At 37.7% G+C, this 72,089-nt stretch overlaps 2 protein-coding genes and 2 non-coding genes across 4 annotated transcripts; 3 read left to right on the top strand and 1 right to left on the bottom strand.

Moving 5' to 3' along the window:
- The first annotated feature begins 52,094 nt into the window (after window positions 1-52,094).
- On the top strand, window positions 52,095-52,201 carry LOC113332146. Its single transcript, XR_003351354.1, has one exon. It is a non-coding gene; the product is annotated as a small nucleolar RNA Z107/R87 (small nucleolar RNA).
- Window positions 52,202-52,287: 86 nt separating this feature from the next.
- LOC113332147 lies at window positions 52,288-52,386 on the top strand. Its single transcript, XR_003351356.1, has one exon. It is a non-coding gene; the product is annotated as a small nucleolar RNA R30/Z108 (small nucleolar RNA).
- Window positions 52,387-56,527: 4,141 nt separating this feature from the next.
- On the top strand, window positions 56,528-57,704 carry LOC113331745 (cyanate hydratase). Its single transcript, XM_026578390.1, has 2 exons — window positions 56,528-57,047; window positions 57,416-57,704. Exons 1-2 carry the CDS (start codon window positions 56,598-56,600, stop codon window positions 57,443-57,445), a joined length of 480 nt encoding a protein of 159 aa, XP_026434175.1. The 5' UTR covers window positions 56,528-56,597; the 3' UTR covers window positions 57,446-57,704.
- A 3,266-nt stretch (window positions 57,705-60,970) lies between these two features.
- On the bottom strand, window positions 60,971-61,435 carry LOC113331845 (uncharacterized mitochondrial protein AtMg00810-like). The gene has a single exon (XM_026578498.1). It carries the CDS (start codon window positions 61,433-61,435, stop codon window positions 60,971-60,973), a length of 465 nt encoding a protein of 154 aa, XP_026434283.1.
- Window positions 61,436-72,089: the final 10,654 nt, after the last annotated feature.

The following is a 72,089-nucleotide window of genomic DNA, read 5'->3' as shown; positions in this document are numbered from 1 at the left end:
CAATACATTAAGTCAGGCATTACGCGACGGCAATACATGTTCTTTCCTCCAGTGGTATTGCTCCTCCTACACCTGATACACTTCATGAGCTGAGACTTAAACATCCTCATGCCTCACCACCGCGTACTCCTTCAGAACCTGTTGTTGCTGTTGCAGTTAACGTTGATACTAATTCTGTCCTGGGAGCCATTAGGAACTTCCCTAAATGAACTTCTTGTGGTAGGGATGGGTTGTGGGCTCAACATCTGTCGGATGCTCTTAGTGGTGCAGCCGCTGCCGCCGCGGAGGAGCTTTTGATTGCAGGCGTGGTTAAATCTTTGGCTGGCTGGTAAGTGTCCTTCGGCTCTTTGGGAATACGTGGCTAGCTCCCCTTTAACTCCGTTGCTTAAACCTCCAGTTTTGTAGCGACTTAGTCTTGGCTAGAGTCGACAAAACAATCCAGTTAATGGATGCGGTCAAGAAGCTGCAAGATCCTCAAAGTGAGCTCCTTTTGTTGCGCAATTGTACGAGGGTATCTAGACTGTATTTTTCTATGAGGACTACGAATCCTTTCGCTATGGACCAAGCTAAGACTCTTTTTGATCAACATTTGTTTCAAATTTCTGAGACATATTGTTACGGGCGATGGTGCTGGTTTTGGTCCTCTCCAACAACGTCTTGCTACCTTGCCTATGAAGGACGGTGGTCTCGGAGTTTATATCATGGCAGATACAAGTGCTTGCTTTTATATTGCGTCGTGCATTCAAACTAAAGAACTCCAGGATATCATGCTCAACTTGCCTCCTATTGACTCCCACAGTAAGGCTTTCCAACATGCATCTAGCAGCTTTAGGGAGGTATGTGGTTTGACTTCTTCTACATTCAACTTCAATGATATTGCTCCTCATCCGATGCGCTCTTGGCAGTGTTATATTTTGTTGTTTTTAAGAAGAATATCCCAACAAACTTCTCCATGTCCCATCGAGATTCAGTGTTATGGCAAAGCAACAGGCTGGATCATGCTCAAGACTTTCTTAAGTCCATTCCAAATTGAGGGGTTAAACCAAAATATTGGGCCGAGGCAATTTAGGTCCATTTTAAGTTATCGACTGGGCATACCTCTTTTCGATGAAGATAGTTGTTTTCCGTGTTGTAACAAACAGATGGATATATTTGGTGATCATGCTTTACATTGTGCCAGTGATGTTGGTCTCAAATTCCGACATGACCTTGTACGAGATGTTTTTGCAGATATTTGCTATAAGGCTGGTGTGCACTCGAGAAAGGAGGTCGTCCTTGGTTTTTTGTCCGATAATGACACCTCCTTGAGACCCGCAGATGTTCTTGTTTATGGCTGGGAGAATGAGAAAGACGTTTGTTTCGATGTCACTGGTGTTTCCCCTTTCACTGGTGGTGGTGTTCGTACTTTCATACATGGGCATGTTATAGCTAGTGCCTCATCCCGTAAGCGCAATAAATACTTGGCCAAGTGTTCTCTGCATGGATATAGTTTTGGTGTTTTAGCTTTCTCGACTTTGGGTGAGTTGGGTGAAGAAACTATTACTTTCTTGAAGAGGTTGAAAAATTGTTTCAAAAATCATAATGCTAATTTTAAAATAGGAGGTACGCTTTTTCATAGAATATGTCTTGCTATCCAAAAAAGGTGTTGGTGTCCAGCTTGTTGCCAGGCTACCCACCAACCTATTGTAATTTTTTTTTCCTCAATAATGGATTTTTGATATAATATATTAATACCTATATATGACTAATTGGAACATTTGTATATTCATCTTGTTTACTTTCTTGGGTTGGTTCTTTACCGGAACCTTCATGATCATAAATATCTTGATTTAATGTTGTTGCATCAACAAATTCAATGATAATGATTTATTCTAATGATTATCAAACTAATATATTAACTTACCTAATTATATTTAACCACTAAACATGATTAGTGAGGGGTACATTAGGAATTAGTTAAAATACATGGATAAGGGGTGAATGATTTACTATTTATATCCCGTTTTTGTCTTTTTCCTCTTTCCCCCAATTGCGCGTTCTTAATAAAACAGTTAGTTAAGCTTTATCCTCGATCCTAATTCCACGCTGCCTGTGGTTTCTTGAGGAAATCTGTTGGGTTTTTCGTTCTTCTTCAATTTGATAAAGTATGAAAACAGAAAATACCTTGTTTTATCATCCATGTTGTTAGAGCACTGCTCGGTCGAACTCAAAAGCGTTGCTATCTCAGGATTGTTTGTCAATGTTAGTGATCAAAACTATAAGTCTTGATTTCTAGTCTACTTATAGTGATGTCTCGGACTAGGATAGATTGTGTAGTTGAGCATTAGACTTCACGGCGTTCATCAATTGAAGACGAAGAACTACTAAGGAGAGCTTGTGGAACTTCATCAACAAAAGGTATGTGGAGACTAAAACTCATCTATCACTTGGAAAGTCTATTTCTACTCTATCTCCTATATTAAGACAAAAGTCGTATTACTATATAGTTGTCGATTATGTACATTTGAGATTTCGAGCTGAGTTTCGCTTCAACCAACTTCATTTTATATTCTTGACGAAGTCAAAAGATGATCATGTGAAAATCGCCGAGTAACATCTTACATGGTTTGTGTGATACAATCATTTGGTGTAGACTTGGAATGTTTCGTTATGATTATTTCAATAACTTGAAAATTGCTTTGATGCTAATAGTGTGTGAAAATGGCTATTGTCATCCTCTAAGAATCTTTCAATAACTGAAATAGAGTTTACAATACTTAACCATCATTGGATTATAAACATAGTGTGCATTATTGCATGTATGTGATCCCTGACCGGAACTAAAGTATGCATACAGGTATGCGTACTTGAAGTTGTGAAATTATGTGTACCAAGTACACATACCGGTACGCATACTTGCGTAAGGTATAGGTCCGGTAATTTCTGCCGGGTTTTGGAAGTGTACTTAAGTATGCGTACCCATGCGCATACTGGCGAACCCAAACTCAGACCGGCTACTTAAGTGTGTGTACCCGTATGCATACTTGAGTGGTTAAAGTTCTAAAATCGGTTGGCTCATGAACTAATACATTTATATATTAAGGAATGCATTCTTTGCAAAGCGTGGCTATAATGTTCATGAATTGATTCGAGTGAATCAAACTGATTATGCTTCAATTGTGTTCTTGTATACTTCTATGAGAATATAACAATTGAACAACTCTTTAACTAGTTTCATTCGAGTCATTTGAACTAGTTATGGTTAAGATGAATAAGGTTGATATGAGAGTGTTCATATGGCTAACCTTGGTTAACTACTGTTAAGCCAACATGGTGTACACGTTTAGGTAGGGTTACTTAAACCTAAATGAGGGTACGTTTCATTTGTGTATAACAAGCTAAGTTCGATCTAACGGTTGAAAGATATTAGCTTGAATCTGTTAGATTATATCTCGGTTGAACCCACCAAGCGTTGGCATGTCAAGTTTGGTTGTCATAGTTTAGTGAATCAAAACTCATTTTAAGAGTCGCTTGATTATGTACTAGAGTCAACTTCGTACAGGTTAGCTTGAAAGTATTAGGATATGAGACATTACAAGTATTGCGAAGACTTGAAGAAGTGAAGAAGTAAGAAGCTACATCATCCTTCCACTTGAGGTTAGTGATATTTGACTTGAACTGTTTCATTCCCTAACGTATCTTTCAAGTCGTGCATATTGAAAACAAAACTGCGAAGCACGAACACTCTAGATAGACATAGTACTAAGGAATATGTATGGGTAAGACATAAACATAATCGTTTATTTCTTAACCATTAAACTTTATAGATAAGACATCAACATAATCGTTTAAATGCTATTGTGATTATGTATGGGTATGAGGTGAGGATTTCATCCTAGGAAACAATGTTTTACATGTGTTTTAAGGAAGTAAGTTCATAAACTTGTTTATGAATCGAAAAGGAAATCGTCAGGCGTTCTTGGTATTGTTATTCATTGCATATTTTGTGAACAACCAATATGTGTGATTTAGTATAATCGCTCATGACTTGTTTGTGTTCTTGGTAAAACTATTCACAAAGGCCTGACTTATGTATTGGTATGACTTTTATTAGTGAAACCGATCTTAAGTAATCACCTGAGATGGTATGATCGAGTTTGTGTTTTGTGTTTGACCGAATCTAGGTAAAGGGGAACCGATCCTAGTAAGAGGTGCAACACATCACAAAGGGGAATCGATCCTTGTATGAGGTGTAGCAAGTTTGTAGCAGAAAGGGGAACCGATCCTATGGACATGTGCAACACATATAAGTTAGATACCATATATATGTGGGGAACCGATCCTAGTACCTAGTCAACCGAATTTTTGAAAGCTAGTGTGACTATGCACAATACTCACATGGAGGTAGAAGCGAAACTTGTTTTGGTAGAACCGTTAAACCCATGATTTGTGATTGAATGTTCTTGATCAATCACATAGTTCTTGAAAGTCAGATGAACCAATTAGAAACTTGTTTGGAAGTGTGGCAAATCGGTTTCAAGGTTGTAAGTATGAAAGAGGACTTACAAAGTAAGGATGTCGACATACTTTGAACACGTACAATAATGTTTATCTTTTATTGTTCAAAGTTATTCCTTAATAGCTAAAGGAAGAAAATCCCAGGATCGAAAGATAAATAAGTTAATAATCTTTTATTTAAGGTTGTTAATTTTATTTTACGAAAATAAGAATTATTAATGTGCATTTGCTAGTTAAAGATTTTCCAAAGAGATTTTCGGTCAATATTTTGGACAGAGCATTTCCAAGAATTATGGAAACCGAATTTTGAATATATTGCATATCTTGAGAATATTTTCGGTTTTGGAAATTCCTTGGTGTCCAAACTTCCTTGTCTATAAATACTTGAAGTTTGCATTTCTAGCAAACTAATCCTTCGTGACAGCAAACTTCCTCGGTTGTGTTGTTACTGGTGTAGCCGCCTATTTGGAGAGGAGAGTAACCTAATTAGGCGAAATCTCTTACGACCGCTCAGTTTAAAGTCTTCTTTGGGATTGAGAAGCTCTATTAGTACCGTTTATGGGAAACTAGATAATTATGGTTTATCTTGTGTTTTCGATTGATTTGATTGACTAATGGTGGTTGAACTTTGATTGCACCTAGTTTGTTTATGCTTGAGAATCTTCTCTTCTGATATAAGATTCACTCAAACTAGATCGAAGTTTCGACAGGGATCTTTAGACTATTTTTAGTTCTAAAGACGATCTTGTAATAATCCATTGTTAACAAACTCCGTTCTGTGCGTGATTGATCACAAGATATTCAAGTTGTTGTGTGCAGGTGTTTATTGAAGATCTAAGAAGATTTGAAGACAAAGAAGATATTGAAGATTTCTGATTTGGGGTTCATAATCTTTGGTGTGCACAATACTTGTTTCGGTATAAAGGATCCAACTATAATCGGTTTATCATTGTGGTAGACTGGATTGATTAGTTGTGTAGATCAGCATCAATACAATTCTTTGTGATTAAAAGTATTGATTGCAAAATCTTAACAATTACCTTTGGTAGTTGAACATAATTAAGATAGATCTAAGAATCTGACGAAGGAGTTTATTGAGATAAACAGAAGAGCCTTTGTCGAACTCACATCACTTGGTTGAAGAGAGTTGATACCAAACAGATTTGTTGTTCCTTTACTGTTTGTAATACGAACCAAAGGAATTGTTCCAAGTACGTGACTTATTCATAAGTTGGAGGCGTGGGAATACAGACGGAACTAGGTGAACTATAGGTTTAGTTGTTTGGTCTCAACTATACGAAGTTGGTTTAGTTTTGTGTAGCGGCTTAATCCTGAGAGTACTCAATTCTGGACAAGGTCCCGGGGTTTTTCTGCATTTGCGGTTTCCTCGTTTACAAAATCTTGTTGTGTCATTTACTTTATATTTCCGCATTATAATTGTTTTATTATAATTAAAGTAAATTACACAAACGTTAATTCCTATTTACTTGATAAGCAATCCTATTATGTTTGGTTAAGTCCGAAACTTTTATCAAGTAAACATACTTCGTTGTTGTATTGTCTCGATCTCGTATCCATAGAAGATCACACGAAGTGTGAACCGATTAGTTGCATTGTATCGACTCAGTCCATAGACAATCAATTTCGGAGAAAGGACTTGTAGGTAGGAAAAGTTTTAGCTTGAGGTATATTTGGGTACCCTCGCCTTTTCAGAATCTAATCAGGTTTTCATCTAACGGTGAATATTGAATGCTTTGTTACCAAGGTACCTTAGATTGCAAACCCTGATTTGAAAACTATATAAAGGAGAACTCTAGCAATTGGGAAACCTAATCCCCACACCTCATGTGTGATACTAGTTACATAATCTAGAGTCGATTCTCCTTTAACCTTAGGTTTTTCATGAAACCCTGTAGGTTAATGACTTAAAGACTTCATTGGGATTGTGAAGCCAGACCCAACTATTTTCTCTGTAGTTGCGCGTTCTGATCTTGCTGTTTTCTATCATGATCGAAAACTATTTTATTTAAGATTTGCTCGAGATTTTATCTCCGGTAGGCAAAATTGAAAAGTAGTCACAAACACCTTCGTCTCATCGTTTGTGGTTCCACAATATCTTGTTTCGTTAATCGATTAAGATTATTGTGAGGTGATTGATAATACTGGGCTGTTCTTCGGGAATATAAGTCCGGTTTATCAATTGGTTCATGTTCACCTTGATTTATCAAAAGACGCAACAAAACTCGTAGGTATTTTTGCGGGAGACAAATTTATCTATTCAATAGACTTTTCTGTGTGATACATATTTTTTTATTAAGTCTTCGACTTTGGGTCGTAGCAACTCTTAGTTGCGGGTGAGATCATCTAAGGGAATCAAGTGCGCAGAATCCGGTATGGTTCTTGAGGCGTAAGGAACGTAACTGTACCTTGATCAGTGTGAGATTGATTAGGTCTCAACTACATTCCAGACTGAAGTTCATTGGTAGTAGGCTAGTATGTGTAGCGGCTTAATACAGTGTGGTGTTCAAATCTGGACTAGGTCCCGGGGTTTTTCTGCATTTGTTGTTTCCTCGTTAACAAAACTTCAGGTGTATGTGTTATTTTTTTTCCGCATTATATTTTTTTATATAATTGAAATATCACATGTTGTGCGCTGAATTGATCAATTGGTAAATCCAACCTTTGGTTGTTGATTGAAATTGATTGATCCTTGAACATTGGTATTTGGTACTGTTCAAGTTATTTCTCTTATATTCAATCTGGCTCGCAAATTATTATTTGTTTGATTGCGGATTGAATTGAGATATTGAAATATAACTCTTTGATATACTTTTTCTTATTATTGAGTCTGACTGTCTAGTTGATTCTCTTGAAAGTATATTGGAGTTAGTCCATACAGATTGCTAAGCGAAATATTGGGTGAGGTTGTTAGACCCCCGCTTTTTCAATTGGTATCAGAGCTGGAAAACACGCTTAAGACCTTATAAGTATGTGTTTGTAGCGATCTGACTCTATGGAAAATAGTGTTATCTCAATAAATGCACCACCAGGTCCAGGGATTTCAACATTCTCTTCCATAACTGATTTAATAAAATCTGTAAAAGAAATTCTATCTAAACCTCCACCAGGTTTAAAATCCCTTAAATTATTTTCAGGGCTTTAAAAGAAACTTGAAAGCTTATCTCTTGATGAGTTATACCTCCAGAAAGAACAAGAATCTCTTGACAAGCGAAATCAAGTTATAATGAATAATACTCATGTCGAGGTTGATATTGATTTACTAATTGGTGAGAGCAATTCTCCTCCTATGTGTAATCCACTTGGTTGTAGCAAACTAAACGAATTACAAGACGAGTTTAAATCTCAGTCATCTGATGGTATCACCTCAAAGCATAAATCAGTTCATTGGTCAATTCCTGATACACTTCACCAAGATAATAGTATTGTCTCCTTTTGTGAGAAGGTTAGGATGTCTATTTTTGCCAAAAGAGTTTCCCTGCGCAGTACTAAACATTATCTGCAGACACTGTTTTTATTAAGTTTTAAAATGAGACATCAGGGACTCATATTTTTGTATATCTCTCTAAAGTCTTTTGCAAAACTTGTAAAAACAGTTTCTTGGATGTTTCTCAACTTTGTTGAATGCAAAAGTAGTTGGAAAGAAACTCTTTTTTGATGCCATGGTGAGCAAGACATTGTTCACCTCAACACAACTTGATTGTGTTGGAAGTGCATCCTCACCAAGAAATGCCCTGCTATGTATACGGTGAGGGAAGCACGAGAATTGGGGCGCACATGTTGCGTTAGGCATGACTTTGAATTTTTGGTAAGGTTGTAGAATTCAATTGGATTATTCTAAAAGGTATGTCTATATACTTGAGCAAGATCTGTGTTTTTATCATTTGCTTAGAGTACTTATAATGATCCATGTACCTTGCTTATCGTTCATTTCTACCTAACTTGATTTGTGTTTAAGGTTCTTAAACGTTCAGGTTTGAGAATAGTAGTTCGGGATGTTTGGACTTCATGGTATACATACCAGGTATACATACCATCATTTAAAATCAAAATTCAGGGATTTTAGTACGCATACTCGTTTGTATACTGCTATAGTTCACGAAAATTCGTTTGTAAACCGGTATGCATACTGGCCTGTAGACGTCGATATTCGGTAAACCTGTTTTGGTCGTAACTTCTTCGTCCGAACTCGGAATGACCTTATTCTTTTTGAATTCTCTTCCTCTTTGAATTCTCTTCAAAATGGAGATGAGAATTCTTTAATTTGGACGAGTTAAGGTTGGTTTTTGTCCCGTATCTTGTTTTTGAGTGTTTTACTCCGTTTCGTCGCACTTGTTCCACTTCTCGTGGACTTGGGCACTTGGATTCTTGGAGTAATACTCTTATAATCTCATTTATAGTTTTTATAAGAATGTTGCTGGTGAATCACAAAGAAGGAATTTCAATAATGGACAGTAGTACGCATTGCTATGAGATTCTTGAATGTTCACAGGCATCTTATGTGAACTATATATGGTGCATGGTCATTAATGATTTTGTATGTTCTTCTTTGTTAAGAAAATCTTTTTATACGCCTTTGGTATCCATTATTGGTGTAAATACGTGCGAAAAAGATTGATTCTACCCTCTAAGGACAAATCATCTTATATGTGCATTACGGGTTTTGTCTTGATGTCTAGGAAACTTCTTATGAGAATTTATTCTTGTGTTTTTAAGAAGGATAAATAGGGTTGGAATAGCCATTATTGAGAGTACGCATAGCTATTTCCAACGTTTTCATCTTGCAATGTTTTTATATTTATTTATTTAAATTCTAAAGTTTATTTGGAAGATGATTTTGCAGTATTAATCTTTATGGTTTTATATATTGCAAATTGTTATGGGATATGTTGTTTACGTCCGTGAACCTTGAATGTCCCATATTCGTTCAAAAGTTAACTCTATTATATGTCGGTATGAAAGTATTGATAAAAGATAGAATGAACTGTTGATTACAAAGATTAAGTCTATTATATGTCATTGTGCAAATAGTGATGAAAAATAGAATGAATCTTTGATTATTCCGCAGTATTGGTCTTTCCCTGATCCACATCTTTGTGTACGTACTGTGGTGCTCCGTAAGTTCTCTTATGTTGAGCATGACCAATTGAACTGATCATTTTCCTTATGGTTGATTCAATTGAGAATTTTCGATACAAATTCATGTTCCATGTGATTTATTAATGTCCAAAGAAATCCTTCTTTTCATGTAAAAGTAAGGTCGCTCTTGTTGTTCTTTCGGGAATGACATTTTATGGGGGAGAGTTCTTAATTGAACTTGTGCTTAATTGCCAAATCTTTGTGGGGAGTGCGGTTGTGGAATATTATAGGAGTTATCTTGTATCTTTATAATCTCCTTGATGAATGCATTTAGTTTCGGCTATAAAATTTAATGCGTGTCGTAAGTGCAATCAAATTAATAATCTTATTTCCACACAATTAAATGGTAATGTAATGGAAGTAAGGATCGTTCCCACGAAGAGCAGTGAGTTTTAGTTGTCAAAGTGTCACAAGAGGGTTTTGTTTTAGATTGTGAACAAAATAAATAATCAAAGCAAATAAAATTGTGTTGTAATCAATAAAGAGAGATATGATCGAGGAATCCTTCTTCGTATATAAACCGTTAATGAGTTATTATAATTGCCTACTCGTCGTTAATCATAGATTATCACCAACCGTAGAATAACATCTAGATCAGTGTTATCACCTAAATTCCTTATATCACTGGATACGGAAGTTCTCGCCTACCAGATTCTATCCAACGAATCACAAAGTAGTAGATCACTCAAGGTGTAATCCAATCGAACGCTTTAAGCTTTGTGAATTTATAGGTTGATCTTACTAGTTATACTCTTAGATCAAGGTCCACTTTTTAGTGTTGTTTATACACACAATCGCTCCACAGAATCCCTCTGCAAGGTTTTGCGTTCTCTACTTTTGTACAAGTTATTCGACGATTACTTATCTCCTAACTTAATACTAGCAATAGATGGAATCAACAAATCAATTTAGTTGGCCACCTAAACAATCTATCAATCAATCATAAATATTAATAATAGTATAAACAAACGATAATCATATGAAGAACTTCAAAGTAGATTAATATAATAACTCAAATCTTGTTTACAACTTAGAATTCATCCTCAATCAATATGTGTTTAGCTACTCATGGATGTAGAAACATCCATGATATATGATGAGTCCTAAAAAGTGCATATTTCTATATATTTTTCTTGGCATTTAACTAATCTTTTGTGCATTAATTCTACATTTTACCATATCTGTATTTTCATTGTTTTCAAGAATAAAATATTTTCTTACTTAATTTGCATTTTAGGTAATAAATAAAGTCTGGATAACTTGCGGAGCGGAAGGAAAAAGAGCTGAAGAGTGGTGAAAAGCCGGGAGGAATTACACAAGGAAGCCGCGAAGAATGTTGTGCACAAGACCAAAAGGCTAGAAGTGGGCTTGAAGAGGAAGAAATTGTTCTTAAAGAAGAAATGGGCTCAGAATTATCCCAAGCCCAACTTATCTCCCAAACCAAAACCCAAATCCATAACCCACTTCTCATGTAGCCGTCAGATTGGATCCATATCATCATCCAACGGTCGCCTCCTCTTCGTGCATCAAAGTCTGAATTTCCTGACCAACACTACAACACCTAACTCCATCTCACGCCGTTAGTTTCGTTGTATCTCTTCATCCGACGGTCGCTGAAGGCTATGTTCCATCTTATCGTTGGATGCATTTCAGATGTATCGATCAAACGCCTATCACTCGCCTAACATCGAAATCTGATGAGCCCGCCTCACACCCGAGCAACCTAACCCTATACCCATCGCCAAACACTCCCCTCCTTCTTTCCATCGACTTCTTTCTCCCTCACCCTCTGCAACCACCATACTCTGCAACCACCATCACCACCACCTTCTCCCCTGTCATCTCCACCAAACGCCGCCAACAACTCTCTCCACCAAACCGTATCTACCCACATCACCCCCATACCCTACATACATCTCTAGCCACCTATTTTACCCATTTCCCCTCTAATTTTCCCCTGAAACCCTAGGTGGGAAATTAGTAAAATAGGTGAGGCTATAAGACTGAATTGGAGCAGGAGAAGGACTGAGAGAAGGCAAAGAAGGATGGGTCGACGTCAATTTGAAGATTAGGTGAGTTAATTTCACTGTTTGAATTTGGGTATTTTTCTATAAACCCTAATTGTATAATTTAGGGATTTGGGTATAAATAGACTGTGGTGTTGTTGTAAAAGTTATGCCTGGATTAGCCAGTGTGTCCAGAACCAAGTTCTGTTAATGATCATTTTTGTGCTGTTAATGTTGTGTTCATGTTTAGTGTAATATCCTGTTGTGTTCTGTGTGTGATTTGTTCCTGTGATGTTTTGTATCCATCTGTCATGTTATGTTTGTGTTAATTAGCATGTTTGTAATGTCTCTTCACATGATCATGTATTTTCCCTGTTTAAACCTCAGAGAAGACCTTTGAACCATGATGGTTAGCTATTAGGATGGTTTTTGTTGAACTCAAAATAGCTTAGGCTAGTTAGATTCCTAAAAGCCCAACTGATTTGTGATTAGTGGTGCTGTAAGAAGACCACTAATGCTAGGGGTCAGTGGTGGCTCTAAGGAGTTAATCAGCTACATTAGTTAGTAAGCCACTGCCTAGTTAGTCTGTGATTGGTTGTGCCTTAAACAGACAGCCAATACTAGGGGTTAGCTAAGGCTGTAAGGTTAGTTAACTAGACATATGACAAAAACTTAACCTAGATGAACTAGCTAGGTGAAGGGAATTCTCATCCATCTCCTTACACTTCCCATCCACAATTTCTTTTCCATGTTCTGTTTTGGTTAAGTTGTTCTTAGTTTCTTTCATTCTTTACTTCACTGCCTTTGGCTCATTGCCATTGTAACTGTCACTATCTCACTGCCACTTAGTTACTTGTTTAGATAACTTTAGTCTAGGAAACTTCAATACACCCCAAGTCTCTGTGGAATGATCCCTTGCTTACTTTCTATACTAAAACTTGGCCTTGTATACTTGCAAGAGTTTTTGTGTGTTTTCTAACCACACCAAGTTTTTGGCGCCGCTGCCGGGGACTTGGCTGCCGTGTTTTTGAAGTTTTTCTTGCTGTTCTTTGCATGCTCATACCTGCTGTGTAGTTCTGATAAGCATCTTAGTGTACTCATCTTGCATATTGCATCTGTAGCTGTAACTTAGTACCACCTCTAGTGCATCTGCATCATTTGCATAATCTCTTCTCCTTTGCTTCAACTGCATCATTCTGGGAACTGAACCTCTTCTCTGAGTTGCCAGGTGCTTGTGGTGCTGCTGTTGCAGCCTGTTGCTGCTGAATTGCTCCTGTTGCTGAAGCTGTTGCCCCTGCTGTTGTTGCTGTGACCTTGCTGTGAGGCTGAGAACAAACCTCTGGTGCTGATGTGCTGCTGTGAAGCCCAAATAGAGCTGAGCTCTTCCTGCTGCTGCTCCTGATCCTGCTGCTGTGCCTCAGCTGTTGCTGCTGTGCAAAGGCAAGCTGCTGCTACCCCCTGCTGGTCCTGCTGTTGCTATGATCCAAAGCCCAACTGGGCTGATTCCAAGCAGCTGAAAAAGAACAAAGCCCAACTGGGCTTTGCAACTGAAATACCCAACTGGGCCTCAGAAAAGCCAAAGCTTAGGATGATCTAAAGCCCAACTGGGCTTTTGCAACCAAACTGAGCAGCTGGGCTGTGCTTCAAAGGTAAGCCTAAACCCATTAAGAGAACCCAACCTGTGGGCTTCCATTTTTAATTTGTGGGCTTGTAATAATTTTTTCCATTTTTTTGTTGGGCTTGTAATTTAAGTTAACTTTTGGGTTTGTATTTGAGCTTAACTGTGGGATTGTCCCTATCAAAATTTTGGGTTTCAAAAACCCAACAAACAACCTAAACAAGGTTAACTGAACCTACCAACTCAGCTGGGCTTCATTAGTTTCTGGGCTTACTAAAGTCGTTAGTGGGCCGTGTACCCAAACTCTAGGCCGAAAGTTGGGCTCTGTTTCACAACAGTTCTCCAAACCCATTGCCTCACCAAAGCACAACCAAAACAGTGGGCTTATCCCCATAAAAACCAAATGTTTCCCATCAAAAACCAAATGTTTTTCATTCCCATAAAAACCAAATTTTTCCCAAAAATCCAAACCCATTAAAAACCAAATTTTGGGCTTTGTAATATAGTTACTTAGCTTTTGAGCCCAATCATGTCTAGATCTTGGTCTACAGTTGGGGAATACAACAAATCCCTTAGAGAACTTGCGTGTGGACATACTTCACGTTATGAACCTCCCATAGACCATGATGTCAATAGTCATAGGAATTATTATGGACATTTTCAAAGTCCCGAGCCTCAATACTTGAACCCTAATGACTATTCACACATGCATCATTCGCCACAACGTGAAAATGAACATTTTGCTAGTGCCTCACCCACACAATCATCTCTGATCGATCAATTAGAAGCTCGAATCGCAGCTTTAGAAATGCAATCACATGAGGAATCTGTCACATCTAATTTTCTTAGGCAACCTGAAATCTATGCATGTCCCGCATGTGATGGCTTAGACCACACTATTGCGAATTGCTATATTTTCCATGAATTTAGGCGGACTGGAGAAATTCCAAGGTTTGTAGAACCTACAGATTATTATGATGGTGGTTATTGGGACCATAATCAACCTTTTCAAGGTTGCGATCAACCATTTATAGACCCTAACGACCATGCACCCATGTATCAATCACCACAAGGGGAGGACGAACAATTTCACATGAGCCCTTGTATGCAATCTATAATGGAAAACATCAATCTCCTCAAACAAAACACTGCTAGTTTAGAAATGCATACATTGAATGATCATAGCAGCATTTTTATCCCTAATGAAATTAATTATCAAAATAGTGTTTTTAACCCTACTCATGATAGTCATATTGAACATGAACCTAATCTAGAGGTAAATGAGTGGAATAGAAACACTATAGTTTTTAGGGAAGGACACTCTTGTTTTGTTGAGGATGATAATAATTATGATATTATATTAGAAGAACATGTCTATACTGATGATGTTATGGAACCTTTGGGTTCAAATACATTAGGCTTCTCTGCCCAGACCTTAATGAATGATATCTCTTCTAGTATTCCATATGATGTTTCCATTGAATTGCCGATGCATGAGGACAAATCTGTTGATGATGTTGATGATTCTGATTGTGGACTTGCTAATTTGATTGATGATTGTGAGCATGATGTGACATGTGTAGATGATTTAGGAGATTTTGATTTGATTGATAATGACGTGCCTATTCTCCTACATGAGTCACAATCTGATGGCCTTCCACCCAACCTAGATTTGGTTTGTACCAATATTGTAAAACCAATTTTTCTGAGAATGCCTAATCTAGGTTTGGAACTGTGTGCTTCCCAAGTCCTCTTGGACTATTTTGCTTCTAAGTATAATACATTTGAGGAACCACAGTTGGAAATTGCATGTTTGCCCGTCCCTAGCACAGTTCACTTTGAGCTAGACCTTTTGCATGATGAACCCCCGAAACTGCGCGATTTTGTTTTCAAAATTATATCTTCTGTAAAATCCAGGTTTGGGGGTAGCTCATTTTGTTTCACAGCTTCACTTGCATGCCTACCATATTATTATTGTGTGAAGCTGTTGAAACCTCTACACTTTGTCTTTTGGGTTGATCCTCAACTCTTTAGATTGTTAGTGTATGGTGAATTTTTGTATATAATCCAGTAGATAAAATTTCTTAAAAACCTTTTTGTTCCTTTTGTATATATTTTGCTAATCCAATATGATCTCGGCTGAAATATGTTGGATTTTTTTTCCTTGAATAACGGAGTTCTAATATTGCTTTCGCCGAAATCGGGTATTTTCTTTCCTTTTTCTCTACTCAACATGATCCTCTTCATATATTGTTTTATAATTCTTTCCATATTTTGAAACATTGAGGACAATGTTTAGTTTAGGTTTGGGGGTGAAAAGTAGATACTTCGATAATATGCCATAATTGAAAACAAAACTCCTTCTTCTTTTTGAAAAAATTGAAAAATTCAAAACAAAAAAATTGACAAATCAAAATTCAAAAAATTAAAAAATTGAAAAAAAAATCATAAAAAATGGAGCTCATTTACCTTGAAATGTTGACTCTTGTGCAAAAATGTATTTTTATTAGGAGTCTTAGTCTAGATATTTAGGCACCCTGATTCTAGCACAATTCACATAGTGATAAGAAATTTGCACGCACGATCTACCAATACATGTATGGCCTCGATCTTCAAGGTGTTGGATAGGAAGTTACGATTGCCAATCACTTTAGAATACTGAACGAAACTTGACTAGCTTGTTCTTTGGTTGGTTGGGATAGAAGGTGGAGGTTACATTAAGAAAGACAACCATCGAATTTAACTGGGTGCATCAAAAAGGGCTACCTCTTGCAAAGTGTCATGTAATTTTTGTTTCCTTTTGTATATGTATCAAAAGTGTTTCCTTGTTCTCAAAAAAAAAAAAAAAAAAAAAAAAAAAAAAAAAAAAAAAAAAAAACGATGTTTATATTCAGAAAAAAAAAAAAAAAGAGAAAAAAATATCAGAAAAATACAAAAAATCAAGTATTTATCAATTCCATCATCTCTTGTTCCAAAAATAAAAAGAGAATAGTCAATGTAAATAAGAGTCATGTAAATAGTCATTTTGTTGTTTCATTGTAATAAGCAAGGAGGGTGTATGCCATTGATGTACAACGCGAGTAATTGTGAAATACCTCCAACTCATTCACAATTCTCGTAAAGTCCGGACAGCTAGCTAGATTTCGACCTTGGTTCTTAGCCTGAGAAACTATCTCTTGGTGATTAGTAGTCATAACTTCAGATCTTTCTTTACACATGTGTAGATACACTTTACACTCTTATCACATGTCTTTTTTTTGTTATCAGTGCTAGGATTGTGCCTTCGATAGCTAGATTGACATCTCCATTTTGCTGTGAGCTTAAACTGTTTTGCACATGTCACATTTGATGGAATCTGAGCTTATATTTTGACCTAGAACTTTGTAGGTACGTTCTAAGCAAACCTTCACGAGACTTCAACTCGTCCACTAGGGACACTTAGTGGTTTAAAAGGCTTAGTGCATATGCTAAATGCATTCGAGAGACCAGCGACAGTGGTATAGGTAGGATTTCCTTAGTTTTGTTTTACTTGAGGACAAGTAAAATTCAGGTTTGGGGGTATTTGATGAGTCCTAAAAAGTGCATATTTCTATATATTTTTCTTGGCATTTAACTCATCTTTTGTGCATTAATTCTACATTTTATCCCATATTCTGTATTTTCATTGTTTTCAAGAATAAATATTTTTCTTACTTAATTTTGCATTTTTAGGTAATAAATAAAGTCTGGATAACTTGCGGAGCGGAAAAGAGCTGAAGAGTGGTGAAAAGCCGGGAGGAATTACACAAGGAAGCCGCGAAGAATGTTGTGCACAAGACCAAAAGGCTAGAAGTGGGCTTGAAGAGGAAGAAATTGTTCTTAAAGAAGAAATGGGCTCAGAATTATCCCAAGCCCAACTTATCTCCCAAACCAAAACCCAAATCCATAACCCACTTCTCATGTAGCCGTCAGATTGGATCCATATCATCATCCAACGGTCGCCTCCTCTTCGTGCATCAAAGTCTGAATTTCCTGACCAACACTACAACACCTAACTCCATCTCACGCCGTTAGTTTCGTTGTATCTCTTCATCCGACGGTCGCTGAAGGCTATGTTCCATCTTATCGTTGGATGCATTTCAGATGTATCGATCAAACGCCTATCACTCGCCTAACATCGAAATCTGATGAGCCCGCCTCACACCCGAGCAACCTAACCCTATACCCATCGCCAAACACTCCCCTCCTTCTTTCCATCGACTTCTTTCTCCCTCACCCTCTGCAACCACCATACTCTGCAACCACCATCACCACCACCTTCTCCCCTGTCATCTCCACCAAACGCCGCCAACAACTCTCCACCAAACCGTATCTACCCACATCACCCCCATACCCTACATACATCTCTAGCCACCTATTTTACCCATTTCCCCTCTAATTTTCCCCTGAAACCCTAGGTGGGAAATTAGTAAAATAGGTGAGGCTATAAGACTGAATTGGAGCAGGAGAAGGACTGAGAGAAGGCAAAGAAGGATGGGTCGACGTCAATTTGAAGATTAGGTGAGTTAATTTCACTGTTTGAATTTGGGTATTTTTCTATAAACCCTAATTGTATAATTTAGGGATTTGGGTATAAATAGACTGTGGTGTTGTTGTAAAAGTTATGCCTGGATTAGCCAGTGTGTCCAGAACCAAGTTCTGTTAATGATCATTTTTGTGCTGTTAATGTTGTGTTCATGTTTAGTGTAATATCCTGTTGTGTTCTGTGTGTGATGTTTGTTCCTGTGATGTTTTGTATCCATCTGTCATGTTATGTTTGTGTTAATTAGCATGTTTGTAATGTCTCTTCACATGATCATGTATTTTCCTGTTTAAACCTCAGAGAAGACCTTTGAACCATGATGGTTAGCTATTAGGATGGTTTTTGTTGAACTCAAAATAGCTTAGGCTAGTTAGATTCCTAAAAGCCCAACTGATTTGTGATTAGTGGTGCTGTAAGAATACCACTAATGCTAGGGGTCAGTGGTGGCTCTAAGGAGTTAATCAGCTACATTAGTTAGTAAGCCACTGCCTAGTTAGTCTGTGATTGGTTGTGCCTTAAACAGACAGCCAATACTAGGGGTTAGCTAAGGCTGTAAGGTTAGTTAACTAGACATATGACAAAAACTTAACCTAGATGAACTATCTAGGTGAAGGGAATTCTCATCCATCTCCTTACACTTCCCATCCACAATTTCTTTTCCATGTTCTGTTTTGGTTAAGTTGTTCTTAGTTTCTTTCATTCTTTACTTCACTGCCTTTGGCTCATTGCCATTGTAACTGTCACTATCTCACTGCCACTTAGTTACTTGTTTAGATAACTTTAGTCTAGGAAACTTCAATACACCCCAAGTCTCTGTGGAATGATCCCTTGCTTACTTTCTATACTAAAACTTGGCCTTGTATACTTGCAAGAGTTTTTGTGTGTTTTCTAACCACACCAATATACATATGAGTAAAGTAAAGAGATGATGTTACGATTGATAATCGCTCCGTGTGATGTTTCTTCTCTCCAAACCCTAACAATTTCGTGACTTATGATGTGATATGATTTCACATAACCTAATACCTTTTTATAGGTTTTACATTGCTTGGCGTTCACGTATTGGGTTCGGTTCAAGAACCCGACCCAAAATAATGAATTAACGTTCCCAAACGTGCCCTTAGGCCTTCCAAGGTGTGAATACACGTTTCCCATTTGATAAGTTCGCGTACCCAGTCCGCAAACTTCAAATTCCAACAGAAATTTTCGGAAATAAGTCTGCGAACTCGGTTCGCAAACCCAGTTCGCGGACTTCACTATCTTCGGTATTCAATAAAAACTGTTTTGGCCACAACTTCTTCATCCAAACTCGGAATTACCTCATTCTTTTTGCATTCTTTTTTATCTTTCAATTATATTCAAGATGGTGATGATAAATCCTTAATTTGAATGAGTTAAGCTTGGTCTCTATCCTGAGTCTTGATTTTGAGCGTTTTGCTCCTTTTCGTCGCACTTCTTCCACTTCTCTTGGACTTGGGCACTTGGATACTTGGAATACTTCTCTTCCTATATCTTTTCAGCACTTTATAGATCCTTTGTGTATGATTCACAATAATACGAAAATATGCAAGAATGATAGATAAAACAAGTATGGAATGGACACTAAAATCATATGAATTATGCACTTATCAAATTCCCCCACACTTAGATTTTTCTAGTCCTCAAGCAAACTAAATAAAACTAATCTTAAATACAACAAATCCATGTCGTGAGGATACGGTTACTCTTATCATGAATAACAGACCTTTAAACCCCTAGGTGTCCCTAGTGGACGAGTTGTAGTCTTGTGAGGGTTTACAAGAGGTATACCCACAAAACCTACTCCAATTTCTCGCCTTGGAAGAATCACTAAGGATAGACACAAAGTAGAAAGTCAAATAATTAGCTTGCATATGTTCTTTAGCTGCAAACATCCCACATACATTCCAATCATCACACACAAGCAATTACTTACGTATGACATTCAACCTGATTGCAAAACTTTACTAAGATAGTCATCGTACTTGTTGCAACGTTTGTCACAACACTCGCATACTGAAATCACATGAATAGATAAGAAAATGGAATAGAAAAGTGAAGTGTGCAAATGTTGACTAAAGTGAAAGATGTTACCCACAATACTTGTATGAATATCGTCAAAGGAGATTTATTTATAGCGCAATAGTTGAGAGAAGCACCCATTTAACTCGACCACATGATTAGATAATCTAAGCGCATGTTCCTTTTCAACAAGTATGTGATAGTTGCCTTGGATCCTGCACTCCACGCTTGGTTAGGCGACGGAGACAGGGACAACGTTTCACACATACTGCTATCCAAGTGTCAAGAACCTCATCAATAGTCTTTTGACTTTCTATATAATGATGATATGGTTTTTGTTTTCATCGACTATGATTATCCGCGATTCCGGACCTATCATTTATTAGTGTCAATAAAAGAAGAGGAGCCTTTTTTTTTGGGCTCACTCTTTACTCTTTAAGAGTGTAATACAATTGTCTTATGTGACTTTTATATACTCAATCAATGATTACCTTTCTACAACATCCACGACAGTATTAGGATCCCACGAAATAACTTTAGAGAAACATACCTGCAAAAATAAAAAGAAAGTGATTCAGTAATGATTGCGAGGATAACTCTTTCAAACGACTACCATAGTTTAGTTTCACATTCAATTATGAGCGTATATATTTAAGGATTGAAATAAATGGAACTTAATCTATAGCCATAAGAACTATAAGAGGTGTAGAGTGTCATCCTAAATAGCTCATAATTAACTCCAAAAGATGAAGTCTCAAGGATTCAAGAAATCAAAGAGTATTATTTTTTATGTGCATATGCAAATAGTATGATACTAAATGCTCCCCCACACTTAAACTCAACATTGTCCTCAATGTTCAAAATCGAAAATTCTGAAATCTGACGTAACAGCAAATTAAACTCGAAAACTGTACCAATGGGTAGGGAACTAGGAAAAACATCCTAAACGGAAGTTGTTCGCCTACGTCTTTTCTATGAAGTGTCAAAAGAGCACAGCGTTTCGATAATAGGTCTGACTTTGATAGCCTCCGGACTGACTGTCATGCAATCTGAAAAAGTTCTGGAAAAAATACCGAAACTCAAATGTCCAGGCCTATCGCTCCGAATTCAGATTTTCTTTTTGGAAAAGAAAGGTGAAGTTGGGGTCAACCACTCAAATCGGACTCCGTATGAAGTCTCGAGAGCTATTTTCGTGACAATTGCGCAGTCAGAATTTTCTGACGAGAATTCGTCAAAACTTTCATTATAGATATAAGACTTGTAAAATCTAAGATGGGAATGCAAGATATGATATGCAAAACTAAGAAAATTAAAAACAAAAGGGATAGAGATACAAAACCGATGGGTTTCCTCCCATTTAGCGCTTAGTTTAATGTCCTCAGCCCGACTTGGCATTCCGTCAATTACTCCTCCAGAGGGAGATAATCATGAAATTCTTGCACATCCATATCCACATAAGCAATGCTTTCATAATATGACTTCAATCTATGGACGTTCACCTTTAAATTTGTTCCATCTTTAAGACTAGAAATTTCAACTGCACCATGAGAATAAACATTAGTAACAACATATGGTCCAATCTATCTGGACCTTAGCTTACCAGGAAATAATTTAAGACGAGAATAAAATAAAAGAACTTTTTTCCCTACAACAAAATTCTTTCGAGAAATCATCTTGTCATGGAAAAGTTTCGTCTTTTCCTTGTATATACGAGAACTCTCGTACGCAGCATTACGTATCTCCTCTAGCTCGTTGAGTTGTAACTTCCTTTGTTTCCCCGCATTGTCATAATCCATGTTGCACATATTTATCGCCCAATATGCCTTGTGTTCAAGTTCAACCGGAAGATGACAAGCTTTGCCATAAACCAATCGATATGGAGACATACCAATCGGTGTTTTCTACGCCGTTCTATATGTCCATAATGCATCATTAAGCCTATAACTCCAATCTTTCCGTGTAGTGTTTATGGTTTTCTCAAGAATGGATTTAATCTCACGGTTTGAGATTTCGGCTTGCCCAGTAGTCTGTGGGTGGTGTGGCGTACCAACCTTGTGTGTTATGTTGTACTTCTTGAGTAGAACATGGAAGGATTTCTGAAAATGCGAACCTCCGTCACTGATAACCACTCTTGGTGTACCATGTCTAGAGAAAATATATTCCTTCACAAACTCACAAACAACTTGAGAATCATTAGTAGGGGTGGCTTTAGCTTCCACCCATCTCGAAACATAATCCACAGCAAGAATTATATAAAATTTTCCATTAGAATTGACAAAAGGACCCATAAAATCAATTCCCCACACATCAAATACTTCAACAGCAAGAATTGGTGTGAGTGGCATTTGATTTCGAGCACCTAGATTACCCGTTCTTTGACATCTATCACAAGATTTGCAAAAAATATATGCATCTTCAAATAGGATAGGCCAATAAAATCCACTTTCGAGTACTTTGAAAGCGGTACGTTTAGAACCAAAGTGGTCACCACATGCATAAGTATGACAAAAATTAAGAATAAATTGAAATTAAGAATTAGGTGTGCACATGTGGATGATTTGATCAGAACCGTATTTCCACAAGTAGGGCTCATCCCACACATACTGCTTGGCTATTTTCTTAAGCTTAAGATTTTGAAAATTAGACATTGTACTAGGTACTTGTCTAGTAACCAAGTAGTTCACTATATCCGCGTACCAAGGTGTTGAATCTTCGATTGAGAAAAGTTGTTCGTCTGGAAACCGATCTTGTAGAGGAAGTTCTTCTTCGGAAACAACAAGTCTACTAAGGTGATCAGCAACAGTATTTTCAACACCTCTTTTATCCTTTATTTCATAATCAAATTCTTGCAATATTAGAATCCACCATATAAGTCTTGGCTTAGATTATTTCTTATTTAGTAGGTACCTAAGTGCTGCATGATCAGAATATACAACCACTTTTGAACCCACTAAATATGATCTAAATTTTCTAGTGCAAATATTGTAGCCAAAAATTCTTTCTCAGTGGTAGAATAGTTGATTTGTGCATCGTTTAGGGTCCTAGATTCATAATAAATCACATGAGATAGCTTGTCTACTCTTTGACCCAAAATGGCTCCAATTGCATAGTCACTTGCATCACACATTAATTCAAATGGTAAACTCCAATCCGGTGACTTGATAATTGGTGCAGTTGTCAAAGATTCTTTCAATTTATCAAAGGCATCCTTGCACTCCTTGTTGAAGTAAAAAATAACCTCTTTTTGAAATAATCTGCACATAGACATTGAGATTTTGGAGAAATCCTTGATAAAACCGCCTGTAAAAACCTGCATGACCAAGAAAAGAACGAATTTCCCTCACCGAAGTGGGATATTGTAAGTTTCTTATTAAGTCTATCTTTGCTTTGTCAACTTCAAGCCCTCGAGAGGACACAATATGACCAAGCACTATGCCATGGTTTACCATAAAGTGACATTTGTCCCAATTAAGAACAAGATTAGTGTCTATGCATCTTTTAAGTACAAGTTCAAGATTTTGTAAAAAAAAAATCAAAGGAATCACCATAAACACTAAAATCATCCATAAATACCTCAATAATGCGCTCCACATAGTCAGAAAATATATTGACCATAAACCTCTGAAAAGTTGCAGGTGCATTGCAAAGACCAAACGACATTCGTGTATAGGCAAACGTACCAAAAGGACAAGTAAAAGTAGTCTTCTCCTGATCCTCCGACGCAATAAAAATACGATTGTAGCCCGAATAACCGTCTAAAAAAGCAATAATGTGAGTGTCCAGCTAACCTCTCTAATATCTGATCAATGAAAGGCAAAGGAAAGTGATCCTTTTGGGTTGCTGTATTAAGCTTTCTGTAGTATATGCATACTCTCCATCCTGTTTGAAATCTTGTAGGAACAAGTTCATCATCTTGATTTCTAACAACAATGACACATGATTTCTTAGGCACCACTTGAACCGGGCTAACCCATTTGCTGTCAGAAATTGGGTAAATCACCCCCACACTTAGTAATTTGAGGATCTCTTTCTTCACGACCTCCATCATTGGGGGGTTAAGCCTACGCTGAGCATCACGTAAAGGCTTAAAATCATCTTCCATTAGGATTCTACGCATGCACATGGATGGACTAATGCCTTTGATGTCAGCAATTGTCCAACCAATAGCCGTCTTGTGCTCTTTTAGAACCCTAAGTATATGTTCTTCTTGTATTGGTATGCGGTTCTTTGCAATAATCACCGGAAGTTCTTCTTTATCACCCAAGTATGCGTACTTTAGGTGGTCTGGAAGCGGCTTCAATTCAAGTTTCGGTGCCTGCACAATAAAAGGTAAAGGAACCTTATTAGTTATGGGTAACGAAATATAATAAATATTACCCGTTTTTGCTTCTTGTAGTGATGTTAAAGCACTACACATCTCCACCAATTCTTTGGATATCTCAATGTCCATGTTCGGATGTCCATGAATGTCCAAATCAATGTTATTCCGTATCACAACTCCAAGTTCATCTTCAGCATTCAAATCAAACATTTGTTGTGCTAACGAATCAATAACATCAATGGAGAAGGCTGAGTGAACATCACTAGGATAGCGCATGGTTTCAAAAATATTGAACCGTATGATCTCCTTATCAAATTCCATAGTGAGTGCACCACTATCAACATCAATCTTCGTCTTTGCAGTCTTCATGAACGGTCTCCCAAGAAGTAACGAAGTAGATGAACAATTATCTCCATTGTGCATATCCACAATGTAGAAATCAACCGGAAAGATTAACTGATTCACTTGAACTAACACGTCCTCCACGACTCCTTAGGATATATATTGGACTTTTTATCCAATTGAATAGTGATCTTTGCCTCTTTTAAAGGTCCGATATTCAAAGAATCATAAACATCGGCTGACATAACACTTATGGATGCTCCCAAATCAAGCAAAGCACTCTCAAATCGTCGGTTACCAATGGTAACTGGTACCATAAAACCGCCAGGATCTTCACACTTTGTAGGCATATTCTTTAGCAACATAGCTGTGGCACTTTCGCCCACTTGAGTAATCTGATTAGCAATCAACCTATCCTTCCTTGTACACAAATCCTTCAAAACCTTAGCATATCTGGGTACGGTTCTGATGGCCTTAATAAATGGAATGTTTATGTGTATCTTGCTAAACATATCCATGATGTCCTTGTCTTGAGATTCTTTCTTGGATTTGGCAAAACGACTAGGAAAATGAGGTGGTATGGTAAAGTTGGAACGGTGTCCTTAGGTTGGCCGTTTGAGGTTGGCTTTTCCTTTGGGACGGTTTCCTCTTCTACTTCCTTTTCGATGTTGTTACTAACCTCTTTTTGTTGATGTGGCTCTTCAGTTTGTCTTCCACTCCTTAACGTAACCGCATTAACGTGCTCTCTTGGATTCACGAACTGTTGAGATGGTAACTTTGTTTATGCTTGTGCTTCCAACTTACCTACTGTTGTAGTCAAATGCCCCATTTGAGTTTCCAAATCTTTAATAGCATTATCAGTTTTTAGTTGATTCTGTTTAGCATCATGTATGAACTGATCAGTTTTCTGCTGACCCTGTTTGATTATGGATATGAGTGCTTCAAACTTGGATTCCTCATTCTGAGGTTGTTGTTGTTGAAAACCACCTTGCCTCACATATGGATTGGGAGTTGCAGCTTGCTTGTTACCATAACTGAAATTAGGATGATCTTTCCAACCAGGGTTATAAGTATTCGAATAGGGATCAAACCTTTGCCTCTGATTAGTAAATATAACATTTACCTCGGCCTCGTCTTCGTATGGTGGAGCAACTACAGAGGCTATACGATGAATTTCCTTTTCAATAGTACTCAACTGTATTGGAATCTCCATTCTCACTCACTCTCCTGACATTTGAGTCATGTCTGGTGTAAAATTGTTGAGCATTCGAAGCCATACTCTCGATTAAACTAGTCGCCTGCGAGATTGTCTTCTCAGTAAGTGAACCACCAGCGGCTGCATCAATCAAATTTCGTTGCTCTGGAAGTAATCCTTCATAGAATTATTGAATGATGAATGTTGGAGATATGTTGTGATGGGGACATCTTGCCACTAACTTTTTGTACCTATCCCAGTATTCATAGAGAGACTCCCCAGTAATCTGGAGAACACCACTAATCTCTTTACGAACGGATGCTGTCTTAGAAGCAGGAAAATACTTCTCTAAAAATAGATTTTTCATCTCGGCCCATGTTGTAATACTCCCTAGAGGAAGGTAATACAACCATTCTTCTGCTGAATCTATTAAAGAGAATTGGAAGGCTTGTAGCAATGTCGTATAACTGTCTTCGGTACTTTGCCTAAGACTTGTCATCTTCTGTTGAAATTTTTGAAGATGACGATTCGGATCTTCACCTGGAAGTCCCTTGAACTCTGGCAGATGATGAAGTAAGCTCAACTTCAGCTCCACTGGGTTAGTGATTGTAATGCACAGTGGTTGCGAATCTAAGCATGGAGATGTCAACTCTCCTAACTTCCTCTCCGCAGGTGGAGGTGGTGGATTATTTGTACCGCCTACCATTGGTGATGTAGAAGGTTCATCTTGCAACTGTGGATGTGCTTGTAACACCGTTCCCCTACGAGTTTGGATTCCGCACCTCTGGTATATTCCCAGTCTTTCGGTGCCAGAGATTAAGTACCTGAAAACAAGAATCTAGAAAACGAAATTAAAAACTAAAAAGAAATTCTAAAAACAAGATTAAAACTAATAAAAATAACAACTAAAGCTACCGACTGCTCCCCGGCAGCGGCGCCAAAATTTGATGCTTGTCGTAAGTGCAATCAAATTAATAATATTATTTTCACACAATTAACTGGTAATATAATGGAAGTAAGGATCGTTCCCACGAAGAGCAGTGAGTTTTAGTTGTCAAAATGTCACAAGGGGGTTTTGTTTTAGACTGTGAACAAAATAAATAATCAAAGCAAATAAAATTGTATTGTAATCAATAAAGAGAGATATGATCGAGGAATCCTTCTTCGTATATAAACCGTCAATGAGTTATTATAATTGCCTACTCGTCGTTAATCATAGATTATCACCAACCATAAAATAACATCTAGATCAGTGTTATACCCTAAATTCCTTATATCACTAGATACGGAAGTTCTCGCCTACCAGATTCTATCAAACGAACCACCAAGTAGTATATCACTCAAGGTGTAATCCAATTGAACGCTTTAAGCTTTGTGAATTTATAAGTTGATCCTACTAGTTAGACTCTTAGATCAAGGTCCACTTTTTAGTATTGTTTATACACACAATCGCTCCCGAGAATCCCTCTGCAAGGTTTTGTGTTCTCTACTTGTTTACAAGTTATTTGATGATTACTTATCTCCTAACTTAATACTAGCAATATATTGAATCAACAAATCAATTTAGTTGGCCACCTAAACAATCTATCAATCAATCATACATATTAATAATAGTATAAACAAACGATAATCATATGAAGAACTTCAAAGTAGATTAATATAATAACTCAAATCTTGTTTACAACTTAGAATTCATCCTCAATCAATATGTGTTTAGCTACTCATGGATGTAGAAACATCCATGATATACATATGAGAAAAGTAAAGAGATGATGTTACGATTGATAATCGCTCCGTGTGATGCTTCTTCTCTCCAAACCCTAAAAATTTCGTGACTTATGATGTGATATGATTTCACATAACCTAATACCTTTTTATAGGTTTTACATTGCTTGGCGTTCACGTATTGGGTTCGATTCAAGAACCCGACCCAAAATAACGAACTAACGTTCCCAAACGTGCCCTTAGGCCTTCCAAGGTGTGAATACACGTTTCCCATTTGATAAGTTCGCGTACCCAGTCGGCAAACTTCAAATTCCAGCAGAAAGTTTCAGAAATAAGTCTGCGAACTCGGTTCGCAAACCCAGTTCGCGGACTTCACTGTCTTCGGTATTCAATAAAAACTGTTTTGACCACAACTTCTTCATCCGAACTCGGAATGACCTCATTCTTTTTGCATTATTTTTATCTTTAAATTCTATTAAATATTATGATGGTAAATCCTTAATTTGAATGAGTTAAGCTTGGTCTTTGTCCTGAGTCTTGATTTTGAGCGTTTTGCTCCTTTTCGTCGAACTTCTTCCACTTATCTTGGACTTGGGCACTTGGATACTTGGAATACTTATCTTCCTAGATCTTTTCAGAACTTTATAGCTCCTTTGTGGATGATTCACCTATTAGAGTCAAACAAGATAAAACAAGAGTAATAATACGAAAATATGCAAGAATAATAGCTAAAACAAGTATGGAATGGACACTAAAATCATATGAATTATGAACTTATCAAGATTGCATCTAAACAAGTTTATATGTGCTTCTATTTTTGTCGTGAAGTGTATCTATGGAAATTTCATTAGGATCCCACTAATTTTCGTACCTTTGCCAATTTTTATTGACAAAAAGGGGGAGAATTAATGTGTAGTTCACACTACAAATACATATGGTTTACAGATCATTATGTAAGGGGGAGTGGTTTTCATTGTGAGATGAAGTATTGATTAAGGGGGAGTGGTACATATCACCATAGTATTGTTTTCAAAGTTGTGATACAATGATTTGTCATGATACTATGACATTGTATAACAATGATTAAGAGCAACTTTTTTCTCATTGTTATTGCTACGGATCCTCAACAACGGTTGAACACATTAGGAATCACTGGAGTACTTGGAAGTAACAAAGATTTCGAGTAATGTTGAAGAACCAAGGAGATCAAGCATTTCGATGAAAGCTACAAAGTTTATTTATTTTGTAATCCATATGTATTGATAGTTTTGTCACTGAAATTGACAAAGGGGGAGATCTTTAGAGCACTGCTCATTCGAACTCGCAAGCGTTGCTATCTCAAGCTTGTTTATCAATGTTAGTGATCAGAACTATAAGTCTTGATTTCTAGTCTACTTATAGTGATGTCTCGGACTAGGATAGATTGTGTAGTTGAGCATTAGACTTCACGGCGTTCATCAATTGAAGACGAAGAACTGCTAAGGAGAGCTTGTGGAACTTCATCAACAAAAGGTATGTGGAGACTAAAACTCATCTATCACTTGGAAAGTCTATTTCTACTCTATTTCCTATATTGAGACAAAAGTCGTATTACTATATAGTTGTCGATTATGTACATTTGAGATTTCGAGCTGAGGTTCCTGTTCACCTTGATTTATCAAAAAACAGAACAAAACTCATAGGTATTTCTTTGGAAGATAGATTTATCCATTCAATAGACTTTTCTGTGTGATAAGATTTGTTTATCAATTCTTCGACTTTGGGTCGTAGCAACTCTTAGTTGTAGGTGAGATCAGCTGAGGGAATCAAGTGCGCAAAATCCCGCGTGGTTATTGAGGCGTAAGGAACGCAAATGTACCTTGATCAGTGTGAGATTGATTAGGGCTCAACTACATTCCAGTCTGAAGTTCATTGGTAGTAGGCTAGTGTCTGTAGCGGCTTAATACAATGTGGTGTTCGAATCTGGACTACGTCCCGTTTTTTTTTTGTATTTGCGGTTTCCTCGTTAACAAAACTTCTCGTGTCTGTGTTATTTCTTTTTCGCATCATATTTTTCTATATAATTGAAATATAACAGGTTGTGCGTTGGATCGATCAATTGGTAAATCCAACCTTTGGTTGTTGATTGAAATTGATTGATCCTTGAACATTGGTCTTTGGTACTGTTCAAGTTATTTCTCTTATATTCAATTTGGCTCGCAAATTGCTATTTGTTTGATTGCGGATTAAATTGAGAAATTGAGATATAACTCTTTGATATACTTTTTCTTAAGATTGAGTCTGTCTGTATAGTTGATTCTCTTGAAAGTATATTGGAGTTAGTCCATACAGATTGCTAAGCGAAATATTGGGTGAGGTAAGGTTGTTAGACCCCCCGCTTTTTCACATGTCATTTATGAATATACACCTTGATATTTGTTTATACCTTGATATCCTTTGAAATAAAAAACCTAAATGACACCAGTAATTAAGGTTTAGCAGGATTAAACTAGCACATGTATCAAATTATCCACAACTGACATGCAATACCCTGTGGATCAATGGTATCATGACTGTAAAACTGAATTTGTCTAGCTATCACACTCATTATAGCTTCATAGATTTTTGTTTCCCGTAAGAAAATATCAGCGTTTTGTGTTTTAACTAGTTCATGAATATGTTGACCAATAAAGTTATTATGTAATCCTTGTAAGTTCCAACAAATGAATTTCATGCGTAGAGCTTCTCCAACGGTCATATGGAGAGCTTCATATGTGGCATTGTGGAAAGACATCCTTCATCATACATGGCAATTAATTTTCCTAAAATTAGGTAATAAAAAAAAATCTTCTCCAACCCATCTATTTTTTACCCCCCTTTGTCTTATTGTCTCTGTCATTTTCAATTTCAAATAACTGAAAATATTATTTCCATCATTTTTTCTGTATTTTCCATTGCTTCCTCTTGTTATTTGTTTCGCTGTAATTTTCTTATCTTTTGTTGATGCAGTCACTTCATTGTTGTAATATAATGACTGTAGAGTAATATGATTCAAACACGGCAACACCATTGCAAATCATGACACGAGTACATCTAAGGGAATGAGTAAAACAAATTAATAGAATGCCACATCAAATGTAAAATGCATATCAATCTATTTTTGTGATGTTATCATCTACTTTTGTACTAATCAAATTCCTCATATATCGTTTGGGGGTATCTTTCCTATGTTAAAACCCTAGCTAATACAACTGGATCTAATCATTTATGATGATAAAAGACAAACAGAAATGATAACATGTTGTACATTATATCGTACAAGATTGGTGTATAAATTATTGATCTTGAAGTGTGATTATTCATGGCTTTGTGTGAAAAAATAGGGAAAAAATATTTCGCTGAAGTTATTCGTAAATTAAAAAGTAGTGTTTAAAGATATTAAATTTATTTTTATCAAAGAAAATGTTGACTAGGATGTGTAGACGTCCTCTATGCCAACCTCTGAAACAAGAGGTTCACCAAGAGGATGTCTATCCAAATCTGTGCCAGGTCAGCTACATGTTAATTTTAGAGAGGTTAGGGTTGAAGTAGGTTTTTTCAAAAAGTGGATGTGCATCCTACCTGGATAAAGACTTTTTCACTCACACACAAGCCATTGGAGAAGCTCTTATAGAAATAGAAAGAAGAAAAAAAGTAGAGATGTCATATGTGCCACGTCCTAAATTGTCTCTGCAAATTTTTCTTAAGCCAATGACCCGGCAACAGTGATTCACTTCTTAAAATTTCCTTCACTGCTCAGCCTTACACGATTTGGATATAAGTGCAACACCAACTCTTCTTGTTAATTAGCAACGGAAGACTTTCTTTCACTTGCTTTCTCTCTAACGCTTCATGCCCCAATAAGCATAAGAGATTCGGCCATGCTAACACTTTCAAAATCAGTAAACATCATAACACAAGGTAAGAGACAATAATCCTTTTATTACTTCAATGGAAGATAACCAAAAACATGTCCATCCTGTATTTACAAAAACAGACTACAATGCCTTGTACTCAATGTGTTTTTCTGTCTAACTTTGTTCTTATTCCTCTCTTTACTGATGCACAGGCCTTGGACAACCATATATCCAAAAAAACAGTTTCCATAACCGTCTAAAATTGATTCGTAACTGGCCACCTTCTTTTTCCTTTGTCTTGTCCGACCCACACATTCACTTAGGTAATTGTTGTTAGAGCATGGCTCGGTTGATCCCACCAAGCGTTGGTATGTCAAGTTTGGTTGTCATATTTTAGTGAATCAAAACTCATTTTAAGAGTCGCTTGATTATGTACTAGAGTCAACTTCGTATAGGTTAGCTTGAAAGTATTAGGATATGAGACACTACAAGTATTGCGAAGACTTGAAGAAGTGAAGAAGTAAGAAGCTACAACGACAACATCATCCTTCCACTTGAGGTTAGTGATATTTGACTTGAACTGTTTCATTCCCTAACGTATCTTTCAAGTCGTGCATATTGAAAACGAAACTGCGAAGCATGAACACTCTAGATAGACATAATATTAAGGAATACAATATGAAGTTTATTGCTTAACCATTAAACTTTGTAGATAAGACATCGACATAATCGTTTAAATGCTATTGTGATTATCTATGGGTATGAGGTGTGGATTTCATCCTAGGAAATAATGTTTTACATGTGTTTTAAGGAATTAAGTTCATAAACTTGTTTATGAATCGAAAAGGAAATCGCCAGGCGTTATTGGGATTGTTATTCATTGCATATCTTGTGAACATCCAATATGTGTGATTTAATATAACCGCTCACGACTTGTTTGTGTTCTTGGTAAAACTATTCACAAAGTCCTGACTTATGTATTTGTATGACTTTTATTAGTGAAACCGATCTTAAGTAATCACCTGAGATGGTATGATCGAGTTTGTGATTTGTTGAACCGAATCTGGGAAAAGGGGAATCGATCCTATGAAGTGGTGCAACACATAACAAAGGGGAATTGATCCTTGTATGAGGTGCAGCAAGTTTGTAGCAGAAAGGGGAACCGATCCTATGGACATGTGCAACATGTTTTTAGGAAAAGGGGAACCGATCCTATGGACATGTGCAACACATATAAGTTAGATACCATATATATATGGGGAACCGATCCTAGTACCTAGTCAACCGAATTTTAGAAAGCTAGTGTGACTATGCACAGTACTCACATGGAGGTAGAACCGATAGTTGTTTTGATAATACCGTTAAACCCATGATTTGTGATTGAGTGTTTCTTAATCAATCGCATAGTTCTTGAAAGTCAGATGAACCAATTCTAAACTTGTTTGGAAGTGTGGAAAATCGGTTTCAAGGTTGTAAGTATGAAAGAGGACTTAAAAAGTAAGTATGTTGGCATACTTTGAACACGTACAGTAATGTTTATCTTTTATTGTTCAAAGTTATTCCTTAATAGCTACATGAAGAAAATCCCAGGATCGAAATATAAATAAGTTAAGAATCTTTCAATTAAGGTTGTTAATTTTATTTTAGGAAAATGAGAATTAGTAATGTGCATTTACTAGTTGAGATTTTCCAAAGAGATTTTTTCAGTCATTATTTTGGACAGAGCATTTCCAGGAATTATGAAAACCGAATTTGGAATATATTGAATATCCTTGAGAATATTTTCGGTTTTGGAAATTCCTTGGTGTCCATACTTCCTTGTCTATAAATACTTGAAGTTTGCATTTCTAGCAAACTAATCCTTCGTGACAGCAAACTTCCTCGGTTCTGTTGTTCCCGGTGTAACCGCCTGTTCGGAGAGGATAATAACCTAATTAGGCGATATCTCTTACGGCCGCTCAGTTTAAAGTCTTCTTTGGGATTGAGAAGCTCTACGAGTACTATTGGTGGAAAACTAGATAATTGCGGTTTATCTTGTGTTTTCGATTGATTTAATTGACTAACGGTGGTTGAACTTTGATTGCACCTAGTTTGTTTATGCTTGGGAATCTTCTCTTCTGATATAAGATTCAGTCAAACTAGATCGAAGTTTCGACAGGGATCTTTAGACTGTTGTTGGTGCTAAAGATGATCTTGTGATAATCCATTGTTAACAGACTCCGTTTTGTGCGTGATTAATCACAAGAGATTCAAGTTGTTGTGTGCAAGTGTTTATTGAAGATCTAAGAAGATTTGAAGACAAAAAAGATATTGAAGATTTCTTATTTGGGGTTCATAATCTTTGGTGTGCACAATAATTATTTCGGTATAAGAGGATCCAACTATAATCGGTTTATCCTTGTGGTAGATTGGATTGATTAGTTGTGTAGATCGACATCAATACAATTATTTGTGATTAAAAGTATTGATTGCAAAATCTTAACAATTACCTTTGGTGATTGAACGTAAGATAGATCTAAGAACCTGACGAAGGAGTTTATGTTAAGATAAACATAAGAGACTTTGTCCGACTCACATCACTTGGTTGAATAGAGTTGATACCAAACAGATTTGTTGTTCCTTTACTGTTTGAATACGAACCAAAGGAATTGTTCCAAGTACGTAACTTATTCATAAGTTGGAGGCGTGGGAATACAGGCGGAACTAGGTGAACTATAGGTTTAGCTACTTGGTCCTAACTATACGAAGTTAGGTTTAATTTTGTTTAGCGGCTTAATCCTGAGAGTATTCAATTCTGGACAAGGTCCCGGGGTTTTTCTGCATTTTCGGTTTCCTCGTTAACAAAATCTTGTTGTGTCATTTACTTTATATTTCCACATCATAATTATTTTATTATAATTAAAGTAAGTTACACAAACGTTAATTCATAGTTACTTGATAAGCAATCCTATTGTGTTTGGTTAAGTCTGAACCTTTTTATCAATTAAACATACTTCGTTGTTGTATTGTGTCGATATGTATCCATAGACGATCACACGAAGTGTGAACCGATTAGTTGCATTGTCTCGACTCAGTCCATAGACAATCACTTTCGGAGAAAGGATTTATAGGTAGGAAAAGTTTTAGCTTGAGGTATATTTGGGTACCCTCGCCTTTTCAATTGGTATCAGAGCAGGCAAACACGAAAAGATCTAACAATCTGTGTTTGGTGCGATCCAACCTATAAGAAATTGAATCAGATGAACGATTCATTTAACGTTTTAAAGATTTTAGATGGTCTGAAAAGGGAATCTGAAGAATATCCCTCTGCTCTTGTTAAAATGTTAGATAAAAGGATTGAACATAAACAATCATACTGATGAGATCGGTAATATCATGATTGATAGAAAACTGGTAAAAAACTCTGAAGAGTCAAAATCAAGAGATTCTCAAGAATACTCAATTCTTTCATCCAGACATCTTAAACAGTCTAAAAAGAGTCAGATCAGGAACCGTTATCAAAAAGGATGGAATTGTTTAATTCAGAAGATTTGTTTTACAAAATGTCTGATTAATCGTGTTAAGAAACTTTTTAGAAACTTAACAAACCATCATAAATCTGATGAACAATGTCTTGGAGATTTTGCACTTAAAACAACCTCACCATTTCAATGGTTTCTAGACAGTGGATGTAGTAGACATATGACAAGTGATCTTTCTTGGTTCACAAAAACTGAAGACTAGCTACACAGGAGGATCTGTGACCTTTGGAGATGGAAGCAACTGTCTTATTAGCAAAAAGGGTACTACCAAACTTCCAGGTATTCCCGAAATCCATGATGTTGTTTGTGTTAAAGGAATGAAAGTTAATCTTTTGTCTGTCAGTCAAATTTGTGATAAAGGTCACAAAGTTATCTTTAATATGAGAGGATGTGATATTGAAGACAAGTCCGAAAAAGTAATTTTTCGAGGACGAAGAAGTATGAATAATTGTTATCTCCTTGATATACAATCTAATCTATGTTGTAACTTGACTAAGGTTGAGTCAACTCATTTGTGGCATGAACGCTTTGGTCATATCAACTACCGAATGCTAAGAAATCTCATTAACCGTGAACTTGTCAAAGGCGTTCCAAAAATTAACACTAAAGTAGAAGGTGTTAGTGGTGCATTCCAAAAGGGTAAGCAAGGAAAAATTCCACACAAACTTTCTCGAGATATAGCTACTCGTGCTCCTCTCGATCTTATACATATGGATCTATTCGGTCCAATCTAACAAGCATCTGTTGGAGGGAATAAGTATGCTTTAGTGATGGTAGATGATTATTCTCGGTTCACATGGGTTGCTTTTCTGAAGCACAAAAATAACACTCTTGAGGATTTCAAAATCATTGTGAATAGAATTCAAAATGAACAAGTTCGCAAGATTAAGAAGATAAGAAGCGATCGTGGTACATAATTCAAGGATACGAAAGTATATGAATACTGTAATAGTCTTGGAATAAGTCATCAATTCTCTGCTCCTATTACACCTCAGGAAAATGGAGTAGCTGGGAGAAAGAATAGAAATATTCAAGAAATGGCAAGACTAATGCTTCATAATAAAAACCTACCATTAACCTTCTTGGGGGAAGATGTATTTACAACATGTTATCTTATAAACATAGTCTATTTAAGATCAAAAACTCTAAATACCCCATATGAATTATGGTATGGAAGAAAACCCAATCTAAACTATTTAAGGGTTTTCGGAAGCAAATGCTATATTCTCAAAGACAGAGAACATAGAGGAAAATTTGATTCCAAAAGTGATGAAGGAATTTTTCTTGGGTATGCGTCTGACAGTCGTGCCTTCAGGGTATACAATCTTAGAACCAAAGTCATGATGGAATCAATTAATGTGGTCATTGATGACATTAGCGATTTTTGCCAAGACAATCATACTGCAACAAAGCTTCCTTCCTCTGAAACTGTTGTTAAAGAAAAACAGACTGAAGTCGAATCATCTGTTGTTCCTTTAATTAGTGACACCGATGATAAAGATGATAATAAAAGTATTGTTGAACAACCCAATGATGCCGAAAATATTTTCCAAAAACCCGCTAAATGGGTACATCAAAGACACTCGTCTGAAGACATTATTGGAGATGCTAATGCTAGATTTATGACTCGAAGAGAACTTCAAAATGTCTGTCACTATTCATATTTTCTTTCTTCAATAGAGTCGAAAAATGTTGAGGAAGCACTTAGTGAACCTTCTTGGGTAAACTCAATGCACGAGGAACTCAATCAGTTTAAAAGATAAGAAGTGTGGGAACTTGTTCCTAAGCCACCAGGAGTAAACATCGTTGGAACAAAGTGGATCTACAAGAACAATTCAGACGAATTTTGGACGATTGTCAGAAATAAAGCTAGGCTCGTTGCTCAAGGATATCCTCAAATAGAAGGTATTGATTTTGATGAAACTTTTCCTCATGTTGCTCGTTTAGAATCAGTAAGACTATTACTTGCCTATGCTTGTTATCTTAAGATAAAACTCTGTCAAATGGATATTAAATCTGCATTTCTGAATGAGGATTTAAAAGAAGAAGTTTTTGTTGCTCAACCTAAAGGATTTGAAGATCCATTATTCTCGGATTATATCTTTAAACTTAAAAAGGCCTTGTATGGTCTAAAACAATCTCCAAGAGCTTGGTATGATAAACTGACATCATTCTTACTCCAAAAGGGGTTCTCTAGAGGTGGTGCTGATACGATACTTTTCACCAAGTGGAGTGGAAAATATGTACTTGTAGCACAAATATATGTAAATGACATCAAATACGGATCCACCTCAAAGACTTTAACAGATGAATTTCTGAACCTTATGAGTGGAGAATTCGAAATGAGTAATGTTGGAGAATTATCATATTTTCTTGGTTTGCAAATACAACAACAAAAGGACAGTATTCTTCTTTCTCAAGAAAAATATGCAAGGAATTTAGTTGAAAAAATCGAACTAAGAGATGCACAACCTATGGCAACTCCAATGTCAATTACTGGAAAACTTCGATCAAATCCAGGAGAAAAATCAGTTGATCAGCAACTATACAAATCTATGATAGGGAGATTGCTATATCTAACTGCAACAAGACCAGAAATTGTTTTTAGTGTGGGTTGTTGTGCGAGATTTCAAGCAGATCCAAGAGAATCACATCTCAAAGTTGTAAAACGAATCATTAGATACGTTAATGGTACAATAGATTATGGTATTTCATACTCTATGGATACGAACAACAGTCTTGTTGCCTATTCAGATGCTGATTAGGCAGGATGCATAGATGATCGTAAAAGCACCTATGGTGGTTGCTTCTATGTTGGTCAAAATCTTGTAGCTTGGCATAGCAAGAAACATAATTCACGGTCCTTATCAACCTATGAAGCAGAATATATTGCTGCTGGTACATGTTGTACCCAACTTTTGTGGATGAAACAAATGCTCATTGACTATGGAATAAATATTTCAACTATGAGCATACTGTGTGATAACTCAAGCTCCATTCGATTGATTGAGAACCCAGTTTAACATTCTCTTACTAAACACATAGATATCAGATATCACTTTACTAGAGAGTTATATGAGAATGGTTTTATCAAATTGGAGTATGTTCCATCCGAATGTCAGCTAGCTGATATTCTTACAAAACCCTTAGATAGAGCAACTTTCGAAAATCTAAGGAAATCCATAGGGATTGTCAAGGTACATTAGTACCTTGTGTGTCTGGTTTTCAACTTTTGCTTGCAATTGTTAAAACCAATTTTCAACCTTTCTCTGGTAAAGGTTGGTTGTTGTTATTCTTTTGTTTTGCATAAGGATGACAACATAATGATATTTCGATATCAATTCTCCCTGGAAGAAGATGCAAACATATTGGAGAAGTGGATGCGAAATTTGAGGTAAGAATGTTGTTAGTTAATTGTTTTCCTGTTTAAGAAAATCCTGATTTTTATTTCATATATATTTTGCTTTTGCTTAACAAAATTTCAGTATAATTGATGTTTTATTCCATTATGTGTGTATGGATGTGTGTATGATTCAATTGGTTCCGGCTAAGAAAAACTATTGTTATTTTTCTTTATTGTGTGGTATCAATTGTTTAGGCTTACAAAATTTCGGTGCAATTGCGGTGTTTTAATGCTTATGTTGATTCAATTGCTTCCGGTTGAGGTGAATAATTTTGCAAGTTGATTTATTTGGTTTGTATGAATTATTTATGGCTTAACGAAATAAAAGGTTTACGGTATGGACTGTTTAGTCCAATTCGATTCCGGATAAGAGAAGTTAAGTTTATCTTAGTTAAACTTATCAAAGTGGAGGTTTCGGTTATTCAAGTCTAATCGAATGCCTTAACAAGAAATGCTAGTTAACTAACCTAGTACTTGTCTTGTTTAAAATTGAAAGGTCTAGTTTATATGGATAATTTGAACCTGATGAGAAAAATAGAGTTATCTTTATTTTGGTCTTATCGAATGAAGCGGTTGTATTTGTACAATCATTTTAGCAAAGGGACTAAGTTGCTTAGTTGATTTACTAAACTAAATTGGGAAAATTGCTTCGGGCAATTGTTTCCTTGATAACATATCAAAACAAATTACTTTGTAGTTTCGGTTTTGATATTGTTTATCAAAACTGGTGTGTGGAACCCTCGTGCTTAACTCTATAGGTTTGCAAGTCTATTTTTGAGATTTGTAAGATTCTTTTTGTGTTGTCCTTTATTTTTTTCGTTTCTTTGTCATTTTGTGACAAAAAGGGGGAGAAATATATGGAATGAACAAGTGATACTGGTATTGATTTTATATTGATTGGTATCACTAAGGAAAATAACATTTGTGCTTAAACGTTTATCTAACGAAAGGGTGAAAGCATAGACTAAGGGGGAGTAGCATATCATATTAATTGGTATAACAAAGACGCGCGGATTGATGAAATCTACCTATCTCACCTTTAGGGGGAGTATTAGCTTTGTTATTATAATGTCAATAACGACATTTAAGGATTGAATGAATGCAGGTTATTGTGTTGTTGAATTCGGGAATCAAGCGTATGTGTAAGGAATTCTTGTAATTTGTTTATCCATATGATTGTAAGAGTTTTGTCACTAAAATTGACAAAGGGGGAGATTGTTAGAGCATAGCTCGGTTGAACACACCAAGCGTTGGTATGTCAAGTTTGGTTGTCATATTTTAGTAAATCAAAACTCATTTTAAGAGCCGCTTGATTATGTACTAGAGTCAACTTCGTATGGGTTAGCTTGAAAGTATTAGGATATGAGACATTACAAGTATTGCGAAGACTTGAAGAAGTGAAGAAGTAAGAAGCTACAACGACAACATCATCCTTCCACTTGAGGTTAGTGATATTTGACTGGAACTGTTTCATTCCCTAACATATCTTTCAAGTCGTGCATATTGAAAACGAAACTGCGAAGCATGAACACTCTAGATAGACATAGTATTAAGGAATACAATATGAAGTTTATTGTTTAACCATTAAACTTTGTAGATAAGACATCGACATAATCGTTTAAATGCTATTGTGATTATGTATGGGTATGAGGTGAGGATTTCATCCTAGGAAACAATGTTTTACATGTGTTTTAAGGAAGTAAGTTCATAAACTTGTTTATGAATCGAAAAGGAAATCGCCAGGCGTTATTGGGATTGTTGATCATTGCATATCTTGTGAACATCCAATATGTGTGATTTAGTATAACTGCTCATGACTTGTTTGTGTTCTTGGTAAAACTATTCACAAAGGCCTGACTTATGTATTGGTATGACTTTTATTAGTGAAACCGATCTAAAGTAATCACCTAAGATGGTATGATCGAGTTTGTGATTTTTTGAACCGAATCTGGGTAAAGGGGAACCGATCCTGTGAAGAGCTGCAACACATCACAAAGGGGAATCGATCCTTGTATGAGGTGCAACAAGTTTGTAGCAGAAAGGGGAACCGATCCTATGGACATGTGCAACACGTTTTTAGGCAAAGGGGAACCGATCATATGGACATGTGCAACACATATGAGTTAGATACCATATATATGTGGGGAACCGATCCTAGTACCTAGTCAATCGAATTTTGGAAAGCTAGTGTGACTATGCACAGTACTCACATGGAGGTAGAACCGAAACTTGTTTTGGTAAAACCGTTAAACCCATGATTTGTGATTGAGTGTTTCTTAATCAATCACACAGTTCTTGAAAGTCAGATGACCCAATTCTAAACTTGTTTGGAAGTGTGGCAAATCGGTTTCAAAGTTGTAAGTATGAAAGAGGACTTACAAACTAAGGATGTCGGTATACTTTGAACACGTACAGTAATGTTTATCTTTTATTGTTCAAAGTTATTCCTTAATAGCTACATGAAGAAAATCCCAGGATCGAAATATAAATAAGTCAAGAATCTTTTAATTAAGGTTGTTAATTTTATTTTAGGAAAATGAGAATTAGTAATGTGCATTTACTAGTTGATATTTTCCAAAGAGATTTTCGGTCATTATTTTGGACAGAGCATTTCCAGGAATTATGAAAACCGAATTTGGAATATATTGAATATCTTTGAGAATATTTTCGGTTTTGGAAATTCCTTGGTGTCCAAACTTCCTTGTCTATAAATACTTGAAGTTTGCATTTCTAGCAAACTAATCCTTCGTGACAGCAAACTTCCTCGTTTGTGTTGTTACTGGTGTAGCCGCCTATTCGGAGAGGAGAGTAACCTAATTAGGCGAAATCTCTTATGACCTCTTAGTTTAAAGTCTTCTTTGGGATTGAGAAGCTCTACGAGTACCGTTGGTGGGAAACTAGATAATTACAGTTTATCTTGTGTTTTCGATTGATTTGATTGACTAATGGTGGTTGAAATTTGATTGCACCTAGTTTGTTTATGCTTGAGAATCTTCTCTTCTGATATAAGATTCACTCAAACTAGATCGAAGTTTCGACAGAGATCTTTAGACTTTTGTTAGTGCTAAAGACGATTTTGCGATAATCCATTGTTAACAAACTCCGTTCTGTGCGTGATTGATCACAAGAGATTCAAGTTGTTGTGTGCAGGTGTTTATTGAAGATCTAAGAAGATTTGAAGACAACGAAGATATTGAATATTTCTTATTTGGGGTTCATAATCTTTGGTGTGCACAATACTTGTTTCGGTATAAGAGGATCCAACTATAATCGGTTTATCCTTGTAGTAGATTGGATTGATTAGTTGTGTAGATCGACATCAGTACAATTCTTTGTGATTAAAAGTATTGATTGCAAAATCTTAACAATTACCTTTGGTGATTGAACATAAGATAGATCTAAGAACCTGACGAAGGAGTTTATGTTAAGATAAACAGAAGAGCCTTTGTCCGACTCACATCACTTGGTTGAATAGAGTTGATACCAATCGGATTTGTTGTTCCTTTACTGTTTGGAATACGAACCAAAGGAATTGTTCCAAGTACGTGACTTATTCATAAGTTGGAGGCGTGGGAATACAAACGGAACTAGGTGAACTATAGGTTTGGTTACTTGGTCTCAACTGTACGAAGTTAGGTTTAATTTTGTGTAGCGGCTTAATCCTGAGAGTATTCATCTTTGGACAAGGTCCCAGGGTTTTTCTGCATTTGCGGTTTCCTCGTTAACAAAATCTTGTTGTGTCATTTACTTTATATTTCCGCATTATAATTGTTTTATTATAATTAAAGTAAATTACACAAATGTTAATTCCTATTTACTTGATAAGCAATCCTATTGTGTTTGGTTAAGTCCGAACCTTTTTATCAAGTAAACATACTTTGTTGTTGTATTGTCTCGATCTCGTATCCATAGACGATCACACGAAGTGTGAACCGATTAGTTGCATTGTCTCGACTCAGTCCATAGACAATCACTTTCGGAGAAAGGACTTATAGGTATGAAAAGTTTTAGCTTGAGGTATATTTGGGTACCCTTGCCTTTTCAGTTGCGAACACTTTATTTGGGTTATAACTTGCTTTATAATCGCTTACTCTTTGTCCTTTTACTCTGGCCTTCATTTAGCACTGGTAAATAGCTTATAACTGTCACTTTTACCAATACAGCGGCCATTGCGCTTCACTGCAACAATGCAGCGCCATCATTGCACTTCACTGTACTATGTCCTTGAGTCGAGCCTGCTTGGATGTCTAAGCTACACCAATTCCAAAATGCTTTCCAACTAATGCCAATGATGCGTCATGCATTATATGCTCGATATGGAATCTTCTTCACATATCCAATTAATGGGCCATAATGGCGCATTATCATGCATCACTGTTCCACGTGCACTGCCCAAGCTTTGGCCGATCCTTGGACTAATTATTAGGTCAACTCTTGGCCAATTCCATGGTATCGCATCATCATTGAGCTAGGCTAACTCAATTTCTCGAACATGTATCACTGCGACATCGCATGTCGTATTCGTCATTTGGCATTGTCTCGCCTTTGGCTATGAAGCTATATTTTGTTAGCCAATGTGCTTCATGCTCGTGCTACTAACTGTCAGTGTAGCGTCATCATTGCGCTTCACTGACTAGGCCTATAACAGACCTCCCTCGCCCATCCTGTTCAACGTCCTCGTTGAACGTCATCAAGCAAGCTTCCTTTACCTGACTAAATTTTTCTTTATGCTATTCAGATAACCCTTCTTTCCGAAATTTTAGCAACTTTGTTGCATTCCTTGTATCCTCGCCAACCTCTTCAACTTAGCATTGGCACCACGTTGCTTAAAATGCAATGTCATTGATCATACTAACTTGAACTTTGTTGTTACGTTGCGACTACTTACAACTCCATTGCAAATCCTATATCAATAACCAATACGCAAAACTGAAATTCTTCTTAGCTAACTTCTATGAAATCAGCTTGAATTCCATTTGAATCATTTATGCGCAAGTGTAACCAAAATATGATTCCTCCCAACTGATCATTCTAATTAGATGTCATCGTCTTTCGTCTTCACATTCCTACTTATCTGTTTCATTTCAAAAACCACCAGGGTTAATCTTTGACTTGGCATCGCTATTCAATCGTTTTTGGTGACCCTTGTCTCGGAATTTATCCTTCTTGGCCTCTGTCGTCCTCTCCACAACTTTAACATGTTATGCCTTTTTGCAGCACCATCATACCTTAGCCCTTTCTAGTTGAATTTTCCAATGCAAACTGGCTGAAAGCATAGCTTATTAACTGAAGTGATAACTAGCTAACTTTCTTGCGTACAAAACTTTACTAGTTCTCCCGGTTGTCCTTGCATTTCATTCGACACCAATTAGGAGAGTCTAGTTATTTTAGAAATAAGTATATGTTCTTTATTTATTATTTGCTTAGGAGGCAAGTCATTTTCTCTATATATTCATAACTTGTTGTAGGGTTTATCAATCAATCAATATTATTAAGCTTTGCTTAGTTTGATGGCTAATACCCAATTCAAAGGATTATGGTGGATGATCGCCAATCAAACGATCAATTTATTTATCTTTAGTATTAGAATCCTCTAGTTTGGTATCAGATCTTAACATCCGGATCAGAGCACTCGATCTGAGACCACACTTCCTCCCCCAATTTTTTTTCACTATCCCGTCTTAAAAAGAAAAATCGTTCTCGAAGTGATAGATATGTCAGTGATTTTGTCTCCATCAAATTACAACACCAACGTTATTATAAGACTTCAACTATACTGGGTAAAGGTGATTTTATTCTTGGTTAAGATCTCATAGTTGTTTTTTCCTTTGTATACTTGTGATCGTATAATACAATAGCATATTAGACTTTTTTACCACAACCGTGTTTGGTCATGTTAGCTTACCATCCATTATTAATAATCTATTTAAGAAGTAGATAGTTTGGTATTCTGGTATCTTTCGCAACATAAGATTATATCTTGTATTTTGACGATGACATTGAATGCACAATTCGATACGTTGTTAGCACAGATGCGCGCTAATCGCGTGGCTTTTAGAAAACAATTTGAATCCATATTCAAAGAGGAAAATTTGAGGTTCCCTATTTTTTGACGAAGATGATGCAGAAGGCTGGATTTCTAAGATGGAATATTACTCTAGTCTACATGGGGTGACAGATGGAGAAAAAGTATCATTGGGTGTTGTCTATATCAACGGTGATGTAACTCGTCAGTATCGAAGTATGATACACCATCTAGGAGACCTAACATTGCCACAATTTTGTTTTACTCTTGGTTCTTGATTTGGATCCTCGCAAGTTTATTAATCCATGCAACACCTTTCCTAAATTAGCTCATACAGGTTCCAATTTCCCAAAATTTGGATCCATTTGAATCTTTATCAAAAACTCCAATTAATATGACATCTAAAAATGTGATTTATTGAAGAATCGATACACGACTTAATTGTATTAGTCATTCCTTTTTATAGATCAAGCCTATCAAGATTATGGAAACCGCCTTCGTTAGCAGTTGCAGAGTAAGATGAGTTTCAACGTTCAACTTGAGGAGAAGTTGCATTTCAAGGGGCTGAGAATGTTAAGGCACCAATTCTATTATTATGCTAGTTATATTTTACAAACTTATTTATCAATGTTTTATCTTAGTCTTATGATCCAACTTGAGGACAACTTGTGTTTCAAGGGGTTGGGGATGTTGCGATACCAACACCAATTAGGAGAGTCTAGTTATTTTTGGAATAAGTTTATGTTCTTTATTTATTATTAGGAGGCAAGTCATGTTCTCTACATATTCATAATTTGTTCTAGGGTTTATTAATCAATCAATACAATCAATATTATTAAGTTTTGTTTAATTTGGTGGCTGATCCCAAATTCAAAAGATTATGGTGGCTGATTTCCAATCAAATGATCAATTTATCTATCTTTAGTATTATGATCCTCTAGTTCGGTGTTGGATGCTAACAATCTCCAGTTACTCTTTCCAACTACTATACTAATTTCCTTTGGAACTGTTGATGGTGGCTTTTAGTTCAGGGCTAAAATTGTAAAACTCTGTTTTAATGCGCCGTCACTTTGCAAAGAGACTGAGCCATTTAAAAGTAATGAGTGTCCAGACCTCTTTACTTACATATGTATTGAGCAATTCAGCATCTTGTTTTTTCATAACCTTGGAAAACCATCTTCCATAACCTTTTAAAACTGACCATCTTGTTTTTTCTTTGTCTTGGCCGAGCCACACTTGTCTTTAGGTAGTTACAAACACTTTATTTAGGTTATAACTTGTTGTATAACCGCTTACTCCTTCTTCATTTGCTCAGGTGTTCGTCAAGTACTAGTAACCATCTTATAACCGTCACTTTTGACAATACAACTTTGTGCTTCATTGCACCAGTACAACGTCATCATTGCGTTTCACTGCATTATGGCATCGAGTCGAGCATGTTTGGTGCTTAACCTACAACAACTCATGCCAAAATTCTTTCCAGCTAATGCTAATGATGTGCCATGCATTATATGCTCGATATGTCACCTGCTTCCCTTATCTGAGGGGCCATTATCATGCGTCACTAGTCCACGTGCGCTATCCAATCTTTGGTCGGGCCTTGGGATTATGCTTAGGACAAATCTTGGATAACTCTGTAATGACCCGTCCCTCCACCGATATTGTCTCCACTTAGCCACTGCGGTTATCCGGCAGCGTGGGGTTTTCAACGGGCAGCGCTGCACTATGGCATCGAGTCGAGCCTGTTTGGATGCTTAACCTACAACAACTCATGCCAAAATGCTTTCCAGCTAATGCTAATGATGCGCCATGCATTATATGCTCCATATGTCATCTGCTTCCCTTATCTGAGTAATGGGCCATAGTGGCACATTATCGTGCGTCACTAGTCCGCGTGCGTGATCCAATCTTTGGTCGGGCCTTGGACTAATGCTTAGGCCAAATCTTGGCTAATTCTGCAATGACCCGTCCCTCCAGCGATACTGTCCCCACTTAGCCACTGTGGTTATCCGGCAGTGTGGGGTTTTCAACGGGCGTCGCTGCGGTCATCCAACAGCAACTTCCCAGGAGGTCACCCATCCCTGGATTACTCCCGCCCGAGCACGCTTAACTGCAGAGTTTTACGCCAACTCTAGAGACAGTTGTGCTGAAAAGGCCTCGGTGTTAGGAAAGGACAAACCATTACTTATATTCCGTTCCATCGGCGAACCACTACCGAAATCGCGGTATTACAATACCACCGCCTTAAATTGGAGCCGTCCTCGGCTTTGGAATATATTATCAAGCCCAGATCTCCGACGTTCCCTGCCCTTCATGAGAGCAGTACCTGACATATCCCGTTTAGCGTACGTTCCCATCCTCGGCAGGTAACCGTCGTCGGCTCTGATACCATTTGTAATGACCCGTCCCTCCACCGATACTGTCCCTACTTAGCCACTGCGGTTATCCGGCAGTGTGGGGTTTTCAACGGGCATCGCTGCGGTCATCCATCAACAACTTCCCAGGAGGTCACCCATCCCTGGATTGCTCCCGCCCGAGCACGCTTAACTGCAAAGTTTTCTGCCAACTCTGGAGCCAAATAGGAAAGGTTCTGCCAACTCTGGAGACAAATAGGAAAGGACAAACCATTACTTATATTCCATTCCATCGGCAAACCACTACCGAAATCGGGTATTACGAATTCCATATTCTCGCATCATCCTTGAGCTGGGATAACTCAATTTCTCGAACATGTTTCACTGTAACATCGCATGTTGCATTCTTCGTTTGGAAGTTTCTTGCCTTTCGCTATGAAACTACATTTTGTCGGTCAATGTGCTTCATGCATGTACCACTGACTATCAGTGTAGCGCCATCATTGCGCTTCACTGACTAGGCCTACATAATAGTAGGTTACAAAGACGGGATAAACCTGAATACCAGCATTGACGGACCTATGAGAAGGGGGGGGGGGGGGTTAAACTGGGCTTTATCCCACCCCCTCAAACATCCATTTTTTTAGTATATATAGTAGTTGGAATTCTTTTGTCAGTACCCATCCTTCCATCTAGCCTATTAACGACTTTTTTTTTTTACTTACTATACATATATACCATCTAAGAATGGCAGAGGTCTTGAATCTTGATAGAAGTTTAGGAGCTTCAGGGCTGAATTGGTTTACGAGAAAATAACTTGTAGTTTTTAGGGGTTTAGTTGATTCATGGTAAAGTCATGAGAATTAAGCGGATATTTGATCACATTTTTTTACATAACTTATTTTTCCAATCTTAAGTGTTTTTCCTTGAAGCAACAATCTTAACAAGGATTTGTTGATTTTGATCCCACTATGGACTCAACAAACATGAAAAATGGATGTTCAAACCAACAAATTTGTTGGTTTGTTGAGTGAGATGGAACGTGTAGCGCGCGTTTGATGAAAGGACGGGCGTTGGTAGCACAATCGCTAGAGTTTTTTCTAAATACGCGCGGACCATCATCACACGCTCGCGAGTCTTCCTCAAATGCTCACGACCCTTCCACTCACGCCAAGTACAATTCCTGATTCCCGAGGCTTACTTTAATACTTTTTAATCCTATATTATCTCACTTTATCATATTTTATCTCACTTTATCATATTTTATCTCACTTCATCCTATTTTATCTTATCTAAATATTATATTCTATATTTTATCTTTATCCTACAAAATATTTTATATTAAAAAGAAATATTAGTGGGCCCTGGAAAACCAAATCTTCTCTAATTTTCCATAGTGGAAAACAGAGTTTGTTCATCCACGTGGCTCAACAAAAAAAAAATTGTTGATTGCCATAGGAACTGCCCTAAGTATGCGGCTCAGTTCAAAAAAGTAGGAAATACCAATAGGTCCTAGAAATAATATATTAGAGAGAGTTTGGTCCAGTTGACTGAGTCAACTGTTAGTTTGGTCCATTTTCAAAATATATTTTACAGTTTGGTCCTAGAAATTATTGTTTGGTCCTGGCATGACCTCATGGATGATGTAATTGTCATTGTGTGGTGACAGAAATATCCTTTTGGGACCACATATATAGAAAGAAAAAAAACCTAGAAAATAAGATATTTTCAGATTTACCTTCTCTCTCTTCCTGTTTTCAGATCTAGTTTCTCTCATTTTCTCTCATTTTTCCATTTTTTTCCTGCTAGTGATGAAGAAGATGAAGATGATGATGAATGATTCTCTCTTCTCTTCATTTTTTTCTCTGCTAGTGATGAAGAAGATGAACGATGATGATGATGATGAATACGATGAAGTTTTGTGTGTTGTTTTTTTTTTGATAGTTGCTGCTGTTTTGATAATGAAGATGGTGATGTTAAAGATTCTGTTGCTATTTATGATGATGATGAACCTTTATCATCTTCACATGCTTGGGTAAGTTTCGGATCTACAAAAGAACCTTGAGATCCTTTGATTTCTTCATCTTTTTCTTTTTCTTCATCATCACTTTGGATCTTCTGTTCTTGATTTTTGGATCTGTTGTTGTTCGTGTTGCTGTTGAAGTCGATGAAGATGATGAAGATGAGTTGCTGCTACTGATGAAGAAGATGAAGATGACGAAGTTCATTTCTGGAATAAGATCTGGTTTGTGATGAATATTTTGATGTTTTTTCGTCCGTTATTGCTGCTGATGATGGAGACGATGAAGATGAATTGCTGCTGATGATGATGAAGAAGATGACGAAGTTAATTTATGGAATGAACTCTGGTTTGTGATGAAGGTTTTAATGTTTTTTCGTAGGTTGTTGTTGCTGATGATGGGGATGATGAAGATGAGTTGTTGCTGCTGATGAAGAAGATGAAGATGACGAAGTTCATTTCTGGAATGAACTCTGGTTTGTGATGAAGATTTTGATATTTTTTCGTCTGTTGTTGCTGCTGATGATGGAGACGATGAAGATGAGTTGCTGCTGCTGATGAAGAAGATGAAGATGACGAAGTTCATTTCTGGAATGAACTCTGGTTTTTAATGTAAAAAATGAACTATGTTTTTAGATCTTGAATTACTAGGAGTTCATGCAAAGAATGGACTCGTGTTGAAGATGAACTCTGTTTTTTAGTAGGTGTTCATGTAAAAAATGAACTCGTGTTGAATTACTAGGTGTTTATTTGAAGGAATGAACGATTTCATCAGACAAAATGAACTCCGCACAAAAAATAAGTAGGAAATTTAGTTTGGTTTTATTAGGTGTTCATCTGAAGGAATGAACTCTGGAGTTCATAAGACAGAATGAACTCCGCACAAAAAATAAGTAGGAAATTTAGTTTGGTTTTATTAGGTGTTCATTTGAAGGAATGAACTCCGGAGTTTATCAGACAGAATAAACTGTTACGAAAAATAAGCAGGAATTAACACGGAAGGGTACTTTGGTCCATTTAATATTTTTAAATAATAATGGACCAAATAGAAAAGGTGATTTCTGAAAGGACCAAACGATATTTTTCCGTTCAAAAAATTGATGCGGCCTTCGTCCGCTTAGAGCTTCTCCAATGGATCGTGTGTGGAGAAAAAAGTCTTCATCCACGTAGGATCCACTACCATTTTTCATAAATTCTTTCTCCAACTGTAACCTTTTTAACTAATTTGTAAATGACGTGGCATGACTTTGGTTAGACATCCTCTTCCTCAACCTATTGTTTCAGAGGTTCACCAAGAGGATTTGTTGCCATCCTAGTCATCATTTAAAAAAAAATATTTTAATAATAAATATTGATTTAACCTTTCTCCTTCATTTTTAGAAGGAACAAAATTTTTTACTTTCTTTTATCGAGAGCCATTATACCATCTCGATACTACAGTAATTTAATCATACGTTAGAACGACGCACCATCTTTGAATCGAGTAATTCTTCTCTTACATAAAACTAACTCTTTTCTTTTAGATTTATTTGAATCTCCAAAAGTATATCTATAAAAATCATCATCAATAGAAATTCAGTCCAAATTCAGGTATGTATCTACTCTGAATTGGTAAAGTTAAGTGCTTACCGGATATTGTCATATTGAACTGCAACGATATGGTTGTGGAAGCTTTGTTGAGGAAATGAACATTTATTTATTTTTAAGTGAACAACAAGCCTTAATTAAGCTGGATAGGAGTATATGATTAGAAAATTATAAAGCTACAGAGAATGTAATAGCTATGAAGAACATGCTTCAAAAAAAAAAAAAAAAAAAAAAAAAAAAAAAAAAAAAAAGATTTGAAGAATCTGATAACAGGAATTCAAGTCATCTGTAATTCGTTTCAAGCCTAGTGTGTAGTTGTACGCGTGCAGTACAGGCTTTCGATAACGTTGTTAACATCATTGTCTATCACCTTAATGAAATGTTACTTTGAAAGATACTTTTATTTGACTGTAAGCATCCTTTTTTATTGATCACGATAGTTTCAGTCCCTAAAATCGAAGATGCGCTCATGAAAGTTTCAAGAAAACATGGCCAACAACTATAGTTCCAAGGCCTTCTGGTTCGTTCATGAGTTTTGCGAAAACTTTGCAAAATAAAAGATTATCGTTTTTCTTCCATCAGTAGTTTCAGTCCGTAAAAGATTTACAGATACAAGTATAATGGAGTCCCCGCGGCAGATGATTGTTAAAAAATCGATATTTTTTCGGTCAAATATTTTTCGGTCAAATACCATATAAAATATTTTATTTTGATTGGGAAATATGATACAACTAAGCATAGAATAGGTAAAAATATCTTTGGGTTGGAGAGGATTTTTTTTTCTCCCTTGTAATTAGGAAAATCAGTTTCCAAACAGGATAAAGGATGTGTTCCTAAAATGCCACATGTGAAGCTGACTACATTATCATTGGAGAATCTCTTAGGTGGTATTGTAAATTAGCGTCCGTTCCTGTTATGATACCAGATTACCAGTAACCAAAATTCTCTGTTGGGCCCTTAAGGCGTACTTCTGGCTTAATATAGAACCATTTTTTGGGGACCATAATTTTTTTGCGGGGACCATGATTCTATTTTAGACAAGACATTATAAATAATCCTAAGTCACCCCTTATCTAAATGTTTTTCTTAATACAAAACTTACCCTCCTTAATTAAATGTGTTAGTTTAATGATTACTTAGTTATTAGTTAATGATTAGTGATTAGTATCATTAGTATGATTAGTAATGATTAGTTACCATTAAGAAGTTCTATTACAAAAAATTGAAATTTTTCTTTGCGAGAAATTTTATTTTTTTTTACGATTAAGTTCGGTTACCCAAATTTATGACCAAAAACGAACTTAATGATTAGTGATTAGTATGATTAGTAATGATTAGTTACCAGTAAGAAGTTCGGTTAAAAAATTGAAATTTTTCCTTTGCGATCAAACCGAACTCTATATTTGGTGTGACCATTAAATAGTTCGGTTATAAAAAATATTTAAAATTTTTTACGATTAAACCGAACTTAAAGTTCGGTTTAAGAAACATTTTTTGCGACGTAACCGAACTAAAATTCGATTGGGAAATGTCTTTTCTCCATCGTTATAAACTCTTCGTTGTTTAAGTTTTTTCTTCTTTTGTTAAATAATTGCTCGTTTATTTAGATTTGCCTCCTCTTTCGGCTTCAAGAGTTTGAGATCTGTAGATCGATTTCTTGGATGCTTTGTTCTAGAGGCACAAATTAAATCCAATATGTGGGGATTCTTTTACAATCCAGAGTTGGATTTTCCTTCTCTAGATTTGTCTCCTCCTGGTACATTTTCCAAATCGTCATGTTTAGGGTTTCTCACATTTTTTTATGTCATTAGGGTTTTAGGTATGAGAATTGAAAAATGAATTAAAAAGATTGCGGTGATGACTCCATAAAATTCAAGCTCAACAGACCGGATTGCAGGTTTTTCTCAGTCGAGAAAATATTTGCGTTTCGATACACCCGCTGAGGTGAGCAATCTCTTTTCAGTTTATAAATTCTCAATCTATTTTCAGGCTTTTAACTATTGATTTTGAATAGTATTATTATTTGGGGGAAATTAAAAATTAGATTGCAATGAGGATAACAAGCTCCCTCTTCTGAATTAAAGCTGAGGACAATTGCAGGCTGAATCGAACCTAATTATAATCGCCACTACTGAGTTATCTAATATTTGTCCCCAGATGTACAAGGTTCCCTTTATTTTCTAATTAATAGGAATAAAGAAAGTTTATAAGTCCGTCCAATAAGGCAACATAATTAGAGTCGCTGATACGTTTGAATTGCAGTAGCGATATCAGTGCTGAATGTTGCCGATACTAAACTTTGAGCTGAGATTTTAGCACTAGTCTTCTCCTTTCGCGAGAGATTTAACGCATTGAGGCTCAAACATATAAAAGTATTACAGTTTTTATTCTCTGTAATTTTGATTTTGTTTTTCAAATCATTTCTTGTTAAAAGTTTCTGCCACTGTTTTGTTTAACAGTGATTCTATTTGTGCGCAGTTTTTCATTTTATGAGACCCGATACCCAACCGAACTCGATTCCTCATGTTTGGATGTAGATTTGGCTAGGTGTATGTATTGAATGGAATGGGGTTAAGAAAACTGAACAGAAGTTATATTTTCATTTTCATGACTACAGATTAAAAAATACATGATAGTTAGCCAATGGAACCGAATTAGCGTTTATGAAGAAAAAAATACCTTTAGCATGAAATGACGATTGACGACCAAAGTCATGCTTTACACTCTACAGTTTGTTGGATTTGCAAACATAATAATAATCTTAATTTTATTTCCAAAATTGAATACGTAAACCATGAGATCACTCTACCACTTTGGATGGTCACATACTCCTATCCAAGCCTTGAACAATAACAAAGACAGGAACAAAGGACGTCACGAAATTGAATACGTTCCTTGTATGGGGTTTTTGGTACAAGTTGTATCTTCTAGCAGACTTGTCCATCGACAATTCTCCCGTATGACTACATGGATATCATCGCACTGTCTTAAAACCAAGTAGTAACATTGCCACATCAAACATGACTATTACATGTGATGGCAACATCATGACTTCAAACATGACAAAATGTAATGGGAACATCATGCCCGTGGTAGAGAAAGATAGCCTGTTGTTCTGAGATCCACGTCTACAAACCCCTATCAGAACTAGTGACAAGACCCCTAGATGAACAAATTAGTGATAAGAAAAAACCGGTCATATTATTTCTACCAAATAAAAACCGTTTCAAATAAAACTGGGACAAAAACCCCAAGCCAAATAATAATGTGTAAATTTAGTTTTTGTTACTTTTAAAAAAGCCAAACATACCCTTCAACCTTTTCTTCTTCTTCTCTGATTTCTTCTTTCTTCTGTTTCCTTCTCCCACCACCATCATCACCATCAGCAACAATGGAACTGCACCAGAAGAACGGCGTTGATTCGAGAGATGAAGAATTCGAGAGACGTTTTCTCTTATTCATTTCCCTAAAACTGATAAAACAAGAAGCAACAGTTGCCGCTGTTTTATCACCTGAAATTGAAAGTAAATATCGTTGCTGCTGATCGAGAAATAGATCGAGAATTGGGAGATGAGAAAAGGGTAAGATAGAGATGATGGACTTTGGTAAGATTCAAGATGGGTTGAATCTGAGATTGCAAGAAATTGGATCTGCATCTCGCCTGGGGTTGATTCAGAAATTGAAACTCAGAGTTGAGTTAGATTGAGAAGATGTGAAGATGGGTTCTGCTAGCTTCTGTTGAATTCAGTTGTGGAGTTTTGGATGAACTGAAATGGGGATCTGGAGAAATTGAGGGTTTGTGTTGGTGCTCTTGAAGAAAAAATTAGGGATTTTCTGTCAATTCGAGAAATGAGGCCGCTGGTGTTGAGGATGGATCTGAAGAATGATGGTGGTGGAATTATGAAACAGAGATGAGAAAAAATCGAAGATGAGCTGTTGTGGCTGCTGGTGATAATGAAATCAGTTAAGCGGAAATGGAACTGTAGATGATCGAAATGATGCATTAATGAACTTGGCAAACTACGATTCGATTTGAGATGGGTTCTGGAGTCGCAAGATGTTGTTGCTGGGCATATTCAGATGAGAAAAGAATGAGAAGAAGATGAATGGAGTTTTTGGTGTTGTGTGTTGACTGAATTGATGCCTCAGCTGCTATTGAAATTGCAGGTGACGATGGATTTTGACTAAGCAGTGGAAGTGTTTATTGGTGGTACTACAGTTCAGTGAGGTGGTCATGGAAGTGAAGAGAAGGAATTGAATAAGAAGTGCAAGTTGTGTTGAGAACTGGTGTTTAAGAAGATGTAATGTTGATGCTGTTGTTGTTACTGTGGTCTGATGACAGAGATGTAGGTGCAGTTGTCTGGTGGTGTTAGCTCTAGCGCAGGGACTGGAATTGCAGGTTAAGCCATGGATTGCTGGTAGGATTTAAACCAGTTGAAGCCTTGTGTTAGTTGGTATGCAGGATAAAGAAGATAATGGCATTGGCTTGTGAACTGAAATGATGCAGGTGGAGGTTATGGAGCTGTGAATGGGTTAAGAAGCTATGTGTCGCAGTGGTGGAATGTGGAGCTGTAGATGACAAGGAAATGGTGGTTGCTGCCATGGTTCAGCTGGAGCAGTGGAAATCTAAACTTCAAGCACATTATAAACTTCAGCTGGAGCAGTGGAAATCTAATAAGAAGAGGATGACAGACAATGCTGAAGATGTAGATTATATGGCCGTCGCTAGTATGGCAGAGGGGATGGTAGGAGCTGAGCTAGAAAATATTATTGAGGTTGTTGCCATTAATATGATGCGTGACGAAAGAACTGAGGTATATATAACCTTCTTTTTTATTTTAATCAATCTGTTTGAGTATATAGAATTGGTGATCTCGTAATTGTCTTAGTTATAAGGAAACTGTAGGATTCTTATTTTGTCTAGGTCACGCAAGTTAATGAATGGTAGATGTTTTAGCACTCTCAGTGTACGTTGGCATAAGTTTCAAGTATCTGAGGTGCACATCAATGGAACCCGCAGTATGTTACGAATATTGATACTCTAGAATAGAGCCAGTTACTTGCATATCCTTAAAACACAAACAAAGTTATCTTGTATCTGCTTATCTCTTTTTATTCTTCTCTGACTGAAAAATAGCTGTAGGTCTATATTTTTCAAGTACGAGTTTCAGAAGTTTCTTAAGTTTGATTAACTAATGAAGCTATCGTTTAATGTACCTTAACCAACGGACGATTTAGTCAAATTAGAAGGATCTCTGATGAGTTAAAAAGAGGGATCTGATTTTAAGTTGAAATGGTCAATGAAGCAGATGGTGCTGTTGTGGATAGACGAAGGATGAAAGTAGAGCTGAGTTACAGCAGATGATGCTGTAAACTAGAGAAGAAATGAAGCTTAAATGAAGTGCAGCTACTGATGAATTCTGATGAAACCAATTATGGTTTCATCTTATTTATGATGAAACCATAATCGGTTTCATCGTATTTATGATGAAACCAAAATTGGTTTCATCTAATTTTTGGTCAGTGGTGGTGGTGGTCGTCGGCGGGTGTTGGCGATGTTGCTGGTTTTAGTCGGTGGTGGTTGGCGGTGGTCGACAATGGTGGTGCTGGCAGTTGATAATATGTGTTGTAGCATAGAGCATGGATCTGTGTTGTTGTATCCAAGACAACTGCAACATAATATCCTTGTTGAATTTTTCTTATAGTTGAATTCTGATGAAACCAATTAGGGTTTCATCTTAATTTATGATGAAACCAAAATCGGTTTCATCGGATTTATGATGAAACCAAAATCGGTTTCATCTAGATTTTAGTCAGTGGTGGTGGTGGTGGTCGGAGGTGGCGGTGGTGGTCGGCGGCGGCGGTGACGGTCGGAGGTGGTGACGGCGATGGTTGGCGGTGGTGGTCGGTGGCGGTCGGAGGTGGCGGCGGCGGTCGGAGGTGGTGACGGCGATGGTTGGCGGTGGTGGTCAGTGGTGGCGGCGACGGTGGTGGTGGTAGAAGGTGGCGTTGCTTGTTGGTGGTGACAATATAATAAGAATTAAAATGGGGTTGATTTTTGTTTTTGTTGGGGTGATTTAAACTAAGAGGATAATATAGACTAATTATATTAAGTGGGATTTTTGTGAACAATTTGTTTTGTTGGAATTTTTGTGTATGGATGGTGACATCTTTGGGGTTTTAACTCGCGGACCCAACCCCTATTTACAATCAATTGTCCACTATCGCATCAAACTCGTCCCCTATCCAAGCACTGTGTATTATATAAAACTTGCACTCACCACATATGAACAAAGTGGCAACAAGACAACCTCCTCAGAGTACTGTTTCACTTCTCGATAATAACAATAATGGAAGATATCAAAGGAAAGGTTGTGAGTCATCTTCAAGCAGCGAAACAAAAATCCGGAAAATCATTCACCGAAATAGCACAAGAAACTGGTCTGACGAACGTCTATGTTGCTCAGCTCTTCAAAAGACAAGCCCAATTGAAGCCTGAAACTGCATCCAAACTGCGGGCAGTGCTGCCGGAGCTACCCGATGAAGTGGTTGAAGAGATGATGAAACCACCTATGAGAAGTTACAATCCTAATCTCATACAAGAACCTACTATTTATAGGTTGAATGAAGCTGTGATGCATTTTGGGGGAAGTATCAAGGAAATCATCAATGAGGAATTTGGGGATGGGATTATGTCTGCTATAGATTTCTATTGTTCTGTTGACAAAGTTAAGGGTGCTGACGGGAAGGACCGTGTTGTTGTTACACTTGATGGCAAGTATTTGCCATACACTGAACAGGTTAGTACCGTTTCTTTTATACTTGCATACTATTATCAGGACAAATTACCACCCTAATTTCTTTTGATCTCATGACGGAAATGATTTTCGTTGATTTATTCTGAATAATTCGCTATCCCAGTGGCCTTAGTGGGGAAACAAAAAGCTCTAAACATGCTCAATTATTCGTCTATTGTGGACAATTGGTAGCAGAATTAGTTTGCTGTTTAGTTAACTGTTGAAAGACCCCAAGATATCAGCTTAGTGTTTTCACAATATAATTCTTATTTGGGTTGGTGCAAATTATGATGAAAGTGTGCATTTGGATATAGAATATCACCTCAATGATCACTTATTTGTTATTGTCTCTTCTTCCAAACCACCTGCAGAAATCCGAGAATATGGCCTCAAGGAGCTAAATAGAAGCAGTTCTTGATGTCTTGTGAGAAATGAATTCCCTGCAGCAATAAGCCAAAGAGTAATAGCTAGAAAAATATGATGGCCTTTTCATTTCTTTTGTTTTACTTTTCCCATCCTCAGAAGGTCAAGTATGATATAGCTTATGTTGTACTAGTACCATTTTAAAAGAACTAGTTAAATTTGTTATGCTCAAGTTTCACTTCATCTTAATATTTGATCTTGTTGTTGGACAAAGTCAATAATAAACCTCTTTAATCAGTCTAGCTAGCACTTGGGGGGACTGAAAACCATCTGTGTTATGTTTTTACGAAGGAAAAAAAAAACCATTTGGTTTCGACCTCCCTGATGTTGATGTGAGACGAGCATTTTGTTTTTTTACCTCCTGGAGCCTGCCATTGATTCGAACTTAACAGAACCTAATGAAATTATTTCACTGCAGTAGGCTTCTAGTTTCACTATACTGAGCTTGCCCCATAATTGTTTTCTAGCTAATGAGATTATTATCTTAGCCAGTCGATCTGTTGTGTTCTTGGTTCCAAGACTACAATTATTATAATTTGTGGTTGTCTGTTCAGACTTCTGTGCTCTTCTCTCCACTAATTTGTGAAGTGGTTATCCCATCCTCTCTCCACTAATGCTTTATCTAGAGTTTTTAAAGAAAGGCAGAGAAGAAACCTTTCTAAGCAAATGGTTAGTTCTCTCCACTAATGTGCCTTGTTTAATATTTTTGTTTTGACAGATCTTCTTAGGAGTAGGAACAATGATTTCTAACAAAAAAAAAGTAGTACTAGTATGTTGATTTCAATGGTCAGCCTTCTTAACCGTATCTTCCAAACTGAGAGAGTAGAACAATTCGTTGGAGGAGCGAGTCAAACAAAAATAATGGAGCCTAACCATAAAAAGTTTAATAAAATGTGTCTAAAATTATTACACTTTTAAAATTTAACAAGAGTTGTCAGCTGGGATGACTATCACCGGCTCCAAACAAGGCCAGACCACAGTAAGGGAGGATGATGCTGAAAGAAAGGAGAAGAAATTAGTTCCTTGGATGAAGTATCTCTCCAGAGTCCAGAGTAAGTAGGCTAACATTGATCAAAAAGCAGAGAGTTCACATGAGTTTTTCGTACTTACTCATATCAAAGGTTTCAACCTCTATTTACCTCAAGGGAGTCAAAATTCCAGACCTCGCTTCCTTTTCCTGGAGGATATCCTGACATTATCGATCGACATTTTTTGTTCAAACTCTAGTTGTTTAATTTTATTTCTTATTATATCATTCTTGGAATTCCAGAGATACCCGAAAATATCAACAATCAACTCTTGATCTTCATGTTCAGGCTGAAGCTTCGCTACTGCTGCAACTTTACTGGAACATTGCTTGCAGAGCTCCATCAGCCAGGCGATTATTTCTAAATTGTTTTCGATATACTGAACTAGCAAGGAATCTATTCTTGTATCGTCTCCAATGCAACTACATAGTTTTCCCAAGAGAGATATAATTAAGTGTACTTCATTTTCTCCTTCCTGATGCATGTCAGTTTCCATGGAAGTGGGAACTGCAGCATCCACAAAATTCTTACACATCGTCAATGCAATTTCAAGCATCTCAGTTGCATACTCATGGAAATAATCCAAGTTCCTATTCTTTATAATAGAAACCATCAACTCCACTCCTTCTGCGTCCGGAAACATCAGTTCATTCGGAACACGCTCTACCGGCCAATATACACAACCACACAAATGATTCAGCATATCTTGTTCCAAGCGGGACGGATAATAAGTAAAGGAGGCATAAGGTAAAGTAGTACTTACAACAGCTTGTTTAGCATGCATCCCCCTAATGTAATCTGTTTTTTTTCTCCGAAATCCAAAACAATCCTTAATATTCCCGCAGCAGCTTGGAGTTTGTCTATTATCCAATTAGACAGTTGGGTTTCCTCGATCAAACTATCTGCAACAGATGGTCGAAGCTTCATCATATTCACCATAGTCACAAATGTACTGCAAACAACCTCATCGTTTTCAGAACTATCAGCAAGCCTAATAATAGAACAAACAAATATAGGTAAAGGATTGTATCCGAGTAGCATATCAACGAATAATTTAGCTGTTTCATCTTCATCATCTTTCGTGAGCTCTGTAAATAAACCAAGAATATGTTGAGCAATATCTAGTAGATTTGAACCGAAGAACTTTCATTAATTCAAGAAATGAATTACAGGTGAAGATAATATTTTCTATCCCAAAATGGGTCATTTGTCCAAATATTTTTAAAACTTGGTTCAAATGGACGAATAAAAATTATTATGGGTGAAATGGACATCAAAAAAGCAAGGATGAAATTGGATTCATCCTGACTTAAACTTAAAAAATAACAAGGATGAAACTGGACGCATCCTGATGTAAATTAAAAATAAGAAAAAGTATTTGAAAATGGGTAGGATGAAATTGTTTACATCCTGACCATTTTTACATTTTTGTCCATTTAAACAGTATCAAAATCTAAATATCCTTTTCACCCAGGAATTGTTGATTTTGGTCTTTTTAACAAATTTTGTGTATTTTCTACGGATTTTCATTGCACAATCTTACTAATATAAAGAAAAGAGGTATTTTGGTTGGTCACAAAATGACAAAATAGCTTAGTGTAACCTTGATATTACTAATATAACCTTAAATATCAATCACTACTATACATATGTATTCAAGGGTGAAAGTGTACATTGAATCAATACTTACATAAACAACCTTATATATTCACATATTCACATAAATGCCATTGTTATAAAAATGCATCAATTTTTTTTAAAAAACTTGATATCTTCGAAATACACATCGGATTTTTGTAAAATTAACATATTTGGAAAGCTCTTTGAAATACTTACGTAATGAGTACAAATAAGAATCATAATACACCATTAACATATAAATAAATAAATAAGAATATTAAATTTTATTTTACGAAAAAAATATCATTGTTATCAAATTTGGTATTGTTAAAAGAGCAAAATTCAAGCATGTGCATCGCATATGTGGCATCACTAGTAAGTAATAAAGAAAGCTAATATTCATTACAGAAAAATCAGTGGTTGGTGGGATGACAACTAGTCTTCAACCAATGTTAACTTGGCACGTGTATTGGATGCTGAGTGTGGTTGCCAGCCTGTAGTTGATGCTGATGGAGAATGCCAGCCTGGATTAGTTGTTCCACTGTTATTAGCCCCCCTCAAATTGAGTAGGGCAGACTTTGGAAGCACACGCAATTTGCCACGCAACAGTGCAAACCTGGGACCAGCAAAGCCTTTGGTGAAAATATCAGCGGCTTGATCAATAGTAGAGACATAGGAAATCTGTAACTTCTTAGCCTGAATGAGCTCTCTGACAAAATTATAATCAATAGCAAGATGCTTCATGCGAGAGTGAAATACAGGGTTAGAAGAGTAAGAAATAACGCTAATATTGTCACAAAGGAGAGATGGTGCAGTGGGAAGGAAAATGTGAAGATCCTTCAGAAGCTTGCAAATCTAGATAACTTCAGCTGCAGAATTGGCAAGGCTGCGAAATTCAGCTTCAGTAGAAGATCTCGCAACTGTAGATTGTCTCTTACTAGACCAGAAAATAAGGTTGGAGCCAAAAAAGATACAATAACCACCTGTACTTTTTCGAGTATCAGGGTCACTAGCCCAATCAGCATCACTGAAGCCATGTACAGCAGTGAGGCCTTTACTGAACAATATGCCATAGTCAATAATGCCTTTGATATACCTCAAAATTCTCTTAGCAACAATAAGATGATCAAAGGTTGGAGAATGCATGTATTGACAAACTTGATTAACAACATAGCTGATTTCTGGTCTTGTCCAAGTCAAATATTGCAATGCACCAATAAGAGATCTGTAAGAAGTAGGATATGACAAAGGAGTGCCTGATTGAGCAACAACTTTGCAATGTGCAGAAACAGGAGAAGTACAAGGTTTGGCTCCTCCCATATCAAATCTGTCTAGAAGATCAAGAGCATATTTAGTTTGAGATAAGAACAATCCATTGGAGTTTCTCTTTGCTTCTAAACCAAGAAAATAATGCAGCTTTCCCAAGTCTTTACGTGGAAAATGCTGCTGAAGTTGAGTAATAAGATCCTTGCAGTAAGCTTGAGAGTTCCCAGTGAGAAGGATATCATCCACATAAATGAGAACAATGGTAATCCTGGTGTTTTGGGATAAAAATTGATTCTGCTGTTTTTGGTAATTTGGGGTGTGTTGATGAGAAACGAGTTCAAACCCTAAACAAATGCACTGCACGAGAATATTTTTAGGTTCGAGAAATCAATCTATGAGACTCTGGCCTAAACCAAGAAATGGTCGTTCCAGATTCAATTCGGTCACAAGGTGAAGGAGAAGGGTTGATCTTAGGGAGGGAAGCGGAGAAATTGTTTGAGATCAGAGTGTTGAATTAGGAAGGTATGGTTGTTTATGACTTGTGTATCAGAAAATGGTTTCTGGCTACTTGTGTTGATAACATTTGTGTTTTGTGTTTCGAAATATATTGAAAATCTATTTATACAAGTCATTAAGCTACCCTGATCTCTTAGGAAGTGGAGGAAGTGAAGTAGTGGATAAGTGGGTTCGTGCGGAAGGAAGTGATCATCGTGTCTCCGTTGTTATGAGGGAAGAATGATCACACGTTCTCCACTTCTCTCATTACTGATAATCGTCCATTCTTCCTAACACGTTCTCGTAATGGACGCGTTGCACGCCGCATGCTGTAAACCGCCAGACCAATACCTCAGTAAGTATCTCCCAGTTTGTGACATGTTTGATGTCTCGAATGAGTGGGTCAAGTCGCGGGACTTCCCGCGGAGAATAACATATGATGCTATTAGGTGAAACAACTAAGTTGTTTATGAGGCCGACATAAATTATGTATGTATTCGATGCATGTAAAGCATCACATTTAAGCAGCTCAAATTAATCAATGTGTATGAAGCATTGTTGTTTTAGAACTTGATTGAATAAGTCGTGGATAAGCGTCTTAAAGGAGGCAGCATGATCGACCACTTTTGGGTGATCGTTTGGTGGATCTAGGGACACGCCATCACTTGGTCAATCAATGCTCGTGGAGGAGGGGTGACCGGTGATCATTGCGTCATCCCCCTGGCCTCGTAGAATTTGATCTAAACTGTTCGACCAAGCTAGCAAAGTTGGTCGGACAAGATGATTTGCGGCAGTTGAATGCTGCCGCTGATTATTATTTTTTAGGGTTTGAAGCTGCACAACCAAACCCTCTTTGGGTGTGCGTTCTGGGACATCTTGTTCGAACAGGTCGGCCGGCCATGTATAGAGGTGGGTCAACGGTGATCACACTGACATATTCGGGGCGCCTGAGATTGAATCTAAGCCACTCAACTAGGTCAACGAAGATGGATGGTCGCGATTGATTTGCAACAGTAGGGCGTTGCCGCAAACGCAATTTTAGGGTTTTCAAAGCAGCGTGTTTAAGATACTTTGGGCAAACGATTTGATACGCTCTGGTTTTGCCATGGAGAGGTCGATCGAGCAAGGGAGGAGTTGGGCCACCAATATACATGCTGCCTCTTTGATCATTCCAGGGAAGATCTCGGTCGTCCAACAAGGCTGGAAAAGTTGGACAATTGTGATCGATTTGCGGCAGTAATGTGTTGCCGCAAACACCAATTAGGGCTTCAAAGCATCCGCGTCCACCTTAGTTCAATTGAACGATTTGGTGTGTTATTAACTTCCCATGAGCAAGTCGATTGGTAAGGGATAATATTGGGCCGGTGGCGAACGCATTGGCACTTCCTTGATCGTTTGGGACGCGATCTAAGTCGTCCAACTAGGCTGGCGAAGTTGGACGGATATGATGGCTTTTGAGACCGTTTTTTACGGTCTTAGCTCGTTCGAGATTTGTTTTTACACCGCGCAAACGCCCATGTTTGGGTCGGCGTTTGAAGCGCTTGTTAATGAGCAACATGGGATTCAATCAACTAGAGAAATAGTGGGCCCGCCGGTGGTTGCTACGGTGATTGCCTAGTTCTACTAGGAGTAGTCTAAGCTTGTTAAATCATGCGTCCAAATTGTGTGGCCGCGATTATTTTTTAAGACTGATATGAACAGTCCAGATTCTCCTTTAAAGAACAAATATGTGTTCGATCACGCTAACTTTAACTAAAAAGTGTGTGAACGCATTGATCTCTTTATCAGAGAGATGTAGCATGTATGAGTATTTTTTTGCAGATCCAAATACTAGCACTTCGAGAGATTCATGCTACTCTGCTGAGAGTGAGCATTGATCGTCATGTCATGTTAGTATTTAGAGTTCGGTTGGGAACATAGCACGGAAAAATATCAGGCAAGTCATGTGTTAATGCGATATGTTGAATTTTATAGAATATCTGGGATTGATACACCATTCTGATAAATTTCATAAATATGTCGAATAACTCAACACATATATAAGTAAAGAGGTTTGAGCACTCATTACTTTTAAATGGCTTTTGTTCCTTTGTAGGATGACAACGCATTAAATACAGGGTTTTACAATTTTGACCCTGCACTAAAAACCACCATCAACATTAAGTCCCCTGCTTAGCACGTAATGATAATGCCATTGCGGGATAAGCACTAGATGGTGATATACAAAAGTAAAAGACGAAACAAAGGAGATTTACCCGAATGAGCTTGATCGAGCGTCATCAATTGGCCTGTGCGGAGATACCCAAAGATAGTTATGGAGCCTTGGCGGGCCTGGATTCCTTGTCGCGGTTACGGAGCGTTGGCGGGCCCGGTTGCTCCCTTTTGTGTTCGAGCTAAAGAAGGAATCCTCCTTCTTCCCTGATTCCACGAACGTGCTTGTATAAAAGGGGTTAGCTCCCTTTTTTTTTTGCTCCACCTCCCTGTCTTCGTCGCTCCTTGCCACTGCCATCAGCCATCTCTGCCGTCGAGTGTCCGTCAGCAGCAAGGTAAGTGCTTCACCTCTTCTTCGTTTTCGTTTTTTTTTTTTGTATGTGGATGTAAACCCTAGCTTTTAGGTGCAACTTTCTTGAACTTGAGAAAACCATCCCGTTATGAACGAAACTTCTTTGTTAGCCATATTGTAAAGAACTCCACCAGTAAAATTAATAACAAAGTAGTTAATATTGCTAGGATCACTAGTAAAACGAGCAAAGAACCTTAATGTGATGTTTGCTCCTTTCCTTCTTTGCATGCAAAACCTAGCTTTAGGTTGCGATTGATGCAGAACTTAGCTTAGATTTCGGCAGTGGATATAATACCCATGGCAAAACCCGTTCGTCCAACTGTGCATTCGACTAGGCAGCGAGCATACATCTCGCGGTTGGTGCTGCTTCCGTGGGGTTGGGCACGGTCGTACATGCTCGTATGAGGCAAGTAGGAAGTTCAAGCATGTAGTGATCATGAGTACGGTCGAGCATGTAACGATCATGAGAAGATCGAGCATGTAACGACTTTGCTTGATCTTGTCGTGGGCGTACTCCCCGCGGCTAAATTTTTTTTTTTTTTTTACCTGTGATTTACTCACTTCTTCGTTTACGAGCCTCGACCATTTCTAACAAGCTGCGCGCATGATTCTTCTTTGCATGAAGTAATAAATCTTTTCCATTGTGCTTCGTTGCAGTTGCCCGAAAGTAAACTAAGAATCTTTTGTTAAGATGTCACCTGGAAATATTTATGTCTTCAATACGGGAAGTGCTAGCAGTGCCAAAGATATGCCAAATATAGATGATGAGCTATTTGTCGTGCCTTATCCGAACATTAAGACTCATCCCGGTCATAAGATAATCCTCCTTACGGATTCGGAGAATGATGAGGTCGCTGCATCGGTTTCTCCAGAGCGTGTGATGAGGTTCTGTCTCCAAAAGAAAGAGTATCCAGCTTCTCATATTGGTTTCAAAATTTGCCACACTCCATTGTGTTCTTATGAAGGCTGGATGAGGTATATGTTGGGTATCGATCATATCAAAGATAAACTGACTAAAGCGGAAGTTGTTGAAGTTGTCATGGCGTCTGCAACACTTCATATTAGGAAAGATGTCGCAGGTTTAATCACTTTTATTTCTCGATGGTGTCCTTCCACACACACAACTATATGTATATGGGGAGAAATGACCATTACTTTGGAAAGTGTAGCCGCGTTGATGAATCTCCCGATTGCGGGAAGTTTCCACTATAAGCTATCCATCGCACAAGGCGTCATGCTCGACGCTTTAGTCCAGAAGGCAGAAGAATATATCCAACAGAAAAAATGGTGAGAAATGCTTTTACACTTGGTGGGTGTCTGAATGGTTCCCCACAAAACCGAGGCCGGACCAAGTGCTGGATGATGAACTCAACGTCGTCGCCTTTCTGACCTTGTGGCTGTCTAGAGACGTCTTCGATGATGCCTCGGGTAAAAAGACCATTAGACACGATCTTATTATGTTTGCTATTAAGTTGGCGCAATGCGTGGTCCTCCCCTTAGACAGCTTATTCCTTGGGTTGTTGTACTCCCATCTGGATTTCCTTGGCAGCAGATATGCATGCTTCCAACGGATATAAGAAATTGGAATCGCATGTTCACGTTTCCTTCCTCCAAGCGTGCTTATGGGAAAAGTTCAAAGGTTATGCTCCTGTTCCGGCAACTTCATTTTCTAGTTTGTATGGAGGTTCAAGAATACTACGTTGGCAAAACAGACGTCCAAAACCTGGATTAAATCTTATTGATTTTTCGATAACGTGTATGCCATAGATTTCCTCCCGTGGGGACCGGTTCATTCTTCTGTGATTCAACCAAAGACTTTTGCTACCGCTCTTGACATTGTGTTGCACACACATGGAAAGAATATGAGCCCCGGAAAGATCATATTCCTGCGAAGTTGTATACCGGGATATATTCCATCATTTTTCAATGAGTCTCTTACTGCAGTTCCTTATAACATTGACAGAGCCGCTCTCCACATGGGATTTGATCAAGGAATCCCATTTTATCATCCTCCAATGCCTTCAGTGGATCTTGTGTCATCTGTTCTCGACGCTAACCTCTTTGCTACAAAGCGGAGCTTTCCATTCCCGCTCCTCGGAAGAAAACCGGCGACGACTAGTAGGTATAAGGCTTTCTGGAGAGAAGAGCTACTAGCTTTTCAGAAGTTCTCGGAAGAAGTTGTAGCAGTTCCTCGCGGCGATCCTACTCCCGAAATTCTGAAGCAGCATAGATTGTTGAAGCCGCTTCCTGGCAAGCGAACCAGGGCTGACACTTATGATGACTGCAGTCTCCAGGATGCAGGAGTGAGGTCTAAGAAGCAGGCGAGTGGACCGGTGGTTTTCAATTCCACCCATATGCAGGTACTTTAAGTTTTTTTTTTTTTTAGTCATCTCGGAAAATCCTTGTTGAATGTGCTTCTTATTCAAAATCAGGGTCTCAGGAAGGAAAATGCTTTTATGAGGCTGGCACGTAGATATAACGCAACTTTAGAGATATCCGGCGATACTGAACCTGCTTTAGAGAAGTATGGCGATATTGGACCTGCTTTAGAGAAGTCTGGCGATATTGAACCCCTTGAAGGTGAGGATAAGGATGACGAAGGCTCGGACGGCGAAGGGAGCGTTTCCAAGTGTAGCAGAGAGCCTGATCGTTCCAGCGAGTTGGGAGACAAGAACGTGACAGATACCAACCTTGAGGTTGAGGGAAATGATTATGCAAGGATCACTGGAGAGGTTACATCTACGGTTGTAGATGTGCTTTCTTTTAAAGAGCCTCCTGCGACCGACAAGGCATTAGTTGCGCACTCCACCGCTGCTGGGGTCATTTTGACCCTCCTTTCGACGCTCCTTTCATAGAACAAGTGATGGTTGGAGGATTCAGTGTGCCAGCTAAGTATGAAGAGTTATACACCAAAATATGGAAGAAGCATGGTCACATCGCCACTTCCAAGAAGCTTAAAAGTCCCTTTGCATTAGTCAAACGTGTCGAAGAAGCTTTATCCTCCATTTATGGCATGAACATCGTGACTGGGCGCACCGTTTCTGAGGAGATAATTTCAAACTGGGAGTTCCACCGAGATGTGTTCGTGAAGTATGAGTTTAACGCCTCTTGGTTCTGTGAAGGATTTTCTGAAATTCAGAAGTTGCAAGGCGAAATGGAAGATGTTCCATCCATGGACTTCATTACTCAGCAAGAGGCAGAAGTCGAGAAATTGTCCCAGGAGTTGAAGCTGAAGTAGACTGATCTCCAGAATATGAAAGACGCCTTTGCCAAGAAGAACGAGTTGTTGTTGGACGACTTCCCTTGAATAATTTACGCGTTTCCTTTATTTTTAGGTGTTTTTGAGTGACGTGAGGAATTCCTTTCATGGTTTGATGATTTTCTCTTTTTTTTTTTTTTGGGTTTTCAACTAGCAAATGATTGCTTTTATGAAGATATTTGAATTTTATTTTGGGATAATTTATGAGTAGTTTTTTTTTGAGAGAGAAATTATGACTGGATCGACTATTCAAACGGAAATTCCAGAAATTCTCATTTTTGAATGCTAAATGATGTAACTTAGAGAATTTGTGTATGGTGCACGAAGATTGAAAATGTTGCACGAAAGGAAAACATGTAAAGTTAAACATAAAAATGGAGATTGAGAATAATGACTTCATCCTCAAAATGGGACGCGAGCGTTGAGTCCCCAACAAACTTCCAAAAGATTTCTCGTACAAATAATCGTTTTAACGAGACTTACTTTTTGACGAGGTTCCAATGAACGAAATTGAGCGTTCCCAGATACTTGCTTAAAATCCAAGTTGCGACTCGAGTTATCGTAACACGCCTCGGCTGATGACCTCTGCTAATGAAAAGTCCCCAGCTGATTCGATCGATCCTGTGGAACTACACGTGTTGGCTTGTGGAAAGATTTCCAGTTCGTAGACGCAGCTTCCCTGAATTAATTTTCTCCCAGACGATGCGTTTCAGGCCGTTGCATTCACCGGTGGGGTGATGGATGAACCTGTGATAATGGCAATATCTTGGATCGATCATCTCTTGATCAGTTGGTGGACGCCATACAGGAGGTAGTTGGACTACTCCATCTTGCACCCAAACTTCCAGTAGCTCCAGAACCTTCCTCATTGGAAATGGGAAGTGCGGGTACCCTGAGTCTAGATTTTCTTGTGTTTGCAGCTGTTGTCGTGAGAACTCTTGCAGGTTTTGATGCAAGGCTCGTTTTGAGAGTGGGGCCGAGATGTGCGTTGACGTAGACGCGGATCACTTAGTTTGGAGATTCTGCTGAAGTGAAACTTCTCTCGAGGGTCCCGTAGCACTGTGACGCGGTTGAACCGAGTACCGTTCATTAGTGAGGCTCTTGTCTTCATGGAGGTCTTGGAAAATCTCCCCTTCCTCTGGTGCTTCTCTGCTCGACAAAGTCGGAGCGGTCGTGGCCGCGGATTGTTGCACAACTTTCTGAACTTCCGTAAGAGTCTTGAGATATAGACTTTCCAACATAGTTTCGTAAGACGGCTCCCTGCTCTTATTCCGCGGATATTGTGATACTCATGATGAGTTCCTTTCCTTGTGAAACTGTTTCGGCTCTTTGTTACCGGCTGGATTCCGTTGAGCACTTCCTTTTGGTTCATGTTCAATGCGGTTACGTATTTCGTCTGCATCATTGTTGGCGGAAAGGCGGACTTCAGATAAAGGTCCGATGTCATCTTTATCGTTGGCGGAATTCACCGGATGAACACTGGCCAACTCCTTCCACAACCGGTTTACTATACTCGTTAAAAGAAAGAGCGTCTCGTATTGCCGTCTTGCGACTTCAGCCGGGTTTGTGAGGGAATCTTCTAATATCGTGGCCACACCTTCCATGGTGATTGTGCTCCGATCGTCCACGGCTCTCGGATAATTCAGATGGCGGGATACATTACAAAGTGGAAGTTGAAATTGGTGATTGAAATGAACTTGGGCTAACGAATGTGTTCAGATCTAAAAACCAACCTCTCGAATTCGAGAAAAATCGCAAATGAAATTGATCTTGCAACCGAGAGATTAACCTCCCGCTGTGGTCGCCAGTTGTTATGGGGTAAAAACTGATTCTGTTGTTTTTGGTAATTTGGGGTGTGTTGATGAGAAACGAGTTCAAACCCTAAACCAATGCACTGCACGGGAATGCTTTTAGGTTCGAGAAATGAATATGTAAGACTCTGGCCTAAACCAAGAAATGGTCGTTCCGGATTCAATTCGGTCTCAAGGTGAAGGAAAAGGGTTGATCTTACGAATGGAAGCGGAGAAGGTGTTTGAGATCATAGTGTTGAATTACGAAGGTATGGTTGTTTATGACTTGTGTATCAGAAAATGATTTCTGGATACTTGTGTTCTGTGTTTCTGGATACTTGTAGTGGAGAAGTGGGTTTGTGCGGAAGGTAGTGATCATCGTGTCTCCGTTGTTATGAGGGATGACTGATCACACGTTCTACCACTTCTCTCATTACTGATAACTGTCCATTTTTCCTGACACGTTCTCGTAATGGACGCGTTGCACGCCGCATGTTGTAAACCGCCGGACCAATACCCCAGTAAGTATCCCCCAGTTTGTGACATGTTTGATGTCTCGAATGAGTGGGTCAAGTCGTGGGACTTTCCGCGGAGAATAACATATGATGCTATTAGGTGAAACAACTAAGTTGTTTATGAGGCCGACATAAAATATATATATATTCGATGCATGTAAAGCATCACATTTAAGTAACTCAAATTTATCGATGTGTATGAAGCATCGCTGTTTTAGAACTTGATTGAATAAGTCGCGGATAAGCGTCTTAAAGGAGGCAGCATGATCGACCACTTTTGGGTGATCGTTTGGTAGCTCTAGGGAAACGCCATCAATTGGTCGATCACTGCTCGTGGAGGAGTGGTGACCGGTGATCATGGCGTCATCCCCCTGGCCTCCTAAAATTTGATCTAAACCGTCCGACCAAGCTAGCAAAGTTGGTCGGACAAGATGATTTGCGGCAGTTGAATGCTGCCGCTGATTATTATTTTTTAGGGTTTGAAGATGCACAACCAACCCCTCTTTGGACGTGCGTTCTGGGACATCCATCCCTTGTTCGAACAGGCCGGCCGGCCATGTATATAGGTCGGTCAACGGTGATCACACTGACATCTTCGGGGCGCCTGAGATTGAATCAAAGCCGCTCAACTAGGTCGACGAAGATGGATGGTCGCGATTGATTTGCGACAGTAGGGTGTTGCCGCAAACGCAATTTTAGGGTTTTCAAAGCACCGCGTTTAAGCTACTTTGGGCAAACTATTTTATACGCTAGGGTTATGCCATGTAGAGGTCGATCGAGCAAGGGAGAAGTTGGGCCGCCAATGTACATGTTGGCGCCTCTTTAATCATTCCAGGGAAGATCTCGTTCGTCCAACAAGGCTGGCAAAGTTGGACAGTTGTGATCGATTTGCGGCAGTAATGTGTTGTCGCAAACACCAATTAGGGCTTCAAAGCAGCCGCGTCCACCCTAGTTCAATCGAATGATTTGGTGTGCTATTAACTTCCTATGAGCAAGTTGATTGGTAAGGGATAATATTGGGTCGGTGGCGAACGCATTGGCACTTCCTTGATCGTTTGGAACGCGATCTAAGCCGTCCAACTAGGCTGGCGAAGTTGGACGGATATGATATCTTTTGAGACCGTTTTTTACGGTCTTATCTTGTTCGAGCTTTGTTTTTACACCGCGCAAACGCCCATGTTTGGGTCGGCGTTTGAAGCGTTTGTGAATGAGCAACATGGGATTCGATCAACTAGAGGACTAGTGGGCCCGCCGGTGGTTGCTACGATGATTGCCTAGTTCTACTAGGAGTAGTCTAATCTTGTTAAATCGTGCGACCAAATTGTGTGGCCGCGATTATGTTTTGAGACTGATATGAACAGTCCAGATTCTCCTTTAAGGAATAAATATGTGTTCGATCATGCTAACTTTAATTAAAAAGTGTGTGAACGCGTTGATCTTTTTGTCAGAGAGATGTAGCATGTATGAGTATTTTTGTGCAGATCCCAATACTAGCACTTCGGGAGATTCATGCTACTCTGCTGAGAGTGAGCATTGATCGTCATGTCATGTTAGTATTGAGAGTTCGGCTGGGAACATAGCACGGAAAAATATCAGGCAAGTCATGCATTAGTTAATAATGCGATAGGTTGAATTTTATAGAATCTGGGATTGATACACCATTCTGATAAATTTCATAAATTTGTCGAATTACTCAGTACATATATAAGTAAAGAGGTTTGAGCACTCATCACTTTTAAATGGCTTTTGTTCCTTTGCGGGATGACAACGCATTAAATACAGGGTTTTATAATTTTGACCCTACATTAAAAACCACCGTCGACACCTGGAACCAGTATTTTGTATAAATAAAGATGAATCTGCTGAAAATAACTTGAAGCCAAGGGATTACAATATATTCATCATCTTTTCATACCAAGCCCTTGGGGCTTGCTTAAGACCATATATGGATTTGTGAAGTTTGCAGACATAGGTTGGATGATCAGCATCAATGAATCCAGGTGGTTGTTGCATGTGGACTTCCTCAACTAAATCACCATGAAGGAATGCATTACTTACATCAAGTTGAGTAATGAACCAGTTAAAA

This window comes from Papaver somniferum, unplaced genomic scaffold (assembly GCF_003573695.1).
Source record: "Papaver somniferum cultivar HN1 unplaced genomic scaffold, ASM357369v1 unplaced-scaffold_128, whole genome shotgun sequence".
NCBI lineage: Eukaryota > Viridiplantae > Streptophyta > Magnoliopsida > Ranunculales > Papaveraceae > Papaver > Papaver somniferum.
Note: the sequence above shows the minus strand (reverse complement) of the source record. Positions and strands in the feature narration are given on the sequence as shown.

Coding starts and splice junctions, on each gene's coding strand:
- LOC113331745 (XM_026578390.1), top strand. CDS start 56,598: ATGGAAGATATCAAAGGAAAGGTTGTGAGTCATCTTCAAGCAGCGAAA. Junction 57,048..57,415: donor ATTTGCCATACACTGAACAG/GTTAGTACCGTT, acceptor AACCACCTGCAG/AAATCCGAGAATATGGCCTC.
- LOC113331845 (XM_026578498.1), bottom strand. CDS start 61,435: ATGGGAGGAGCCAAACCTTGTACTTCTCCTGTTTCTGCACATTGCAAA.